The sequence below is a fragment of the Styela clava genome, chromosome 12 (assembly GCF_964204865.1).
Source record: "Styela clava chromosome 12, kaStyClav1.hap1.2, whole genome shotgun sequence".
In the NCBI taxonomy this organism is placed as follows: domain Eukaryota; kingdom Metazoa; phylum Chordata; class Ascidiacea; order Stolidobranchia; family Styelidae; genus Styela; species Styela clava.
This window is the reverse complement of record NC_135261.1, coordinates 4,820,259-4,892,347: the sequence shown is the minus strand read 5'-3', so window position 1 is coordinate 4,892,347 and position 72,089 is coordinate 4,820,259. Positions and strand designations below refer to the sequence as shown.

The following is a 72,089-nucleotide window of genomic DNA, read 5'->3' as shown; positions in this document are numbered from 1 at the left end:
TTCAATGTTTGATTGTCCTTCTCAAAAATGTCTGCGTAATTTCAATCTTCCTAACTCGACTTTTAAAAGAAGTCTTCGTATCTTCATCTTGAAAGTTCTGCTTTTGAAAAGTCTCTTCGTATCTTCAATCTTAATTGTTCTGTTTCTGAAAAGTGTCTTCGTGTCTTCAATCTTCATCGTTCTGTTTCTGAGAAGTGTCTTCGTATGTTCAACCTTTATAGTTCTGTCTCCGAAATCTTCTCCGTATCTTGAATCATAGTTTTGCGTCTGAAAAGCTAATAAAATTTTAAAATTAACTAGGCCTAATTTACCACTTTCAGTTTTGCATCTCCAAGATGTCTTCTCGTCTTCATTGTTCAATTCTCCTTCTGAAAAGTGTCTTCGTAACTTGAATCTCCATAATTCGGCTTTCAGAAGAAGTCTTCCTATCCTCATCTTGAAAGTTCTGCTTTTGAAAAGTCTCTTCGTAACTTCAATCTTAATCGTTATGTTTCTGAAACGTGTCTTCGTGTTTTCAATCTTAATCTTTCCGTTTCTGAGAAGTGTCTTCGTATGTTCAACCTTTATAGTTCTTTCTCTGAAATCTTTTCCGCATCTTGAATCTTTATAGTTCTGCGTCTGAAAAGCTAATAAAACTTTAAATTAACTAGGCCTAATTTACCACCCTCAGTTCTGCATCTCCAAGGTGTCTTTTTGTCTTCAATGTTCGATTCTCCTTCTGAAAAGTGTCTTCGTAGTTTCAATCTTCCTAATTACACTTTTAAAAGAAGTCTTCGTATCTTCATCTTGAAAGTTCTGCTTTTGAAAAGTCTCTTCGTATCTCCAATCTTAATCGTTCTGTTCCTGAAAAGTGTCTTCGGATCTTCAATCTTAATCGTTCCGTTTCTGAGAAGTGTCTTCGTATGTTCAACCTTTATAGTTCTTTCTCTGAAATCTTTTCCGCATCTTGAATCTTTATAATTCTGCGTCTGAAAAGCTAATAAAACTTTAAATTAACTAGGCCTAATTTACCACCTTCAGTTCTGCATCTCCAAGGTGTCTTTTTGTCTTCAATGTTCGATTCTCCTTCTGAAAAGTGTCTTCGTAGTTTCAATCTTCCTAATTCCACTTTCAAAAGAAGTCTTCGTATCTTCATCTTGAAAGTTCTTCTTTGGAAAGGTCTCTTTGTATCTTTAATCTTAATCGTTCTGCTTTTGAAAAGTCTCTTCGTATCTTCAATCTTAATCGTTTTGTTTCTGAGAAGTGTCTTCGTATGTTCAACCTTTATAGTCCTGTCTCTGAAATCTTCTCCGCATCTTGAATCTTCATAATTCTGCGTCTGAAAAGCTAATAAAACTTTAAAATTAACTAGGCCTAATTTACAACCTTCAGTTCTGCATCTCAAAGGTGTCTTCTTGTCTTCAATATTTGATTGTCCTTCTCAAAAATGTCTTCGTAATTTCAATCTTCCTAACTCGACTTTTAAAAGAAGTCTTCGTATCTTCATCTTGAAAGTTCTGCTTTTGAAAAGTCTCTTCGTATCTTCAATCTTAATTGTTCTGTTTCTGAAAAGTGTCTTCGTGTCTTCAATCTTCATCGTTCTGTTTCTGAGAAGTGTCTTCGTATGTTCAACCTTTATAGTTCTGTCTCTGAAATCTTCTCCGTATCTTGAATCATAGTTTTGCGTCTGAAAAGCTAATAAAATTTTAAAATTAACTAGGCCTAATTTACCACTTTCAGTTTTGCATCTCCAAGATGTCTTCTCGTCTTCATTGTTCAATTCTCCTTCTGAAAAGTGTCTTCGTAACTTGAATCTCCATAATTCGGCTTTCAGAAGAAGTCTTCCTATCCTCATCTTGAAAGTTCTGCTTTTGAAAAGTCTCTTCGTAACTTCAATCTTAATCGTTATGTTTCTGAAACGTGTCTTCAATCTTAATCTTTCCGTTTCTGAGAAGTGTCTTCGTATGTTCAACCTTTATAGTTCTTTCTCTGAAATCTTTTCCGCATCTTGAATCTTTATAGTTCTGCGTCTGAAAAGCTAATAAAACTTTAAATTAACTAGGCCTAATTTACCACCCTCAGTTCTGCATCTCCAAGGTGTCTTTTTGTCTTCAATGTTCGATTCTCCTTCTGAAAAGTGTCTTCGTAGTTTCAATCTTCCTAATTCCACTTTTAAAAGAAGTCTTCGTATCTTCATCTTGAAAGTTCTGCTTTTGAAAAGTCTCTTCGTATCTCCAATCTTAATCGTTCTGTTCCTGAAAAGCGTCTTCGGATCTTCAATCTTAATCGTTCTGTTTCTGAGAAGTGTCTTCGAATGTTCAATCTTTATAATTCTGTCTCTGACATGTTCTCCGCATCTTGAATCCTAGTTCTACGTCTGAAAAGCTAATAAAACTTTAAAATTACCTAGGCCTAATTTACCGCTTTCAGTTTTGTATCTCCAAGATGTCTTCTTGTCTTCATTGTTCAATTCTCCTTCTGAAAAGTATCTTCGTAACTTGAATCTTCCTAATTGACTTTTAAAAGAAGTCTTCGTATCTTCATCTTGAAAGTTCTGTGTTTCAAAAGTCTCTTCGTATCTTCAATCTCAATCGTTCTGTTTCTGAAAAGTGTCTTCGTGTCTTCAATCTTCATCGTTCTGTTTCTGAGAAGTGTCTTCGTATGTTCAACCTTTATAGTTCTGTCTCTGAAATCTTCTCCACATCTTGAATCTACATAGTTCTGCGTCTGAAAAGCTAATAAAACTTTAAAATTAATTAGGCCTAATTTACAACCTTCAGTTCTGCATCTTCAAAGTGTCTTCTTGTCTTCAATGTTAGATTCTCCTTCTGAAAAATGTCTTCGTAATTTCAATCTTCCTTATTCGACTTTTAAAAGAAATCTTCGTATCTTCATCTTGAAAGTTCTGCTTTTGAAAAGTCTCTTCGTATCTTCAATCTTAATCGTTCTTTTTTTGAAAAGTGTCTTCGTATCTTCAATCTTAATCGTTCCGTTTCTGAGAAGTGTCTTCGTATGTTCAACCTTTATAGTTCTGTCTCTGAAATCTTCTCCGCATCTTGAATCTACATAGTTCTGTGTCTGAAAAGCTAATAAAACTTTAAATTAACTAGGCCTAATTTACCACCTTCAGTTCTGCATCTCCAAGGTGTCTTTTTGTCTTCAATGTTCGATTCTCCTTCTGAAAAGTGTCTTCGTAGTTTCAATCTTCCTAATTCCACTTTTATAAGAAGTCTTCGTATCTTCATCTTGAAAGTTCTGCTTTGGAAAGGTCTCTTTGTATCTTTGATCTTAATCGTTCTGCTTTTGAAAAGTCTCTTCGTATCTTCAATCTTAATCGTTTTGTTTCTGAGAAGTGTCTTCGTATGTTCAACCTTTATAGTCCTGTCTCTGAAATCTTCTCCGCATCTTGAATCTTTATAATTCTGCGTCTGAAAAGCTAATAAAACTTTAAAATTAACTAGGCCTAATTTACAACCTTCAGTCCTGCATCTCAAAGGTGTCTTCTTGTCTTCAATGTTTGATTGTCCTTCTCAAAAATGTCTTCGTAATTTCAATCTTACTAACTCGACTTTTAAAAGAAGTCTTCGTATCTTCATCTTGAAAGTTCTGCTTTTGAAAAGTCTCTTCGTATCTTCAATCTTAATTGTTCTGTTTCTGAAAAGTGTCTTCGTGTCTTCAATCCTCATCGTTCTGTTTCTGAGAAGTGTCTTCGTATGTTCAACCTTTATAGTTCTGTCTCTGAAATCTTCTCCGTATCTTGAATCATAGTTTTGCGTCTGAAAAGCTAATAAAATTTTAAAATTAACTAGGCCTAATTTACCACTTTCAGTTTTGCATCTCCAAGATGTCTTCTCGTCTTCATTGTTCAATTCTCCTTCTGAAAAGTGTCTTCGTAACTTGAATCTCCATAATTCGGCTTTCAGAAGAAGTCTTCCTATCCTCATCTTGAAAGTTCTGCTTTTGAAAAGTCTCTTCGTAACTTCAATCTTAATCGTTATGTTTCTGAAACGTGTCTTCGTGTTTTTAATCTTAATCTTTCCGTTTCTGAGAAGTGTCTTCGTATGTTCAACCTTTATAGTTCTTTCTCTGAAATCTTTTCCGCATCTTGAATCTTTATAGTTCTGCGTCTGAAAAGCTAATAAAACTTTAAATTAACTAGGCCTAATTTACCACCCTCAGTTCTGCATCTCCAAGGTGTCTTTTTGTCTTCAATGTTCGATTCTCCTTCTGAAAAGTGTCTTCGTAGTTTCAATCTTCCTAATTCCACTTTTAAAAGAAGTCTTCGTATCTTCATCTTGAAAGTTCTGCTTTTGAAAAGTCTCTTCGTATCTCCAATCTTAATCGTTCTGTTCCTGAAAAGTGTCTTCGGATCTTCAATCTTAATCGTTCTGTTTCTGAGAAGTGTCTTCGTATGTTCAATCTTTATAATTCTGTCTCTGACATGTTCTCCGCATCTTGAATCCTAGTTCTACGTCTGAAAAGCTAATAAAACTTTAAAATTAATTAGGCCTAATTTACAACCTTCAGTTCTGCATCTTCAAAGTGTCTTCTTGTCTTCAATGTTAGATTCTCCGTCTGAAAAATGTCTTCGTAATTTCAATCTTACTTATTCGACTTTTAAAAGAAGTCTTCGTATCTTCATCTTGAAAGTTCTGCTTTTGAAAAGTCTCTTCGTATCTTCAATCTTAATCGTTCTTTTTTTGAAAAGTGTCTTCGTATCTTCAATCTTTATCGTTCCGTTTCTGAGAAGTGTCTTCGTATGTTCAACCTTTATAGTTCTGTCTCTGAAATCTTCTCCGCATCTTGAATCTACATAGTTCTGCGTCTGAAAAGCTAATAAAACTTTAAATTAACTAGGCCTAATTTACCACCTTCAGTTCTGCATCTCCAAGGTGTCTTTTTGTCTTCAATGTTCGATTCTCCTTCTGAAAAGTGTCTTCGTAGTTTCAATCTTCCTAATTCCACTTTTAAAAGAAGTCTTCGTATCTTCATCTTGAAAGTTCTGCTTTGGAAAGGTCTCTTTGTATCTTTAATCTTAATCGTTCTGCTTTTGAAAAGTCTCTTCGTATCTTCAATCTTAATCGTTTTGTTTCTGAGAAGTGTCTTCGTATGTTCAACCTTTATAGTCCTGTCTCTGAAATCTTCTCCGCATCTTGAATCTTTATAATTCTGCGTCTGAAAAACTAATAAAACTTTAAAATTAACTAGGCCTAATTTACAACCTTCAGTTCTGCATCTCAAAGGTGTCTTCTTGTCTTCAATGTTTGATTGTCCTTCTCAAAAATGTCTGCGTAATTTCAATCTTCCTAACTCGACTTTTAAAAGAAGTCTTCGTATCTTCATCTTGAAAGTTCTGCTTTTGAAAAGTCTCTTCGTATCTTCAATCTTAATTGTTCTGTTTCTGAAAAGTGTCTTCGTGTCTTCAATCTTCATCGTTCTGTTTCTGAGAAGTGTCTTCGTATGTTCAACCTTTATAGTTCTGTCTCCGAAATCTTCTCCGTATCTTGAATCATAGTTTTGCGTCTGAAAAGCTAATAAAATTTTAAAATTAACTAGGCCTAATTTACCACTTTCAGTTTTGCATCTCCAAGATGTCTTCTCGTCTTCATTGTTCAATTCTCCTTCTGAAAAGTGTCTTCGTAACTTGAATCTCCATAATTCGGCTTTCAGAAGAAGTCTTCCTATCCTCATCTTGAAAGTTCTGCTTTTGAAAAGTCTCTTCGTAACTTCAATCTTAATCGTTATGTTTCTGAAACGTGTCTTCGTGTTTTCAATCTTAATCTTTCCGTTTCTGAGAAGTGTCTTCGTATGTTCAACCTTTATAGTTCTTTCTCTGAAATCTTTTCCGCATCTTGAATCTTTATAGTTCTGCGTCTGAAAAGCTAATAAAACTTTAAATTAACTAGGCCTAATTTACCACCCTCAGTTCTGCATCTCCAAGGTGTCTTTTTGTCTTCAATGTTCGATTCTCCTTCTGAAAAGTGTCTTCGTAGTCTCAATCTTCCTAATTCCACTTTTAAAAGAAGTCTTCGTATCTTCATCTTGAAAGTTCTGCTTTTGAAAAGTCTCTTCGTATCTCCAATCTTAATCGTTCTGTTCCTGAAAAGTGTCTTCGGATCTTCAATCTTAATCGTTCTGTTTCTGAGAAGTGTCTTCGTATGTTCAATCTTTATAATTCTGTCTCTGACATGTTCTCCGCATCTTGAATCCTAGTTCTACGTCTGAAAAGCTAATAAAACTTTAAAATTACCTAGGCCTAATTTACCGCTTTCAGTTTTGTATCTCCAAGATGTCTTCTTGTCTTCATTGTTCAATTCTCCTTCTGAAAAGTATCTTCGTAACTTGAATCTTCCTAATTCGACTTTTAAAAGAAGTCTTCGTATCTTCATCTTGAAAGTTCTGTGTTTCAAAAGTCTCTTCGTATCTTCAATCTCAATCGTTCTGTTTCTGAAAAGTGTCTTCGTGTCTTCAATCTTCATCGTTCTGTTTCTGATAAGTGTCTTCGTATGTTCAACCTTTATAGTTCTGTCTCTGAAATCTTCTCCACATCTTGAATCTACATAGTTCTGCGTCTGAAAAGCTAATAAAACTTTAAAATTATTTAGGCCTAATTTACAACCTTCAGTTCTGCATCTTCAAAGTGTCTTCTTGTCTTCAATGTTAGATTCTCCTTCTGAAAAATGTATTCGTAATTTCAATCTTCCTTATTCGACTTTTAAAAGAAGTCTTCGTATCTTCATCTTGAAAGTTCTGCTTTTGAAAAGTCTCTTCGTATCTTCAATCTTAATCGTACTGTTTCTGAAAAGTCTCTTCGTATCTTCAATCTTAATCGTTCTGTTTCTGAGAAGTATCTTCGTATGTTCAACCTTTATAGTTCTGTCTCTGAAATCTTCTCCGCATCTTGAATCTACATAGTTCTGCGTCTGAAAAGCTAATAAAACTTTAAATTAAATAGGCCTAATTTACCACCTTCAATTCTGCATCTCCAAGGTGTCTTTTTGTCTTCAATGTTCGATTCTCCTTCTGAAAAGTGTCTTCGTAGTTTCAATCTTCCTAATTGCACTTTTAAAAGAAGTCTTCGTATCTTCATCTTGAAAGTTCTGCTTTGGAAAGGTCTCTTTGTATCTTCAATCTTAATCGTTCTGCTTTTGAAAAGTCTCTTCGTATTTTCAATCCTAATCGTTTTGTTTCTTAGAAGTGTCTTCGTATGTTCAACCTTTATAGTCCTGTCTCTGAAATCTTCCCCGCTTCTTGAATCTTTATAATTCTGCGTCTGAAAAGCTAATAAAACTTTAAAATTAACTAGGCCTAATTTACAACCTTCAGTTCTGCATCTCCAAGATGTCTTCTTGTCTTCATTGTTCAATTCTCCTTCTGAAAAGTATCTTCGTAACTTGAATCTTCTTAATTCGACTTTTAAAAGAAGTCCTCGTATCTTCATCTTGAAAGTTCTGCGTTTCAAAAGTCTCTTCGTATCTTCAATCTCAATGGTTCTGTTTCTGAAAAGTGTCTTCGTATCTTCAATCTTAATCATTCTTTTCCTGAGAAGTGTCTTCGTATGTTCAACCTTTATAGTTCTGTTTCTGAAATCTTCTCCGCATCTTGAATCTTCATAGTTCTGCGTCTGAAAAGCTAATAAAACTTTAAAATTAACTAGGCCTAATATACCACTTTCAGTTTTGCATCTCCAAGATGTCTTCTTGTCTTCATTGTTCAATTCTCCTTCTGAAAAGTTTCTTCGTAACTTGAATCTTCCTAATTCGGCTTTTAAAAAAAGTCTTCATATCTTCATCTTGAAAATTCCGCTTCTGAAAGTCTTCTCGTATCGTTAATCTTTATCGTTCTGTTTCTGAAAAGTGTCTTTGTATCTTCAATCTTTATCGTTCTGTTTCTGAGACGTGTCTTCGTATGTTCAACCTTTATAGTTCTTTCTCTGGAATCTTCTCCGCATCTTGAATCTTTATAGTTCTGCATCTGAAAAGCTAGTAAAACTTTAAAATTAACTAGGCCTAATTTACAACCTTCAGTTCTGCGTCTTCAAGTTGTCTTGTCTTCAATGTTCAGTTCTCCTTCTGAAAAGTGTCTTCGTAACTTGAATCTTCATAATTCGGCTTTCAAAAACAGTCTTTGTGTCTTAATCTTGAATGTTCTGCTTTTAAAAAGTCTCTTCGTATCTTCATCCTTTATAGTTCAGTCTCCGAAATCTTCTTCGCATCTTGAAGCTTCATAGTTCTACGTCTGAAAAGCTAATAAAACTTTAAAATTAACTAGGCCTAATTTACAACCTTCAGTTTGCATCTCCAAGGTGTCTTCTTGTCTTCAATGTTCGATTCTCCTTCTGAAAAATGTCTTCGTAATTTCAATCTTCCTAATTCGACTTTTAAAAGAAGTCTTCGTAACTTCATCTTGAAAGTTCTGTTTTTGAAAAGTCTCTTCGTATCTTCAATCTTGATCGTTCTGTTTCTGAGAAGTGTCTTCGTATATTCAACCTTTATAGTTCTTTCTCTGGAATCTTCTCCGCATCTTGAATCTCTATAGTTCTGCATCTGAAAAGCTAATAAAACTTTAAAATTACCTAATCTCCAAGATGTCTTCTTGTCTCCATTGTTCAATTCTCCTTCTGAAAAGTATCTTCGTAACTTGAATCTTCTTAATTCGACTTTTAAAAGAAGTCTTCGTATCTTCATCTTGAAAGTTCTGCGTTTCAAAAGTCTCTTCGTATCTTCAACCTTATCGTTCTTTTTCTGAAAATTCTCTTCATATCTTCAACTTTTATAATTCTGTCTCTGAAATCTTCTCCGTATCTTGAATCCTTATAGTTCTGCGTCTGAAAATCTAATAAAACTTTAAATTAAATAGGCCTAATTTACCACCTTCAGTTCTGCATCTCCAAGGTGTCTTTTTGTCTTCAATGTTCGATTCTCCTTCTGAAAAGTGTCTTCGTAGTTTCAATCTTCCTAATTCCACTTTTAAAAGAAGTCTTCGTATCTTCATCTTGAAAGTTTTGCTTTTGGAAAGGTCTCTTTGTATCTTCAATCTTAATCGTTCTGCTTTTGAAAAGTCTCTTCGTATCTTCAATCTTAATCGTTTTGTTTCTGAGAAGTGTCTTCGTATGTTCAACCTTTATAGTCCTGTCTCTGAAATCTTTTCCGCATCTTGAATCTTTATAATTCTGCGTCTGAAAAGCTAATAAAACTTTAAAATTAACTAGGCCTAATTTACAACCTTCAGTTCTGCATCTCAAAGGTGTCTTCTTGTCTTCAATGTTTGATTGTCCTTCTCAAAAATGTCTTCGTAATTTCAATCTTCCTGATTCGACTTTTAAAAGAAGTCTTCGTATCTTCATCTTGAAAGTTCTGCTTTTGAAAAGTCTCTTCGTATCTTCAATCTTAATTGTTCCGTTTCTGAAAAGTGTCGTCGTGTCTTCAATCTTCATCGTTCTGTTTCTGAGAAGTGTCTTCGTATGTTCAACCTTTATAGTTCTGTCTCTGAAATCTTCTCCGCATCTTGAATCAAAGTTTTGCGTCTGAAAAGCTAATAAAATTTTAAAATTAACTAGGCCTAATTTACCACTTTCAGTTTTGCATCTCCAAGATGTCTTCTCGTCTTCATTGTTCAATTCTCCTTCTGAAAAGTGTCTTCGTAACTTGAATCTCCATAATTCGGCTTTCAGAAGAAATCTTCCTATCCTCATCTTGAAAGTTCTGCTTTTGAAAAGTCTCTTCGTAACTTCAATCTTAATCGTTATGTTTCTGAAACGTGTCTTCGTGTTTTCAATCTTAATCTTTCCGTTTCTGAGAAGTGTCTTCGTATGTTCAACCTTTATAGTTCTTTCTCTGAAATCTTTTCCGCATCTTGAATCTTTATAGTTCTGCGTCTGAAAAGCTAATAAAACTTTAAAATTAATTAGGCCTAATTTACAACCTTCAGTTCTGCATCTTCAAAGTGTCTTCTTGTCTTCAATGTTAGATTCTCCTTCTGAAAAATGTCTTCGTAATTTCAATCTTCCTTATTCGACTTTTAAAAGAAGTCTTCGTATCTTCATCTTGAAAGTTCTGCTTTTGAAAAGTCTCTTCGTATCTTCAATCTTAATCGTTCTTTTTTTGAAAAGTGTCTTCGTATCTTCAATCTTAATCGTTCCGTTTCTGAGAAGTGTCTTCGTATGTTCAACCTTTATAGTTCTGTCTCTGAAATCTTCTCCGCATCTTGAATCTACATAGTTCTGCGTCTGAAAAGCTAATAAAACTTTAAATTAACTAGGCCTAATTTACCACCTTCAGTTCTGCATCTCCAAGGTGTCTTTTTGTCTTCAATGTTCGATTCTCCTTCTGAAAAGTGTCTTCGTAGTTTCAATCTTCCTAATTCCACTTTTAAAAGAAGTCTTCGTATCTTCATCTTGAAAGTTCTGCTTTGGAAAGGTCTCTTTGTATCTTTAATCTTAATCGTTCTGCTTTTGAAAAGTCTCTTCGTATCTTCAATCTTAATCGTTTTGTTTCTGAGAAGTGTCTTCGTATGTTCAACCTTTATAGTCCTGTCTCTGAAATCTTCTCCGCATCTTGAATCTTTATAATTCTGCGTCTGAAAAGCTAATAAAACTTTAAAATTAACTAGGCCTAATTTACAACCTTCAGTTCTGCATCTCAAAGGTGTCTTCTTGTCTTCAATGTTTGATTGTCCTTCTCAAAAATGTCTTCGTAATTTCAATCTTCCTAACTCGACTTTTAAAAGAAGTCTTCGTATCTTCATCTTGAAAGTTCTGCTTTTGAAAAGTCTCTTCGTATCTTCAATCTTAATTGTTCTGTTTCTGAAAAGTGTCTTCGTGTCTTCAATCTTCATCGTTCTGTTTCTGAGAAGTGTCTTCGTATGTTCAACCTTTATAGTTCTGTCTCTGAAATCTTCTCCGTATCTTGAATCATAGTTTTGCGTCTGAAAAGCTAATAAAATTTTAAAATTAACTAGGCCTAATTTACCACTTTTAGTTTTGCATCTCCAAGATGTCTTCTCGTCTTCATTGTTCATATTCGGCTTTCAGAAGAAGTCTTCCTATCCTCATCTTGAAAGTTCTGCTTTTGAAAAGTCTCTTCGTAACTTCAATCTTAATCGTTATGTTTCTGAAACGTGTCTTCGTGTTTTCAATCTTAATCTTTCCGTTTCTGAGAAGTGTCTTCGTATGTTCAACCTTTATAGTTCTTTCTCTGAAATCTTTTCCGCATCTTGAATCTTTATAGTTCTGCGTCTGAAAAGCTAATAAAACTTTAAATTAACTAGGCCTAATTTACCACCCTCAGTTCTGCATCTCCAAGGTGTCTTTTTGTCTTCAATGTTCGATTCTCCTTCTGAAAAGTGTCTTCGTAGTTTCAATCTTCCTAATTCCACTTTTAAAAGAAGTCTTCGTATCTTCATCTTGAAAGTTCTGCTTTTGAAAAGTCTCTTCGTATCTCCAATCTTAATCGTTCTGTTCCTGAAAAGTGTCTTTGGATCTTCAATCTTAATCGTTCTGTTTCTGAGAAGTGTCTTCGTATGTTCAATCTTTATAATTCTGTCTCTGACATGTTCTCCGCATCTTGAATCCTAGTTCTACGTCTGAAAAGCTAATAAAACTTTAAAATTACCTAGGCCTAATTTACCGCTTTCAGTTTTGTATCTCCAAGATGTCTTCTTGTCTTCATTGTTCAATTCTCCTTCTGAAAAGTATCTTCGTAACTTGAATCTTCCTAATTCGACTTTTAAAAGAAGTCTTCGTATCTTCATCTTGAAAGTTCTGTGTTTCAAAAGTCTCTTCGTATCTTCAATCTCAATCGTTCTGTTTCTGAAAAGTGTCTTCGTGTCTTCAATCTTCATCGTTCTGTTTCTGATAAGTGTCTTCGTATGTTCAACCTTTATAGTTCTGTCTCTGAAATCTTCTCCACATCTTGAATCTACATAGTTCTGCGTCTGAAAAGCTAATAAAACTTTAAAATTAATTAGGCCTAATTTACAACCTTCAGTTCTGCATCTTCAAAGTGTCTTCTTGTCTTCAATGTTAGATTCTCCTTCTGAAAAATGTATTCGAAATTTCAATCTTCCTTATTCGACTTTTAAAAGAAGTCTTCGTATCTTCATCTTGAAAGTTCTGCTTTTGAAAAGTCTCTTCGTATCTTCAATCTTAATCGTTCTGTTTCTGAAAAGTGTCTTCGTATCTTCAATCTTAATCGTTCTGTTTCTGAGAAGTATCTTCGTATGTTCAACCTTTATAGTTCTGTCTCTGATATCTTCTCCGCATCTTGAATCTACGTAGTTCTGCGTCTGAAAAGCTAATAAAACTTTAAATTAACTAGGCCTAATTTACCACCTTCAATTCTGCATCTCCAAGGTGTCTTTTTGTCTTCAATGTTCGATTCTCCTTCTGAAAAGTGTCTTCGTAGTTTCAATCTTCCTAATTCCACTTTTAAAAGAAATCTTCGTATCTTCATCTTGAAAGTTCTGCTTTGGAAAGGTCTCTTCGTATCTTCAATCTTAATCGTTCTGCTTTTGAAAAGTCTCTTCGTATATTCAATCTTAATCGTTCTGTTTCTGAGAAGTGTCTTCGTATATTCAACCTTTATAGTTCTGTCTCTGAAATCTTCTCCGCATCTTGAATCATAGTTTTCCGTCTGAAAAGCTAATAAAATTTTAAAATAAACTAGGCCTAATTTACCACTTTCAGTTTTGCATCTCCAAGATGTCTTCTCGTCTTCATTGTTCAATTCTCCTTCTGAAAAGTGTCTTCGTAACTTGAATCTCCATAATTCGGCTTTCAGAAGAAGTCTTCCTATCTTCATCTTGAAAGTTCTGCTTTTGAAAAGTCTCTTCGTAACTTCAATCTTAATCGTTATGTTTCTGAAACGTGTCTTCGTGTTTTCAATCTTAATCTTTCCGTTTCTGAGAAGTGTCTTCGTATGTTCAACCTTTATAGTTCTTTCTCTGAAATCTTTTCCGCATCTTGAATCTTCATAGTTCTGCGTCTGAAAATCTAATAAAACTTTAAATTAACTAGGCCTAATTTACCACCTTCAGTTCTGCATCTCCAAAGTGTCTTTTTGTCTTCAATGTTCGATTCTCCTTCTGAAAAGTTTCTTCGTAGTTTCAATCTTCCTAATTCCACTTTTAAAAGAAGTCCTCGTATCTTCATCTTGAAAGTTCTGCTTTTGAAAAGTCTCTTCGGATCTTCAATCTTAATCGTTCTGTTTCTGAGAAGTGTCTTCGTATGTTCAATCTTTATAATTCTGTCTCTGACATGTTCTCCGCATCTTGAATCCTAGTTCTACGTCTGAAAAGCTAATAAAACTTAAAAATTAACTAGGCCTAATTTACCGCTTTCAGTTTTGTATCTCCAAGATGTCTTCTTGTCTTCATTGTTCAATTCTCCTTCTGAAAAGTATCTTCGTAACTTGAATCTTCCTAACTTTTAAAACAAGTCTTCGTATCTTCATCTTGAAAGTTCTACTTTTGGAAAGTCTCTGCGTATCTTCAACCTTATCGTTCTATTTCTGAAAATTCTCTTCATATCTTCAACTTTTATAATTCTGTCTCTGAAATCTTCTCCGCATCTTGAATCCTTATAGTTCTGCGTCTGAAAAGCTAATAAAACTTTACATTAACTAGGCCTAATTTACCACCTTCAGTTCTGCATCTCAAGGTGTCTTCTTGTCTTCAATGTTTGATTGTCCTTCTCGAAAATGTCTTCGTGATTTCAATCTTCCTAATTCGACTTTTAAAAGAAGTCTTCGTATCTTCATCTTGAAAGTTCTGCTTTTGAAAAGTTTCTTCGTATCTTCAATCTTAATTGTTCTGTTTCTGAGAAGTGTCTTCGTATGTTCAATCTTTATAATTCTGTCTCTGACATGTTCTCCGCATCTTGAATCCTAGTTCTACGTCTGAAAAGCTAATAAAACTTTAAAATTACCTAGGCCTAATTTACCGCTTTCAGTTTTGTATCTCCAAGATGTCTTCTTGTCTTCATTGTTCAATTCTCCTTCTGAAAAGTATCTTCGTAACTTGAATCCTCCTAATTCGACTTTTAAAAGAAGTCTTCGTATCTTCATCTTGAAAGTTCTGTGTTTCAAAAGTCTCTTCGTATCTTCAATCTCAATCGTTCTGTTTCTGAAAAGTGTCTTCGTGTCTTCAATCTTCATCATTCTGTTTCTGAGAAGTGTCTTCGTATGTTCAACCTTTATAGTTCTGTCTCTGAAATCTTCTCCACATCTTGAATCTACATAGTTCTGCGTCTGAAAAGCTAATAAAACTTTAAAATTAATTAGGCCTAATTTACAACCTTCAGTTCTGCATCTTCAAAGTGTCTTCTTGTCTTCAATGTTAGATTCTCCTTCTGAAAAATGTCTTCGTAATTTCAATCTTCCTTATTCGACTTTTAAAAGAAGTCTTCGTATCTTCATCTTGAAAGTTCTGCTTTTGAAAAGTCTCTTCGTATCTTCAATCTTAATCGTTCTTTTTTTGAAAAGTGTCTTCGTATCTTCAATCTTAATCGTTCCGTTTCTGAGAAGTGTCTTCGTATGTTCAACCTTTATAGTTCTGTCTCTGAAATCTTCTCCGCATCTTGAATCTACATAGTTCTGCGTCTGAAAAGCTAATAAAACTTTAAATTAACTAGGCCTAATTTACCACCTTCAGTTCTGCATCTCCAAGGTGTCTTTTTGTCTTCAATGTTCGATTCTCCTTCTGAAAAGTGTCTTCGTAGTTTCAATCTTCCTAATTCCACTTTTAAAAGAAGTCTTCGTATCTTCATCTTGAAAGTTCTGCTTTGGAAAGGTCTCTTTGTATCTTTAATCTTAATCGTTCTGCTTTTGAAAAGTCTCTTCGTATCTTCAATCTTAATCGTTTTGTTTCTGAGAAGTGTCTTCGTATGTTCAACCTTTATAGTCCTGTCTCTGAAATCTTCTCCGCATCTTGAATCTTTATAATTCTGCGTCTGAAAAGCTAATAAAACTTTAAAATTAACTAGGCCTAATTTACAACCTTCAGTTCTGCATCTCAAAGGTGTCTTCTTGTCTTCAATGTTTGATTGTCCTTCTCAAAAATGTCTTCGTAATTTCAATCTTCCTAACTCGACTTTTAAAAGAAGTCTTCGTATCTTCATCTTGAAAGTTCTGCTTTTGAAAAGTCTCTTCGTATCTTCAATCTTAATTGTTCCGTTTCTGAAAAGTGTCTTCGTGTCTTCAATCTTCATCGTTCTGTTTCTGAAAAGTGTCTTCGTATGTTCAACCTTTATAGTTCTGTCTCTGAAATCTTCTCCGTATCTTGAATCCTAGTTTTGCGTCTGAAAAGCTAATAAAATTTTAAAATTAACTAGGCCTAATTTACCACTTTCAGTTTTGCATCTCCAAGATGTCTTCTCGTCTTCATTGTTCATATTCGGCTTTCAGAAGAAGTCTTCCTATCCTCATCTTGAAAGTTCTGCTTTTGAAAAGTCTCTTCGTAACTTCAATCTTAATCGTTATGTTTCTGAAACGTGTCTTCGTGTTTTCAATCTTAATCTTTCCGTTTCTGAGAAGTGTCTTCGTATGTTCAACCTTTATAGTTCCTTCTCTGAAATCTTTTCCGCATCTTGAATCTTTATAGTTCTGCGTCTGAAAAGCTAATAAAACTTTAAATTAACTAGGCCTAATTTACCACCCTCAGTTCTGCATCTCCAAGGTGTCTTTTTGTCTTCAATGTTCGATTCTCCTTCTGAAAAGTGTCTTCGTAGTTTCAATCTTCCTAATTCCACTTTTAAAAGAAGTCTTCGTATCTTCATCTTGAAAGTTCTGCTTTTGAAAAGTCTCTTCGTATCTCCAATCTTAATCGTTCTGTTCCTGAAAAGTGTCTTTGGATCTTCAATCTTAATCGTTCTGTTTCTGAGAAGTGTCTTCGTATGTTCAATCTTTATAATTCTGTCTCTGAAATGTTCTCCGCATCTTGAATCCTAGTTCTACGTCTGAAAAGCTAATAAAACTTTAAAATTACCTAGGCCTAATTTACCGCTTTCAGTTTTGTATCTCCAAGATGTCTTCTTGTCTTCATTGTTCAATTCTCCTTCTGAAAAGTATCTTCGTAACTTTAATCTTCCTAATTCGACTTTTAAAAGAAGTCTTCGTATCTTCATCTTGAAAGTTCTGTGTTTCAAAAGTCTCTTCGTATCTTCAATCTCAATCGTTCTGTTTCTGAAAAGTGTCTTCGTGTCTTCAATCTTCATCGTTCTGTTTCTGATAAGTGTCTTCGTATGTTCAACCTTTATAGTTCTGTCTCTGAAATCTTCTCCACATCTTGAATCTACATAGTTCTGCGTCTGAAAAGCTAATAAAACTTTTAAATTAATTAGGCCTAATTTACAACCTTCAGTTCTGCATCTTTAAAGTGTCTTCTTGTCTTCAATGTTAGATTCTCCTTCTGAAAAATGTATTCGTAATTTCAATCTTCCTTATTCGACTTTTAAAAGAAGTCTTCGTATCTTCATCTTGAAAGTTCTGTTTCTGAAAAGTGTCTTCGTATCTTCAATCTTAATCGTTCTGTTTCTGAGAAGTATCTTCGTATGTTCAACCTTTATAGTTCTTTCTCTGAAATCTTTTCCGCATCTTGAATCTACATAGTTCTGCGTCTGAAAAGCTAATAAAACTTTAAATTAACTAGGCCTAATTTACCACCTTCAGTTCTGCATCTCCAAGGTGTCTTTTTGTCTTCAATGTTCGATTCTCCTTCCGAAAAGTTTCTTCGTAATTTCAATCTTCCTAATTCGACTTTTAAAAGAAGTCTTCGTATCTTCATCTTGAAAGTTCTGCTTTTGAAAAGTCTCTTCGTATCTTCAATCTTAATTGTTCTGTTTCTGAAAAGTGTCTTCGTGTCTTCAATATTCATCGTTCTGTTTCTGAGAAGTGTCTTCGTATGTTCAACCTTTATAGTTCTTTCTCTGAAATCTTCTCCGCATCTTGAATCTACATAGTTCTGCGTCTGAAAAGCTAATAAAACTTTAAAATTAATTAGGCCTAATTTACAACCTTCAGTTCTGCATCTTCAAAGTGTCTTCTTGTCTTCAATGTTAGATTCTCCTTCTGAAAAATATCTTCGTAATTTCAATCTTTCTTATTCGACTTTTAAAAGAAGTCTTCGTATCTTCATCTTGAAAGTTCTGCTTTTGAAAAGTCTCTTCGTCTCTTCAATCTCAATCGTTCTGTTTCTGAAAAGTGTCTTCGTATCTTCAATCTTAATCGTTCTGTTTCTGAGAAGTGTCTTCGTATGTTCAACCTTTATAGTTCTGTCTCTGAAATCTTCTCCGCATCTTGAATTATAGTTTTGCGTCTGAAAAGCTAATGAAACTTTAAAATTAATTAGTCCTAATTTACCACTTTCAGTTTTGCATCTCCAAGATAAGATGTCTTCTTGTCTTCAATGTTTAATTCTCCTTCTGAAAAGTGTCTTCGTAACTTGAATCTTCATAATTCGGCTTTCAAAAGAAGTCTTCGTATCTTCATCTTGAAAGTTCTGCTTATAAAAGGTCTCTTCGTATCTTCAATCTTAATCGTTCTGCTTTTGAAAAGTCTCTTCGTATCTTCAATCTTAAATCTTTCTGTTTCTGAAAAATGTCTTCGTATCTTCAACCTTTATAGTTCTGTCTCTGAAATCTTCTCCGCATCTTGAATCTTTATAGTTCTGCGTCTGAAAAGCTAATAAAACTTTAAAATTAACTAGGCCTAATATACAACCTTCAGTTCTGCATCTCCAAGGTGTCTTCTTGTCTTCAATGTTCGATTCTCCTTCTGAAAAATGTCTTCGTAATTTCATTCTTCCTAATTCGACTTTTAAAAGAAGTCTTCGTATCTTCATCTTCAAAGTTCTGCTTTCCAAAAGTCTCTTCGTATCTTCAATCCTAATCGTTCTGTTTCTGAAAAGTGTCTTCGTATTTTCAATCTTAATCGTTCTGTTTCTGAGAAGTGTCTTCGTATGTTCAACCTTTATAGTTCTGTCTCTGAAATCTTCTCCGCATCTTGAATCTTTATAGTTCTGCGTCTGAAAAGCTAATAAAACTTTAAAATTAACTAGGCCTAATATACAACCTTCAGTTCTGCATCTCCAAGATGTCTTCTTGTCTTCATTGTTCAATTCTCCTTCTGAAAAGTGTCTTCCTAACTTGAATCTCCATAATTCAACTTTTGAACGAAGTCTTCGTATCTTCATCTTGAAATTTCTGCTTTGGAAAAGTCTCTTCGTATCTCCAATCTTAATTTCTGTTACTGAGAAGTGTCTTCGTATGTTCAATCTTTATAGTTCTTTCTCTGAAATCTTTTCCGCATCTTGAATCTTTATAGTTCTGCCTCTGAAAAGCTAGTAAAACTTTAAACTTAAGTAGGCCTAATTTAAAACCTTCAGTTCTGCAACTCCAAGGTGGAAGGTGTCTTCTAGTATTCAATGTTCGATTCTCCTTCTGAAAAGTGTCTTCGTAATTTCAATCTTCCTAACCCGACTTTTAAAAGAATTCTTCGTATCTTCATCTTGAAAGTTCTGCTTTGGAAAAGTCTCTTCGTATCTCCAATCTTAATCGTTCTGTTCCTGAAAAGTGTCTTCGTATCTTCAATCCTAATCGTTCTGTTTCTGAGAAGTGTCTTCGTATGTTCAACCTTTATAGTTCTGTCTCTGAAATGATCTCCGCATCTTGAATCATAGTTCTGCGCCTGAAAAGCTAATAAAACTTTAAAATTAACTAGGTCTAATTTATCACCTTCAGTTCTGCATCTCCAAGGTGTTTTTTTGTCTTCAATGTTCGATTATCCTTTTGAAAAGTCTCTTCGTATCTTCAATCCTAATCGTTCTGTTTCTGAAAAGTGTCTTCGTATCTTCAATCTTAATCGTTTTGTTACTGAGAAGTGTCTTCGTATATTCGACCTTTATAGTTCCGTCTCTAAAATCTTCTCCGCATCTTGAATCTTTATAGTTCTGAGTCTGAAAAGCTAATAAAACTTTAAAATTAACTAGGCCTAATTTACCACTTTCAGTTTTGCATCTCCAAGATGTCTTCTTGACTTCGTTATTCAATTCTCCTTCTGAAAAGAGTCTTCGTAACTTGAATCTTCATAATTCGGCTTTTAAAAGAAGTCTTTGTATCTTCATCTTGAAAGTTCTGCTTTTGGAAATTCTCTTCGTATCTTTATCTTTATCGTTCTGTTTCTGAAAAGTCACTTCGTATCTTCAACCTACATATTTCTGTCTCTGAAATCTTCTCCGCATCTTGCATCTTTATAGTTTTGCGTCTGAAAAGCTAATAAAACTTTAAAATTAGCGAGGCCTAATTTACCACCTTCAGTTTTGCATCTCCAAGATATCTTCTTGTCTTCAATGTTCAATTCTCCTCCTGAAAAGTGTCTTCGTAACTTGAATCTTCATAATTCGGCTTTTAAAAGAAGTCTTCGTATCTTCATCTTGAAAATTCTGCTTTTGAAAAGTCTCTTTGTATCTTCAATCTTAATAGTTCTGTCTATGAAATCTCCTCCGCATCTTTAATCATTATAGGTATTGGTCTGAAAAGCTAATAAAACATTAATATTAACTAGGCCTAGTTTTTATACTAAAACTCCGCAAATGGCAGGTTTGAGTTCAGATTCTTTCTTTTATAACAAAAAAACAAAACAAATAAAAAAGCCATGGCGAGCCCTGCTAAATCTGTCCTTCTTTTGTTGTTTTCACGATATCTTTGTTTCCTGTTGAAAATATCTCAAAGAAATTGCATGGAAAAAATGATTATGACAAAACGGAAAGTTAAATAAAGATACAGCATGTTACATGAATAATTCATTCATAAATATAAAATATAAATCATAAACATAAAACAGTGTACATAATTGTAGTAGTATGATTGTGTTCAGAAATTTGTTCACGAAAATCAAAATGAATATAATAGTTAGGCAATGTCTGAAGTAGAACTGCCATCACACATGGGCTGTCATTGAATTGTCATTCAATTTCTGATTAAAAAAGAAGGCAACAACATTCAACAGTAACGTCACGTTTTGTGTCATTGATTGAAAATGAAATAACCTCTTATCTGACCATCCTTTTACCGGATTCTATATTTATTTTTATATCAGTAATGACAAAACCGAAATCGCCTAATCATGATTGCAATGCTGTGTTTTCCCCTCCCTCCCAAGGCCCACCACCAATTCCCAGAACCCCCAACCCCCTCCCAAACCCATGTATAAGTTAGTTTAATTTGTATATGTATTTGAAGAAGTTGACGTTGAAGATGAAGAGACATAACCATGCCGGCCTGGTTTGTCATAAGATTTCTCACGTTGAATAGGCAGTGTTGATAAGAAGATATGAAGTAATAGAAAGATTTGTGTTATATTGTCATTGACAACCATGGATAGACTATCTGGTTTGTGCCACATACTGGTCAAAAAATAATTTGTTAGAAACTTCAATTTAACATACAAGTGATATATATATTAAAATAATATATATATAACATATATTGTATACCAATTCGTAAGAACTGCATTGGTATAATTTAGATATAAAAAAAATGTTGATTGACGTTGCCTTTATGCCAAATTTTTACACTGTTACAGATATGTTTAAAACTAAAATGAATGAAAAAAATTAATGCAAATATAAACAATACTGTGTTGTGATAAAAATCCCACTACTCAATTTGATATTCATCAATGTAATAAATTACAATGAAAATATATTTCATAATCATTTCGCTATGACATCAAATATGGGAATTGTATTGTAATGTAGTAAAAACAATTGTTTTGGTTTGTAATCAAGAATCTGTTTGCAATTATTGAAATCACATGAACAGTTGATTCCTGAAGGGTCGACCCATGTGGAAGCTAGCTTATTAATATAATCCTTCTGCATGCATACATAATCAAAGTACAGATGTCATTTAGTAGAGTAAAACCGTCTCTTTTTATCTTGTTCTTATATGTCATTGAACAGTTTTTTTATATGAAAGTTTTTGTTGTTTGTGAGCTCACATTCATATTTGAATACTTAGTTGTATTTACAACTTTTATATTCTCTCTGTGAACAGAAAATGTCATCAAGATTTCATTTCCATAAGTGAGGAAACCTGAAAAACATATATCAATATTCATGACCCCGAATGTATGGCATTCCCTTTTCTATTTTTACAATAGAAGGAATCGTAGTAGTATTATGATTAACCAATTATAGGCGAAAGATAGCCTATCAATGTGATTTGATCTTTGGTCTCATTTGTCTCTTAATTTAAATATGTTTAACTTGCATCGTTCAAATATTTCCAAATTTCCCTTAGTAGCAAAATTAATTTTAGTAAATCAATTTCATATGCCTCGTGAAATTTAAATTGAAAGATTCAAAAGATATTCATTACTTACTTGATTCTTTGGATAGATTTCAACCACACTCAGTGATGCAATATCAGACAAATGGCATGGTCGTATTGTCGTATTTTTTAATGCAATGATAAATTGCCCCGGCTTTCCTGCTGTGTTTTCAGAAAGCTGAAAATAAATGTAGTATGTGGTATGACGTAGTGTAAGCCAATCGCACCCTACGTTGGGAATTGGAAAAAATAATTTTATAGCCTTTTATGATAAATTTTAAAATAATATTTTTATGCGTGAACTAATTAAAATATAATGTTTTACATTGATAAGTTGGACCTCCAGACGTATGTGTACCAATATGGAGGTAATTAATTTTGTGCGCTTAATGTACATCAAGTTGTGTAAAGAGACGGAAACCTATAGGAAAGCGGTATATTCACTTGAGTAACACAAACACTCTCCGAACTTGTAATAGAAAAAAAAATACGGGAAATCGAAATAAAAACATGGAATATCCCTAACTTGGTACACACACTACGGGAGTACCAATGAGTTTATACCGGTTAAATACTACTGCATGAAATATTACACGGCATGTAACTACAATGAAGACTGGAAACATTTGCAAAATAGCTGAGATTTCCAATTTTCCTCAAATTTTCGATTATTTATGGAATACTTTTCAAATTGTAAGTTATTTAATTTTAGGATAAAATTCCAGGATAATAATTTTGCTAATTGCTCATAACGACATGAAACACCTATTCTAATTTACTTGCATTGATTAGTTGACAACTTTTAGGTGTTAATTACCCTATTTTTGAAAATCCTTGCTGCGTGCCTGATCTCTCCTTCATAGTTTGTGTTAAATTTTTAGATAATATTTTGTAATAGTTTAAAAAAACTTATAAATAAATTGCGTTTTTTCTTGTTTCTTCTTGCGTTAAATTTACAATACGATTTTTGCTAGTTTCTTATAAAATTGTAAAATAACTACAATATATTTATTAATTGCAATATTTGTTCGACAACGGTAAAGTATAAGCACACAAAATGACTATATAAAATGAGCATGAAGAATTAGAACATTTGCAAAATACAACTTTTCGCAATGATTCGATTATTCATTTTACGCTCATTGAATGAAATTAAAATAGAAACCTTTTGGCTGTTATTTTATTTCCTAATTTAAAATTTGCTTATTGTTCATGACAGCGTCAGAAAAACAAATTTTCTTGCATCGATAGGTTTTAAAGTATCAACATTTGACATCGTTTAGAAAAAAAATGCGATACCGACTTCGAAAATTTGCAAAAAATGGATTTTGCAACTTTCCAGCTATTTCGAATTTTCCGAGTTTTCGATGTACGCTGCTTCAAATTGTGAAAATATAATTTGTTTGATTTTTCAAAAATCTACACAAATACCTTTAATTCAAATTTGGGATAAAATTCAAGAATATTATCCAAAATATTTTTCCTGAATTCTAATAAAATCATGATCTAACTAGAATATATATTTCAACACATTTTATACAGCATACAATTTTAATGAAGGCTTTGATTAATATTTAACAAATCCATTATACGTGTTTCCAAACTTTTTTACCCATAGGTATAGGCAACATTAAAACGAAACGAGGACCGGCAACAGAATTGAAATATTAAATTAATTTCCACCAGTACTAAATAATTCTAAACTAACGCATAAAAGTAAAATATAAAACCACGCGTGAGGTCTTATCTTATTGAACAGAATGCCTTTTATTTTGGTTGAATTTGATTGCGTGAATCTCTTTGAAATTACCAACTAGAACACTAGAACAGCAAAGTCAAATCTAGTTTTGTTATTTTAAACTTTTGGTTCACGGATTGAATGGTTCTGCTCATCAAACTTTTTTAACGAAACGTATATACCCATGAAAATTTTTATGAAAAACAAAAAGCGTATTTTCTAGGTGTATCAAATATTAACGTTCATTGGACTCACCCAAAAGGAAAATTCAATAAAAAGTCTAAATGTGGCACGCTTTCTCGACTGCCTATTTATTACATTTTATCGGGAAGTTGGGAGAGACCATTTTATTTTTTTCATTGAATTGGTTGGAGCTCTCTACGCTTTTTTGACTAATGACACGTTACCCGTCATTTTTCGTTTTGCTTTTCATACAGTGCACAATCATATAACATTACCTATATATTCTTCTATGGGGATTATCATACGGCACTGCTTCAATATATCAGTCTCTGAAATAGATGTTTAAATTAATGTTTTCACAAAAATATTTATTTACATTATTGAGGTAACGTCATAAGGCAAAATTTCGAGAATTAGCTTCTGATTCCACTTCCTCATCTCTATTTCCTACAAAAATGCAACTACTTAATTACTACTCAATTAAAAAAAAATAAATAAAAAAAAAATAAATAAATATTGGATTCCAATAATGAAATCCATTAAAATAAATAACTTTTCGTGATATAGGTCAAACAACAATTATCTCACTGAATTTTATATAAAATATAAGATAATATTTTTGCGATCTCAAAAAAAAAACGATGTAAACTGATTATAATTTATCGTGTATTTATAGAAAGCAAACGGTAGTAAAGCATAAGAACGTGGAGTGTCAAAACAGAAAGACAAAAATTCAGAACAGTTGCGAAAGTCATGAATTTAAAAACTTTAAATAGTCTCCTATTTTTTTGCCTCTGTTCGCTACCTTAAAAACAAAAAAATAAAAAAAAACTATAATTTCTTTATCCAAATTTATAATACAATTTTGCGATAATAATTATGTGATTTATTCTAAATTGATACAATTTTCAGAATATTTTTGCTATTTTCTTAGAAAATTGTAAAACTACAATATATATATAATTTTTAATGCATTGCTAGTTTTCAAAGCTTTTCAGCTTTATTGAATATTTCGTTGTTTTGAAATGTGATAAAAAGATGTTTCTTTTTTAAAAATTCATCCAATTTTAGGACATCATTTTGAAGATATATTTTCCTAATTTCTAATAAATCGTGAGCTAACTAGAATATATGTATGAGTACATGAAATGACCTATTTTTATTAATTGATTAGTTGACGAACTCATACATATAGTGTTTTAAAATTTGAAATTGTTTTCAGCATACAATACCAATATAGACTTTAAACATTTGCAAAAAAAATTTTTTTTTTATCGAGTTTTTGTAATAAAAATATTAGTAATCGTAAAATACGACAATATAGATCAGTAGTTTCAGACATTTAGTTTTAATTTTTTGAAAAAATCACAAATACCTTCAATTCAATTAGAGGATAAAAATTCAAGATATTATTTTGTCCCAAATTCTAATAAAGCCAAGAGATAACTAGAATATATGTATCAACACATAAAATCTTATACAGCATACAATGTCAATAAATGAAGTACTATTTAACTAATCCATTACATGTGTTTTCATAATTTTCTACCCATAGGGATAGGCAACATCAAATTATAATAAAAAAAAGAGCACCGGCAACAGAATTTTAAAGTATTAAATTAATTTATCTCATTGATAAATAATTCGAAACAAATAAGAAAAAATGCATGAGGTCTCAACAACATAGAGCGCCTTTTTGGTCAATCAAATTTTGTATCTAAGATTTTGGTTTACGAATGTAAATGTTCTTTTCCTTAAATTCTCCTGGCGGAAAAGATGCCCAATCAAAAATGACGAAATGATTGATCTCTATTAACAATATCGGGGTCTTACATCTTTTCACAAATAAATCGGTCATTCTAAAACGAAATTTGTAGAATCCTAAGCAATGTTCCCTCAAATTTTTGTAGTATGTGTGCGCAGAAATTTGTGTGTGCGCACTTTTTTGGAAATGACTAATATTTGTGCAAAAACCAATGAAGAAATTTTGGCGTTCTAACCGGGTAATAAGTGGGCTTATTAAGAAAATTTTGGTTATTCGATAAGTTTTTCTATAGATTGTAAATGCTTCAGTGAAGGCTATATATTATCAGTAGATAACAGGGAACATACATGGAAAATAATAAATGAAATTGATTGTAACAGATGGTTTTATTTGAATTCAAATAAAGGGTAAAAAAAGAACATTGTTCATTACACCGAAATACGTCTGTGCGCAGTAAATCTATGCGTGTGCGCAGCCTCTGAAAGCTGTGTGCGCGCGCACACCTTAGAGGAAACACTGATCCCAAGTTCATCAAATAAGAAATTGACAGGCGGGGAGCTAGCCTATTTAAATACGCTTTTCTGGGGGCATTGGAAGGGATCATTCTATTTATTTCTTGAATTTATTAAAGCTTTCTGCGCTTTTTTTTTGAATAATGACACATTTCCACATTTTCAAACTACTTAAGTCACCATTAATATTTTTCATAGACATTCACGCCCTTCTGCTTTACTTTATACACAATCATATAGCATTACCCGTGTATTTCTGGTACGAGGACTATTATACGATACTGCTTGAATTTATTAAGAAAACAAGAGAGCTATGCTCAAATATATGGGCACGTAGCGCCACCCAATGGCAATAATTTTGATGACGTCATAGCGAAAAAAAAAGTAATAGCCTTCTGTAGAAAATATTTATCTTTAACCACTGAAAATTTCAAAGCAATTGGTCCAGTATTCGAAGAGAAAAGCGATTTTTTAAAAATGATGGAGACAAATAACAATAACAACATAATATTGAAACGATCGTTATGTGCACTAAACGTGTCCAATAAAGTATTAGTTATCAGTCTTTGTTCGTATTCAAATGGCAATTCATGAACTCAAATCCGGAAATCCGGATCAAGCATTTCAAGTTATCTAATTTGACGAAACATTTCTGATATAAATTTAACTGTGAATTTCAAATCAACGACAGCATGAATTCTTATTAATTACAGGGTATCCCAAAATAAATGAAATCCATTAATTCGATTACAAATTTTAAAGGTATCCTTTATTTTGTGACACACTGTGCTACGATATTTGTCGTACATTACAGTCTATGCAGTATACAGTATATTCATCGTACGCTACTTAAAAAATTTGAAAAAATACTTTTATTTTAATGTATGTTACAATTGACATAGTTTCCTAGAGCATAGTGAAATCTATTTTTATTCTTGCATTAGTTAATGAAATGCTTCACAACATGAATAGACATATTTTCATATTGCATGTTCTTCAAAAATGAAAAAAAATTGCTTGGATTAATATTGGATTAATTTGGCTTGGATTAATATTTAACAAATCCATTAAATCAGTTTTTCCAACTCTTCTACCCCGAAGGCCGGAAACAGAATATGGAAACATAAAAATAATTTATCCCAGTAAAAAAGAATTATAAACATACATGAGGTCTCGTGTAGAGCGCCTTTTTTAACTAAATTTGATTGCACGGATCTCTTCGAAAATATTAAATAGAACAGCAGAACAGCTTTAAGTTAATCAACTTTTGTTATTTTAGATCTTGGTTTACGAATGAAATTGTTCTACTGATTAACAAAATTCCATTCGCGTACAGAGTCCCTTAAAAATGACGAGCGCATTTCTGATAGTAATCTAATTCATGATTGGTCTCTTACGAACAATATCGTGGTCTTTAATTCTTTCTACAAATAAATTGACAACTCTAAAACAAAATTTGTAAAACTATTATTTCATCAAACATCTTTCATTGGACTCGCTCTAAATTCAGAACGGCACAAATGTTGTATTCTTCCAGGCTCGTCTATTTATTCCCCTTTACACATGTATTTCGGTATCATTATACGATACTGCTTGAATTAAATTTTTAAAAAAATAAATTATTAGCTATCAATCTCTGTTCGTATTTAAATGAAATATCGAGTTTTCAATTTTGTAGCTTTTTGACATCTTTTTGAGATTCAACAGAACACTTTGACGACAAACTAGAACCTTCAATTAACACTATACTCAAACGATTTAACGACCAAAACCGAATAAAGCAACATGACATTAGTCTTTTTGGGCCACTAAGTGGTTACGATGGCAAAGAAACAACTGATTAGCAAAAATTTTAGCAAATCGATAAACAACTGTGCGGTCCGCGTACCTGCATCACACGCCTTTTTAAATTATATATATGTATATGTTTACCCTACATCATTCAAATATCAACAACCTTTGAGTTAAAGTTTTGTAAAGAGACTGAAACCTAAGGGTACGGGGGTATACACTTAGCCCCGAACTCGTAATAGAAGTAAAATAGAAATAAAATAATGACCTGGCCCCAACCTGGTACACATACTAAGGGAGTACGACATTAGATTTAAATTGAAAAACTGAAAATATTTTCATTACACATTTGGCTCTTCACAAACAATATAAGCTTCAATAAGCTTACAAAATACATAAAGATAACTCTCACTGATATTCATTTTTAGTTCATTTTCAAATACGTCGCAGATTTGACAAAAATACAAACATTACTTATTTGCAATGATCCTGACAAAAGAATTATTTACCATTGTGTTATATTTCATTTTATTCAGCAAGTTTCCAAATATTACAATCAGATGTCAGTCAGTTTTCCAATTGCACAAATTAAAAAATTGTAATACCAATAAACTGCCAATAAGTTTTTTTTTACTACTCTGGAATATATGACTAATTACTGCCGGTCAGCAATGTGTAGCATTTTCACACCTTTTACGAGAATCAATGGATATCTGGATCAAAATTAAAAGATAATATAGGGAAATATCGGTCTATATTTAGCCGGTACTGATACAAATACCGGAAAATTGGCCGATGTTGCCGATACCCGATACCGATACATTGGTACATCTCTAGTCAGAATCCTTATGGGTGGGGACAAAAACGGCTCAGAATTAAGAAGGCAACAAATACCAGGAACATGATAATAAAGATAAAAATAATTTCAACATCCATATTTTAATGATCCTGGATCAGATTGAAAACTAGAATATATCGGAAATATTGGTCTACATCTAGCCTATACCGATATAAATATCTATATTGCCGATAGATACATCTCTAGAATATAACGCTATTTGAAAAGAATTTAACGCTTATAAATATTGATGGGATGGTTACTTGGTTACTAAGACGACTGACAAGGTGGGAAGGGGGGTATGTACAAGGGGGGTATATAATAACTATGTGGGATTCACGGGTATATTGATACACCTGGAAAATTAGATGTATGTGATTTATATGGTAACTTAATTATAAATTTAATCTCATTTCAGTCCGAGGCACAAATAACAACACGACTATGGGAGATTTACGGTTATGCCATATTAACACACTTCATTGGATCCACTCATGTATATAAAATCGTTATTGGAAATTTTGTGCAATTCTAGTTTCGAACGCTTCGGAAAATAAACGGCATGGTTAACCGAATATTATCTGGGGTACAGACTGTGAAAGATTGCGGTAACAGTTGTAAGCTTTGTCAGATTCAATTACCTAGTAATGTACAACGACGAGTGATCCACCATTTGTGGTTACGACGGATTGATATATTTTATGTACACGACGCCTTACGGTCTGGCAATCATAGCTAGTGGTATTTGAATTCATGCTTTTGAAGAACCTCATTCTTTTTCAATTACTAAGTGTGTAGGTAATTTATTACACTATATATAGATAATTACACATAACAACATAACATATCAGTACCCGCACTCTACGACACAGAAATGGGGAATATAATTCTAGCTTCTAACGATTATACACATTAATGGGATGCTTAAGTCGACTGCTAACATGGGTGTATACTGATTTGGTTAGATCCGATTTATAGCACCGTTATAAGTTATTAATTTGAGTTTGGAACACACATGACATGGTTAACTAGTACTAGAAAATGTACGACTATGAGAGAGTTGCGGTAACGTTTAACATTTATACGCTTTGTCGGATTTACTCATATACATCGTGATCTACCATTTGTGGTAAAAAAACGGGTTTCACACATTAGATTAAACAAAAATGCTCTGCAGAATAATAAGGACTATGCTATCAATGAAGAAAGAAATACAGTGCATAATTACAAGATCGGGTGTTGAGTGGGTTCCCGGGATTGTTCAATAAATATTCTGGGCTAAAAATTAACCTTATCTAAAGTAAAGTACATGAACTGGTAACCATCCTTCTTGATCGAATTGCTGCCAATAGGGCATTATTTAATCATAGCTACTGTTTTTTGACTCCATACTTTTCAAGGAATAAATATGTATTTGCCATGTTCATAACACGACGTAAGTCTCCTAGTTGGTGTGGCACAACTATTTTTACATATGTGATTCCTAACCCCCACCTGACTGGGCCATTCAAAAAATTACATGTTATGTACAGTTATGAACATGAACAGCACGTCAGCTGATTTTTACGGGGGATTTGCATTTAACATTAATACGCTCTGTATGATTCACTTACCGGTATATAATAGCAGGCTTGTCCATGGGACATATTTCTGTCTCATCCCATTCCACGGGATTCCCATTCCCAAGAAGCGTTTACTAAATAAGACTACATGTACCAAGACACATGCGAAACAACAAAATTTACAGACTTTGTTAACTTTAAACTAATATACTGTGTCCATCAGCCCCTTGACAAAGTATATTGGACCATTCTCAGGCTCCGGCGCCAATATGGGATTGTGGTTCCCTTATCTGTCCAAATCTTATGCCAATAGAGTTAATATCGGCCTTAGCTATTTATTGCCGTATTGCCCCGTTATGAGAGAAGAATTTATTACTTTGCAGTAATCAATTGACGTATTGAAATTGAAAACTCTGTAAATATAATTGTGAATTTCAGAGTAACCATTTATGATATAATAGTGGTTGTGGTATTGTTCTGTTGGGAAAATAACACAAGAAAACGTTGAAATAAAATTAATTTATCATAAATAATTATTAACCCTCTACTAGACACAATATATCTCAAGATGAAGGTTGTTTATTGGAAATTTTCGAAATTTTGTCGTATAGATAAAATACTATTAGAGAAGTGTGTTTTAAAGATATATTGCTGACTAGGACTATAGCACACGCTTATAAAAAGACATGAGAGAAGCTTTAGGGCTTAATGGTTGAAGAATTTTTTTTTAAATTACCCATGCAAAATGGCCTCAGAGAGGCGGCTGGAAAAGAGTTGCTGAATATATTTTGCTTTTTATAACTAGAGAGATATGCTCAAATATCTGGACACAAAGTCCATAACGATTTTCCCGAAAATCATACGGTATTTCGTGTCCCACGTGTCCCATAGGAAATACAAATGGGTGCTGTCTCATCCCATCCCATGGGACGATTCCTCTATTAACAAGCCCGATTATATGGTACTCTAGCGTCTAGCCCGATCTACATTGGACTCATTAGATTAACCGAATTGCCCTTAACAGGGCATGGTCATTGAACATACATTGAAGAAAATTTTGCTATTTGTGGTAGTCGTAATGTGACTCCTGCGATTCCCTATTTCGATAAAGCATCCCTTTATTATGGGCGTCTTTGATATTTTATAACGAAAACGTCGACTACAAGAAAAAGTGATTTATGGCACCGAAAATTACATATATTACTTTTTTAGAAATATGTGTTAGTGTATTATATTGTACTTTATAATGCAATCTGCAAGTGAAACTTTTACTTTCATTTTTTCTGTTTTTGACGATTTTTCAATGATTTTGATTGATTTTTTCAATGATAGTCTCTCCATTTTTACCTAAAATGTAAGGCAATTTGAAAAAACTACTACATTAGTAAATTTAGTCATTCAATTTCCTAAATCAGGGGTCCTAAACTCAATTTATCTAAGCCACTGGAGGCAGAGCAATTCTGTAGCAATTTGACACTTTTTTGAGATTCAACCTCAAACACTTTGAACCTCGCAATTGCAATTACAAGTAAAACGACACTCAACGACTTAACGACCAAAAACGAATAAAGCAACGTGACGTTTTGGCCACTACTAAGTGGTTACGCTGGCAGACAAAAAAGTAGCAAAATTTATTGCAGATCTGTAGACAACTGTGCGGTCCGACGTCGGTAAGCGGATCAGCGGCTAGAATACACTGAATTACACAAATTTTTGAAATAATATTATATATACATATTTCTACCCTCCATCATTTGAATATACACAACATTTCCTGAGTTAAATATGATATACTAATTTTTTGGAGCTCCACAAACGTATGTGTACCAATATGGAGATAACTCATTTTGTTCGCCTACTTTACATCAAGTTGTGTGAAAGGACTGAAATCTTTATGAAGGGGTATATTCACTAGGCTCCTTGGAACTTGTAATGGAACTAAAATCAGAATGAAATGATGGCCTAGTCGTCTAACCCCAACCTGGTACACATACTACAGACGTACCAATTTTTTTTATATCTCCTTGGATTTAAAATAAAAAAATTCACATTACACATTTGGCATTTTACAAACGAGATAAGTTCAATAAGCTCACTGTGAACTTACATAAAGATAACTGTCACTGATAATTCTTTTTCGGTTCGTTTTTGAATACGTCGCAAATTTGACCAGAAGTAACAAACATTACTCATTTACAATAATCCTGGCTAAAGAGTTATTTATTAGTGCGTCATATTTCACTTTTTTTCGCAAGTGTGCGGAAATTCCAAATATTACTCATCAGATGTCAGTCTCATTCAAATTGCACAAATTACAAATATTAGCACACTAATGACCTACCCAAGAGAAACTCTGGAATATAGTTACTGCCGGTTATTAATGTGTGACATATTCACATCTTCAACAAGAGAGAATCAATGAATATCGAAAAGTTCAATTGAATGTCAAAATAATATTTACTTGTTGATTTTTCATTGGTCTCGCCTGCTTTTTCGTATCTCTAATCTTCATCATTCGGTGCAATGAGAAATTGTCAAAACTTCCAAGCAGTGTTCTGAAAAACAGGCATGAAGTAGTGTAAGCTAATTGTATCTAACCGGATTTTCAGGCTAATATGACCATGATCTGAACCAGTATTTTGCCTTTACTTTCTGGGGTTGCTTTATTGGGTGGCTAAACCTATTTACTTTCCTCGGTGATCTATGTTTTCGCATAAGCCTTCACGCATAAATATCTTCAGGTTGATATATTTTATGTATTCGGAGACATACGGCTTTCCGATCATAGCTTATGTTGTTTGATTCATAATTTTCAAGAACTAATCGAGTTTTTAATTTACTCCATCATATATAGATAGGAACGCATGAAAACGCATCGAAAAATTTGGCAGCAAAGATAGCCAAATTAGTTGAGCTAGTTTGGCTGACAAATAGGCAAAAACAGGTCAGAATTTCGTTCCTGTTTCTTATCACTGGGGTAGGGAAGAAAAAGGCAATTAAGGAGGCAAAAACCGCGAACAAGTTACCTCGAGCAACAAAGAATGGCAATATTAGTATTTTAACTTATTTTTCAACTTATTCTGGATCAGGATGAAAAAGTAAATATATCAGAAATATCGGTCTTCATCCAGCCGATACAGAAACAATAACCAATATCAAAAAATTGGCCAATATATATAACCGATAACGATGCATTGATACATCTCTAGTCAGAATCCTGTTTCTACACTCTGATTCTACATTCATGAAAATGGCTCAGAATTGAGGAGGTAATAAATATCACGAACATGATAACTCCAGGCAAAAAATTTCATTATTAGTATTCTAACTTATATTTCGAATGATTCTAGATCAGAATAAAAAGCTAAATATATCAGAAATAATGGTCTCTACATTTAGTTTATATCGGTATGAATATCGGCGCTTCAGAAGTATGTGTACCAATAGGGAGGTAACTAATTTTGTTCGCCCATTTTACAACGAGTTGATTAAAGGGACCGATTACTATGGGCAAGTGGTGCATTCATTTGGCTAAGACAGACCAAACATCGTTAGGGAAAATCGGATTAAAATTATGGTCCAAGCTGGTACACATACTACGGGATTACCTATATATATATATTGGGATATCCGATACCGGTACATCTCCAGAACATGAATATAATGGTTATGAATATTAATGGGGGGGGGGGGGGGTATTTACACACTATGGGGGATTTACAGTTATATTGATAAACTTGAAAAATGGGATGCATATCATTTGTGTAGTAACGTTATTATAATTTTAATTATATTCTAGTTCACGGAATACGAATGAAAAAGGGTGTGGGACTATAGATGATTACCGGTTATGCAGTACACACTTGGGAGGATCCACCTATGAATGTAATATCGTTATTGAAATTTTAGCCGGATTCTAATTTGGGACACTTGTGAACATAAACGGCATGGTTAACTAATTATTACCAAGAGGTATACACTAAAGGAGATTTACGAATACATTGATAAGCTTTGTCGGATTTGAATATATTTGCATTTTTATGATGTTGGTAAATTGTTAAATTTGAGACGCTCAAGATTATTTTCAAGGTATCACCTTTAGGGAAATTCAAAGGTCGACGATAAAAATTTACATTATTAATGGTTAGCTTTATATCACCACCACAGTAATAGGTCGTGTGCGATCCGGCTGTAAATTATTAAATGATAATGAAAGGGATCAACTTCAGTTGACTACGGTATAGTTTCCGATCGACAATTGCAAAATTTACGACACAGAAAAATTGGGAATAAAAATTCATGTTTGCAACACTTATGAACATCGGTGGGAAAGAGATGGTTACTAATACTGCAAACAAGAGGGGCGGGTATATACAGAGCATAAGGGATATACAGCTATATTGATACACTTGGTTGTATGTTTTATATGGTATCGTTTAATTTTATTTTAGTTAAGATCACGAATGCTAGTAGTTAACTAGTATCACAAAATGTACGACTATGGGAGATTAACGATATGCACTTGGTTGAATTCACTTATGAGCATGGACGACATGGTTAACTGAATTATTACCAGGGGATATAGACGATGGGGGATTTAACTCAGTTACATTGATACGCTTTGTCGGATTCACTCATCTATTATGGTTCTCTGCATGATCCATCATTCGTGGTAAAAAATCACCGCGCTCATTAAGTTAAACAAAAAAAAATGCTACGAATAATGATAAAGATTATGCTATCAACGAAGAAGGAAATAATGCAGATATAAAACTAAAAAAATTTAGAACTGTTTGTATCGGAAATATATGACAGCAATTCTCCCAAAGTTTGCTATACCGCCCACTGGGGAGGGGGAAAGACACATAAAAACACACATGTATGTCACTTTAAAAAAAACTAGTACCGGTATATTTACTAGTGATCTACCATTTGTGGTTACAACGAACCGATGAATTTTATGTACACGACGCCTTACGGTCTGGCAATTATAGCTAGTGTTATTTGAATTCATACTTTTGAAGAACTTCATTCTTTTTCAATTTCTAAGTATGTAGGTAATTTATTACATTATATATAGATAATTACACTTCAACAACATAAAATTTCAGTACCCGCACTCTGCGACACAGAAATTGGGAATAAAATTCTAGTTTCTAACGCACATACACATTAATGGGATGGTTAAATGGAGCGCTAACAAGGGTGTATGTATACTGATTTGGTTAGTTCCGATTTATAGTATCGTTATTAGTTACTTATTTGAGTTTGGAACACGCATGGCATGGTTAACTATTACTAGAAAATGCACGACTATGAGAGAGTTGCGGTAACGTTTGACGTTTTACATTTATTCGCTTTGTCGGATTTACTCATATAGTATGGTACTCCGCGTGATCTACCATTTGTGGTAAAAACGGGTTTCGCACATTAGATTAAAACAAAAAATGCTATGCAAAATAATGAGGAATATGCTGTCAATGAAGAAAGAAATGCAGTGCATGACTATAAGATAAACGGGTATCCTTCTTAATCATATTCCTTCCAACAAGGCATTATTTATCATAGCTACTATTATTTAACTTCATTTCCTTCAAGAACTAAGTATGTATTTGATTTGTTCCGTCGTATTAGATATATAAACATAAGACAATAAATAACATCGGTACCCGCACTGTTCGACACAAAAAATTTGTAATATGATTCAAGTGTTCAACAAAATATCGATGGGATGTTTAATAGAACTTACGAGGGGGCGGGGAGGGGGTGGGTGTATACAAACCATAGGGGGTTTTCGGCTATATTGATACACACTCTACGTTGTATTTAGTGAATATAGTATCGATTTTAACACGAATGGCATGGTTAAATATTACCAGAGGGTGTACGACTACGGGAGATTTACTGTTATACGGCATTAATATACTTGGTTAGACCCACTTATAAAACATCGGTACTGAAAATATAGTATTCTAGTCCATTCGGAAACACTTATAAATATGAACGACATGGTCAACTGATTATTATGGGGGATTTACAGTAACATTTAAACGCTTTGTCTGATTCACCTACCGGTATACAATAGGGCACTCTGACTGATCTACAATTTGTGGCGAAACTCACTTTAGTCATTGGAATAACGACGGATTGCTCCTAACAAGGCACTGCCATTGGACATACATTCAAAAAAAAATTGGGCGCTTCAGAAGTATGTGTACCAATATTGAGGTAACTAATTTTGTTCGCCTATTTTACATTAGGTTGTGTGGCTGTAGAATGATTAAAACCTATGGGAAAGGGGTATATTCAATTGGCAAACACAGACAGTCCTAGAACTCGTAATCGAACTAAATTAGGGAAAATCCGAATAAAATTATGGCTTAACCCTAACCTGGTACACATATTTCGAGAGTACCGGATATTGTACTATTTTAGGCAACCACAATGCGACTCCTACGATTCTCTATTTTGATAAAACATCCCTTTATTAAAGTGGTTTCCAAACTTTTTGATATCGTTACCCCTGAATTGAATCCTAAAATCTCAATCACCAATTTTTGTAAGAAAAAAATTTCCAGCGAACAATTCATCAAATTTATCAGCAACAACAAGTTAACATAATATAAACTTTATTACACGAGTATTTAATACTTTAAAACGGAAATGTCGACTACATAAAGAAGTAATTTATGACACCAAAAATTACATATATTATTTGTTTAGAGGGATGTGTTAATGTATTATAGAGTACCTTATTATGTCATCTGCATGTGAAAGGTTTCCTGAGGTTTTTACCGTTTTTTCACTGATATTGCACGTCTCTCTATTCCAACCTAAAAATATAAGGCAATATGAAAAAACTACTTCAATAGTAAATTTAGCCATTCAGTTTACTAAATCAGGAGCCACTGGAGGCAGAATATGGGTGGGTCTGAGCGGCATCAGGTTTCCTCCACAATAAAAGCTTAGTTTTTAAAAAATTCAAATTTCCTCCAATTTCTTTATTTTTTTGAACGCAAACGCAAGTTGAAAACATAAATAAACAAATTAAGATTAAATAAAATAATAACTGGTGATATTGTGACGTCAAACATTCGAGAATCTACAAAATATATTAACCATGCGAACTGAGCTAAGTGACTTGCGGCCACTCTAATATTAAACTTTCATGCTTTGGCGGTGGCCACAAACTATCATCCTGCGGGCTGCAATCGGCCCCCAGGCCGCAAATTTGAAACCTCTGTCCTAAATTAATATTTTACAGTTAATTTTTTATTTGCTTAATTTACAATGTCTAAAATATCAAAGTACACAATAATGTCTTTCACAACTGTTTCATGGAATATATGACTAATTATTTCCGGGTCACTAATGTGTAGAAATGTAACATTTGTTTACAGAAATCATGGATATTAAAAAATTAAATTAAATCTGAAAAATATTTCTTACCTGTATTGCAGATTTTCCTCAATTTTGTCAGTTTCTTCGAACTCCATTTTTCATAGTTCTGAATCTGGAAAGCATAGATTAGTATTATGCTTTCGCTAAACACAATGATTCGTGCACGATAGTACTGAATCTATTCGCAATCGATAAAATTTAACGAAATTGAAAGAAATATCATGGCAAGTCTAAATATTTAAGGTCTTATATACTTAAGGTTTCTAAAGTTATGCATCCGATTTGTATGAAGGGGTCATGGTAATTTGGATAACGTAGAGCAGGGTTCCCCAAACTGGGGTCCGTGATGACTGCACAGAGGGTTCACAACGACCATACAAATAAATTATGATCTTATCCAATTGCCGCTATCCCGTCTGTATTCAACATTAGTATTGGTTCAGACTTTCGTGAGTTTTATATGTCAAATAAAATCTGTCCCGCCTGAGACTGCCACAATCAAAATGAAACCAAATTTTGATGTTTTAGGCATGAGGCCTATTGTTTTCCACTGTTGCTTTCGTAACACTGTAAATATTGTTCTTAAAATTAATTTTTTATAGATCGTATAAGTTGTTAGCGAGTTCTATACAGAAAGGAATTTTTGTAAAGAACATAAGTCAGGAATCCCGAATAGAATATCAGCGCCGGTGACGCAAGACAATGTGTGAACGCATTTGAGGGCTCATATGTTATGTGCGCAACGACGCGAGGATATAACGCAGGGAGTTGTACCAGGTTAGGCCATCGTTTTAAGGGATTTTCCTTATTTTATTTCTATTACTAGTTCGGGGACTGTCTGCTTTAGCAAAGTTAATATACCCCTGCCCTTAGGCCTCCGTCCATTTACACAACTTGATATAAAATAGGCGAACAACATTAGTTACTTCCATATTGATGAAAATACATCTGGAGTTTCCACAGGGATAACGCAGACAACAGATAAATATCGAAAATCTCAATGATGAAACAGCAGAGCTATTCCCACAAAACTAACATGTTGGTAGCCGGTGTGTTGAGTAAATGTAAACAATACAAATTGGAAAAATATTCAGAACGTTCTTCTATTTGTAATAATTACACCCAGATACAAATTAGCCACGAATTCGATAAACTTTACATTCTCTGCTTACTCATGAATGGAACTTTGATGGAGTTAAATTTGTATTCGATTCAAAAAGCTGTAGTCTGCGATTTCAACCCGTAAGACATATAAATCACATAACAATAACTTATTTCTGTGATCCGGTAAGTTTTACGTAGTTAGTTATAAAATCCAATACTATGATTTTCTAAAAAGGGAAATAGTATAACATCAGTTAAAACATAAGTTATCAAGTGCACTCACCTGAATATTGCTTCGAAGGTAACAAACAAATCCATTGATCATCCTACGCCGAAACTCATCCGTATCCCATAATGTACTGTTGCGACTGAAGCGTTCGCTTGTGGCTTCCCGCGCGAAATATTTGACGAAACACCAAATAATCATTTGTAATTAAATGTTTTTTGATTACTCCGATTGCTTTAGATTAACCCTTTATCGCCACGAGCCCATCACACTTCTGACGCATTATAAGAAAACTTAATGGATGGCAGTCGGTTTTAGCTTACAGTAAATTATCCGCCGAACCAAAAAGTTAAATGGCAAATACCACAACAGCCTTAATTCTACGGTCTATGTGAAGTATCTATAATTGACTTGTCAAGAAAGCCCTGATCGGTCACAACAACTGATAATGTCTAGATTTAGCGTCAATCTCCTACATACAATCGGAAATCACACCCATTCTGACTGCTTAGTTGACAAACTTTGCTTATGTTATATTAGTAGAGCAGCAATGCATTGGCTAAGATAAAGCCTATAAATACTCTTGATCGCTTCGTAAAGAGCGATCATGATACAGATACGGCCGTACGAGATACCCCTAATGATAAACCCTACGACATCTCGGCAGTTTAAAATCGTCGTCGCCGACAATATCTATGAATAGTAAAGCCTCTTCAAGACACATTAAAAATCAGCCCGTATCCTTGTTTCTAAGGAAAACATAATCTTTTATCATATATTTTGTTTTTTGGCTAAGGATATACAGATACTTATTCGGATGTTCGACGCAGCTATGAAATCGAGCGTACACTAACTATCCTCATGCGCGGCGAGTGGCGCATGCCGTTAGCAATACGCACCTCAGTTAACACGCCACGGGATCGCAGGTTCGAATCCCGCCTGGAATAGAGAATGTGCGAGTGGGTTGTTGGACTTTTCACCGCCATAAGTGACAGTTACAGTTTCCTTCCAGAGTCATTGTTTTTAAGAGAAAAATATGCACCTTACACCCATTAAATTTCAGCACGTGAGCTAGCTACTGTTTGTAAAACAATTATTTAAAAATCTATTGATTTGATATGCATTTTAAAACCTAAACACAAAGTCATCAGCTTAATTGATATAGTGCTCAACGTAAGGATTTTATAACTGTAATCCAGTCAACTGTAATCAGTGGAAGTTAGTCTGTAACACCCAGCTCTCGCTTAAAAATGCTCTTTAAAATATGGAGAAATGCTTGTTTTTTTACGACCCGCTCCCCATTGGGTGCGCCTCTGACTTTAATGCAAAACGAACTTCAGCTTAAAAATAACACGCATTCATAGGTGATATGAGTCGATGAGAGTCACTGTTCACTTTTCATAGATACGTCCAGAATATTGTGTGATATCATGCTTGATTATGATTCTGGTTTATTACAGATAGTTGTGAATCGATAGATATAAAGATGGCGTATACTGTTTTAAATATAAATAATAAAAACAATGCCATTTACCTGTAGGTATAACTAAGAATGACGAACCAATTTGGTTAAATATATGGCGCTCCCGAAGTGTGTGTACCAATAAGGAGGTAACTAATTTTGTTCGCCTACTTTACATCAAGTTGTGTAAAGGGACTAAAACCTATGGTCAGGGGATATATTCACTTGACCAACACAGACAGTCTCGCACTCGTAATAGAACCAAAATAAGGAAAATTAGAATAAAATTATGTCCTAACCCTCACCTGGTACACACACTACGGAAGTATCAAAAATATTACTATCGCAATTCTAACTATTTGTGATTTACTAATCGGGAAAATTTTTCCAAAGAAATCGAATTTGAACAAGCTCGTTCAATAACGATGCACATGACTGAAATATCCGAAGCTTCATAGAAAACCATCAAACTAAAGATAGGAAACTATTGACCAAACTGAAACTTGATGAAGTGAGTAAATCCTGATTGGGTGAAAGTATAGATGCTGACAAATTTATATTCTGTGAAACAAGTAGAAATTATACAAAAACCAGTACTCCCGTAGTATGTGTCCAGGTTAGGGTTGGAGCATGATTTTATTCCGATTTTCTTTATTTTAGTTGGCTATCTGTGTTAATCAATTGAATATACCCCCTGCCCATAGGCTTCCGTCCCTATACACAACTTGATGTAAAATAGGCAAACAAAATTAGCTACTTCCATATTGGTACACACACTTCTGGAGCGACCAAAAACCATCTTCAACATACACTTCTTATTTTCTTGTATTCATTATAGTTTGACAAAATGTGAATCTCTTCTTAGCCATGGCGATTGTTATAACATCTAAGTTTTGATATAATAACTGTTAAAATGTTGTCAATCACTAAACACATGCATAAGCTACTCGAATTCTACATAAATTTGATAAAAATATATACAAACGTGATGACATGGTAACGTAACGAAAAATTATGAGTTGCGCGAAATTTTATCGTTGTGTATTATACATTATCCAGAGTATAAACTTGCAATGAAAATAGCCAAACCGTAAAGATCACAAAAAATCTCCCCACTTCCCCTCCCCATAGCTGCTCGTAGGGAGTGAATGTGTGCAAAGTAATAAAAAAATGAGATAGGTTAAAAGTTAGGAAACCCAGTTTAGTGAATAATAATGAAGCGACAGCAAACATATAAAAAAAAATTTATGTTCAACATTCTAGTTGAAACATAGATTTTCAGAATCATATTCTTATTGTTGTAAACTGCTTGTCTGAGGAAGTCTGACTTTGGTCAGACTAAACGTTACAGAAATATATTTGTGTTGGTGGGAAGAAAGACTCTTGAATTGCAAAGTATAGTCCAATTTATTTTTGCAACAGCATCCTTGCATTATACGTATACGACTTTGGACTGACTTTGGCCAGACGAAACCGTACAGAAATACATTTGTACTAGTGTGCAACAAAACTCTTGAATTACATGGCATATTCTTATGATCGTTTTTTCTTCAGCTCCTTCTTCTCGAATTCTATGCTGTGTTTTATTTTTAACTTCGGGGCAATGGTTAAATGGTTAAAATTCGGGGCAATGGGCTGGGTATGGTTAACCTGTTAACCGATTTTAGATGGTTAACGGTTACTATCTATTTTAACCGTTAACTGACATCTCAGGTACAAATCATCTTCAGAATATACAATTCGTTCAAAAATGATCACGTCATCGCAAATTTATCTTCTGTGGCGTTTAGTTCAAAAGAATATCACTAACTTTAATAATATCACTATCTCGATCCAACTCAATAAAAGTGAAAAATTATAGAAGTATAAAGATTGCTGATTGTGCAAAATTTGACAATGATAAATTCAGAATCAGTTTTCGGTTGAAATATACTGTTCATGATTTCATTGCAAAATCGTGTATTCAATGTCATCCAACAAGTGCGCAAATAATACTGTTTTTCTTTATGATATCTCAAAGTAGAGTTTGCACATCGAACATGAAAATTTGTCACATAAATGACATTTATTAATGGAATCGGGTATTACTAAAACACTACCATATGTCTGAACCACGCTGCAGAGCGATCATGAAACTATCTCGATTTGATTCGTAAATAATTTTGAGCGATACCTGGATAAGATCAAGCGAAATTTCTTTGTGACAATTGTGACGTAACAAGCTAAAATTTAAATTTATTACGTGAAACTTCACGCGGCGGGTAACCGGTTAATTTTACCCGGTCAACGGTTAAAGTGTTTTCCCTGAAATTCCCAGCCCTATTAGTCAGAAAAATGAAGTTTCAAGGTACATTGCAAACACTTTAGAACCTATTGAACACTATCCAAATTTAATGGCGAACCAATATTTTCAAGGGAAATTTATATTCATAAAAACGTTACTCGTAGTTTCGTCAGACTCAGGCTGGATGAAACACTTCGGTGGGTCGGATCCGCAAGTGCAGTTTTAAGTATTTTGTGCATTTTCTTATTATTTAACATAAATATGCCCGAATCTAACAAAATAATATTTGGGGAATCGGATTTCACAATCTGTGCTAATTCTTCAATAACGATTCCAGTATTGATCCCATTCTAAGCATGCATTGTGCCAGTAAAAAAATTATTCTGAAATTTTTATTCCCTGATTGCTTGAATTCTGCAATAGCTTCGACAAACTTATTTGTCTTGATGGAAATTTCAGCCCGTTCTGCAAGTTAAAAAATATCTAAATACGATATACTGTGTAAACACAGCACATTGCAAAAATAATTTTTTATCACGTGGTTATTTTCATCGAATCTAAGATTTGGGAAACCGAATTGTAGGAGAATAAAAAACCAAACACAGATTTTTGAGCAAAGATGGGCTTTTTCATAGACAAGACTTTTATTCACTTTTTTTTTCTGAAGAATTAAATGAAATGGCAGCGAAAGATATGCTTTGTTTAATAACAGGCGAATATTAATAAATAGGCCTAATAAATATATGTCAAATAATTTCTGGACTTCACACCGCAAAGGTTCCCATTCCACTAATCGGTTGCGATTCCCCACACCAAAGTTAATGCATATGACACTGTAAACTTGCTACCTGTTTCTATATTCCAATCGTACCCGCTTTTAGAGGTGTAGTCAGGGGGGAATTTTAGGGGGGAATTTTAGAGGTGTAGTCAGAGCCTTTTTGAGTTGTGAAAAAAGCTTACTGAATATCGATATTCTTCAGAGGTGAAGAAAGTCAAAAAAACGTCGCAATACTAAAATGAAGCAGCCGTTTCTTGTCCTGTAAACAAACTGAGATACGAATTGGAATGGTTAGTGTAACTGTTCCGCATTATGAGTGGCGGCGGAAGCGGTAACAAACAAGCAGTTATGTTAGACACCCTCTGTAATGTGGAGAACTCGGAGATGTTTTCCCATCAAATACCAGGCAAGAAACAAGACTAAGAATTACTTTAAGACTAGTATCAATGCAGTTTCGAGTTATTGTTGTCTTATTGCATTCTTTGTTGTGAGGAATTATACTCTAAAGTTCATGATTAAATAAACACGCGGCTAGAATGTCTCATATAATCGTAATGGTTTCAACTTTTCAACTGTAAGAAACTACTAATAATACTACTTTGATTTTTATAACGAGTTAGTAACCACTGAACTGAAAATATATCTCTTTGTTAGTAACTCATGAAGAAGCAATAGGCCTCTGGGTAAACCATTATCATTCTCAGCTGCAAAACATCTAACTGTTTGAAATTTAAATAAAACGCCTGCTTTGTCACTACAACAAACTCAACACCAACAATTGTAAATGGATACCTGAGTTCCTTTTATTCAGCGGATCATCAGATGAAGAATCCCGATTTCATGTTTGCAAATCATCTTCGGCTTGATTGGGAAAGGAACGCCTTGCGATGGTGGTCGAGGAGGTTGAACGCAATTGTTGTGAGGTCCGTTAAAGAAAAATTTCGCGGATTGTTTCCTAAAATATGAAGTGAAAAAGAAAAATGAGGAAGCGCGGTTTTACAAAGACTTGTTTAAATATTACAAAATTCTGTGTTTATGTTAAAATTTGAATTATGGCCGCGGTTTGACATATGATTAGGCCGTCCTATCGGCTTTCCTTTCCCTAGTGACAAATTTGTAAATCTTATGTGCAGAAGGACTCCTGGACTCCTCGACGCTCTGATGTGGTTCACGTAACTGTTGGTTCATGCATCCATGCACATAACTGGTGAACTATACCCATATCCGACATGATCGTGTAACCGGGCGAGAGGCCGTGGTTTGCCAAATGATTAAGCCCCTTATCGGCTTTTCGTCCCCGGGAAAAATAGGAAAGTCATGTATCCTGTAAAAATACAAAAAGTAGTACTTATAGTACTTAAGTAGTATTTATAAATACCCGTCATGGTAAGGATAGCAGAGGCAACTATGTAGTTGCTCTATTATGTGTCTTATAATAAATAAATGGAATAACTTGAATAAAATAAGCATATATATATATTCCGCGATCAATCATGACCCAATCAATTTCAACGTAATATTATAGTTTATAACGAACGAGTATGTTTTGTTAGGTGACTTCTATTGTTCACCTTTAAAATGATCCAGTGACTTTCAAAGGGTGCGAGATACACTTCGGCGAATTCATAAAACAACGCAATGTAGTCGTGCTTCTTTATATAACCGTAAAAAGAACAACCCACCGATACTGTAGTTCTGTTTATGTATTTGTATGTAGACTGTCAGCTAGTTATAGTTTGGTATATCCCGAATATTAATTTAAAGACCTTAGAGTCGGCTTAAACAACTTAGATAATAAACATATAAGGATTAACAAATTTGCCTTTTGGTTTCATTTCTAATTTTTTAAGTAAATAAAGGCTCTATTTATAAGTTTTTCATCAGTGTTTTTACAGTGCTAAGTTGAATTTGACTCTATATTGAGAGAAATTACTGATGTCTGAATCAAACTCAACTAACGAAGAGAAGAACAAGATGTACGCGTCGTTATATTTCGTACGAAAACGAGAGTTTCATTTCTTGTTTTCGTTTAAATATTCCCACAAAGACGAAGAATTCTCGAAAGTGGGAGCAAAATTGATTTTTAACTTCGGAATGCTTCCACGGGTGAAAGCTGGCGACTTAATCCAAGTACGCTTATTCCCTGAAAAGGTGAGATAATTCTCTTTCTTTAATAAAAACTATGTTTTATATCGCATCCAGCTTAACGTGTTATAATAGCGTCATTTCTAACTTTATAATCAATTCATGAGTTATTTATCTATATATTTACAGCCAAGAGAGGGCGTTAATGAGTATTTTAGAAATGGTGGGAGGTATTCATTTACGGTGCTCAACGACTGGTTGGATAGTGGTGATTCGCATACTTTCAACATCCTCTCTTCATTTGAATGTAATTACTCAAATGATCTCATCATATGCGAAATCAAAATAAATGACGACGTAGTCATGACAGGAGAGTTCGTGGCATATCTAGACTACCCTCCTTTACAGGTGAGCAAGAACTTTCTTAAAAAATCCTTCATTCGTAATAAGATAACATGTGAGAACTCAGTCCAATCATTCTAATGACGTGTCTCGGCAAATTTTACATGATATTTTAAGTTTTATTATCAAACCATATCCTGAATATCTCAGTCAAAAATTCATCCTAACTGTCATTGAATTACGACATCTTTCCAGCCATTCTGATTTAGTAAATATTTGTGGCTAATTTGAGACAAAGTCCAACCAAAAAAAAAACACATAAAAAGTGGTATCTATCCAGATAAGACTTATGGTTAGACTTAGGAATGCACATAGCAAAAGAAATTCATGTTTTTCAAATCATTCACAAACCTAATCCCAACTGAATAATTACTAATTTGGTACTTACAAACGTGGCGGGTCTGTTTTCCGCAAATTTCACATTTGCGTTATGTCATAATTTTATTTCGATTTTCCTTATTTTATTTCTATTACAAGTTCGGGGACTGGCTATGTTAGCTAAGTAAATAGGCCTCCTGCCCATAGGTTTCAGGCCCTTAAACAACTTGATGTAAAGCAAGCAAACAAAATTAGTTACCTCCATATTGGTAAACATACTTCTGAATCGACCACATTTTTTGAATCAGTGGCGGGTGCTTTGTACAAAAAATCTCAATTTTTTTTATTTAACAGAATAAAGAGGACTAATTATCACCAAAAGTTCCAAGAGATCCTCTACGCAAAGGAAACTGAAGTTCAACGAATCTAGTTTTTTGAAATATAATCAATAAACATCAATAAATATTCACGACTGCATAAGAATGATATTTTGTTTTTTGATAGATTTTATTGTTCAGTATAGTCAAATTATACCTTATAACAAATGGGATTTTATTTCGAAAATAGCATAATGTATTGACTTGAACAACAGATATTGTATGAAGTTGTGGAAATGAACCAGAACAAGATATAATACCAGATGGGTTCGCTAGAGAGGTGCTCGTGTTGCAATTTGAAAAATGCGCGCAAAATGAAAAACGCGTTTCCGCAACCGTGACGCAAAACTGGTGATTTCCCAAAGTCGGGATATTTCTCTTTATTGTGTGAATGTGTTCCGCACGCGTATTTTGATGCGTGATTAGGGGCTTTGTTAGTCTAGTTTAAAAATTAGACAAATTAAATTTCACATTTTGAAAATATATCTCTTAAAAACAAGATATGAAAACAGAAATGATATGAAAATGACATCGAAGGCAACCGCAACCGTCTTTAATAGAACAGATAGAAAAATTTTATTTTTCCAACTGCAGATACAAAACGGCGCTCCAGAAGTGTGTGTACCAATATGGAGGTAACTCATTTTTTCGCCCATTATACATCAAGTTATGTAATGGGACAGAAACCTATGGGCAGGGGGTATATTCACTTGGCTAACACAAACAGTCACCGAACTCGTAATAGAACCAAAATATGGAAAATTAGATTAAAGTTATGACCTAACCCTGATCTGGTACACACACTTGACAGCGTCTTTGATTAGATAAATTCAGATTATTTCCAAGCTTGTTTCTCGCAATGTGGCGGTCGGAAATTCCAAAGTGACACTTCTCTCACAATTTAATTATAGCGCTAGATCAGTATAAATCTACTTTGTGACATTAATATTAATCAGTTAATTCAAAGCTAAGCATCATTATCGGGTATCGGTTTAGTATAGGAATGATTATAAAGCTTGAATTGTCATTTGTCTATGGACACCTCTGTGAGGTTAGACTGGGCTAATACATAAATAGACAGTAGATCAGGATTTTGGATCACCCGAATCGCCATTTTTATGGGCTTCTCTGTGGAGGGCTATTGGGCTGACATATGCACGTGAGGTTCAAAATAGGGTTGAATATATGATCCCAATCGACATATGTATGGCTTCACCTGTAAAGGGATACTTGGCTGCGAATTACCTACAATAGGCTTATGATGGGTTCTAATCGCTATTTGTGTGGGCTTCTCTGTGGAGGGCTATTAGGCTGCTTTATGGACAATAGGTTAGGGACAGAGTGGGTATAGGGTCCCAATATCCCAAACGGACATTCATAATACTTCATGTTTTGCTAGCTCAATTTTCTATGTAAATTCACTAAGAACTTCAAAACAAGTTTTTAATCACATCCATCCGGCAATATAGACTCAAATCCGGAATACCAAATTTGGAAAAATTTACAAAATGTTTTATTGAGCAATTTTTAACTCATTCGGATTTAAGACTCTTGATGCACAATACCACAAATATATTTAGTTTCGTCTTATCAAGGTCTGACTTCTCATGCACTAACACTCATAGAATATTAATCCTCAATCTTGCTACAACATCCTTGCACTACATGTATATACGGAACCACCGACACATAGTAATTTGTGATGCAAAAACCGGCTCATTGGCGATCATGAAACTATCTCGATTTGATTCGTGAATAATTTTGAGCGATACCTGGATAAGATCAAGCGAAATTTCTTTGTGTCAATTGTGACGTAACAAGCTAAAATTTAAATTTATTACGTGAAACTTCACGCGGCGGTTAACCGGTTAATTTTACCCGGTCAACGTTTAAAGTGTTTTCCCTGAAATTCCCAGCCCTATTAGTCAGACAAATGAAGTTTCGAGGTACATTGCAAACACTTAAGAACCTATTACACACTATCCAAATTTAGTGGTGAACCAATATTTTCAAGGGAAATTTATATTCATAAAAACGTTACTCGTAGTTTCGTCAGACTCAGGCTGGATGAAACACTTCGGTGGGTCGGATCCGCAAGTGCAGTTTTAAGTATTTTGTGGCGTTTAAAGCTGCCGCAAAATCATGGCGGGATTTTCAAACTAGGGTGACTGACATTTTAGCTGCCACAAACCAATGTCGAGATGCCGGTACCACGCCAACAAATCAAAAAACAATGGCGGGTAAAATTTCGCTGCGGTAACCACGACATGCCGGCTGTAATTGCAGGGCTGCCCCTGATGGTGACAAATATTGGGTAAGTTGGAACATTTTTCTTATGGATACAGTATTGATGAATTTGAGGTTAGTGATCAGGGGTAAGTAGGGCGTAGTATGAATCCCTACAAAAACAAATGTTCTCGAGTCATGAGACATATTGCTCGTTTATTCAAATTTATACTTAGTTTATAGGGATTCTGATTCAACAATCTCAACGTGTAAAATTGTAAACAAAATTACGCATTCCTCCGTTTATCGCCTTCTTATTGAATTTGATATCACACTCAACGACGTCGCCGGGACTCCATGCAGAACGCGTTGCCACAAAGTTGAAGTCATGACGCTTGTTCATTTAATTGCTCATCTGATTGCTTCATTTAATCGATATATGCACATTGCTATTCAATACACATCAATCGACATAGAGGCAGTGCATTTTCTCATTATTTAACATAAATATGCCCGAATCTAACAAAATAATATTTGGGGAATCGGATTTCACAATCTGTGCTAATTCTTCAATAACGATTCCAGTATTGATCCCATTCTAAGCATGCATTGTGCCAGTAAAAAAATTATTCTGAAATTTTTATTCCCTGATTGCTTGAATTCTGCAATAGCTTCGACAAACTTATTTGTCTTGATGGAAATTTCAGCCCGTTCTGCAAGTTAAAAAATATATAAATACGATATACTGTGTAAACACAGCACATTGCAAAAATAATTTTTTATCACGTGGTTATTTTCATCGAATCTAAGATTTGGGAAACCGAATTGTAGGAGAATAAAAAACCAAACACAGATTTTTGAGCAAAGATGGGCTTTTTCATAGACAAGACTTTCATTCACTTTTTTTTTCTGAAGAATTAAATGAAATGGCAGCGAAAGATATGCTTTGTTTAATAACAGGCGAATATTAATAAATAGGCGTAATAAATATATGTCAAATAATTTCTGGACTTCACACCGCAAAGGTTCCCATTCCACTAATCGGTTGCGATTCCCCACACCAAAGTTAATGCATATGACACTGTAAACTTGCTACCTGTTTCTATATTCCAATCGTACCCGCTTTTAGAGGTGTAGTCAGGGGGGAATTTTAGGGTGGAATTTTAGAGGTGTAGTAAGAGCCTTTTTGAGTTGTGAAAAAAGCTTACTGAATATCGATATTCTTCAGAGGTGAAGAAAGTCAAAAAGACGTCGCAATAATAAAATGAAGCAGCCGTTTCTTGTCCTGTAAACAAACTGAGATACGAATTGGAATGGTTAGTGTAACTGTTCCGCATTATGAGTGGCGGCGAAAGCGGTAACAAACAAGCAGTTATGTTAGACACCCTCTGTAATGTGGAGATCTCGGAGATGTTTTCCCATCAAATACCAGGCAAGAAACAAGACTAAGAATTACTTTAAGACTAGTATCAATGCAGTTTCGAGTTATTGTTGTCTTATTGCATTCTTTGTTGTGAGGAATTATACTCTAAAGTTCATGATTAAATAAACAAGCGGCTAGAATGTCTCATATAATCGTAATGGTTTCAACTTTTCAACTGTAAGAAACTACTAATAATACTACTTTGATTTTTATAACGAGTTAGTAACCACTGAACTGAAAATATATCTCTTTGTTAGTAACTCATGAAAAAGCAATAGGCCTCTGGGTAAACCATTATCATTCTCAGCTGCAAAACATCTAACTGTTTTAAATTTAAATAAAACGCCTGCTTTGTCCCAACAACAAACTCAACACCAACAATTGTAAATGGATACCTGAGTTCCTTTTATTCAGCGGATCATCAGATGAAGAATCCCGATTTCATGTTTGCAAATCATCTTCAGCTTGATTGGGAAAGGAACGCCTTGCGATGGTGGTCGAGGAGGTTGAACGCAATTGTTGTGAGGTCCGTTAAAGAAAAATTTCGCGGATTGTTTCCTAAAATATGAAGTGAAAAAGAAAAATGAGGAAGCGCGGTTTTACAAAGACTTGTTTAAATATTACAAATTCTGTGTTTATGTTAAAATTTGAATTATGGCCGCGGTTTGACATATGATTAGGCCGTCCTATCGGCTTTCCTTTCCCTAGTGACAAATTTGTAAATCTTATGTGCAGAAGGACTCCTGGACTCCTCGACGCTCTGATGTGGTTCACGTAACTGTTGGTTCATGCATCCATGCACATAACTAGTGAACTATACCCATATCCGACATGATCGTGTAACCGGGCGAGAGGCCGTGGTTTGCCAAATGATTAAGCCCCTTATCGGCTTTTCGTCCCCGGGAAAAATAGGAAAGTCATATCCTGTAAAAATACAAAAAGTAGTACTTATAGTACTTAAGTAGTATTTATAAATACCCGTCATGGTAAGGATAGCAGAGGCAACTATGTAGTTGCTCTATTATGTGTCTTATAATAAATAAATGGAATAACTTGAATAAAATAAGCATATATATATATTCCGCGATCAATCATGACCCAATCAATTTCAACGTAATATTATAGTTTATAACGAACGAGTATGTTTTGTTAAGTGACTTCTATTGTTCACCTTTAAAATGATCCAGTGACTTTCAAAGGGTGCGAGATACACTTCGGCGAATTCATAAAACAACGCAATGTAGTCGTGCTTCTTTATATAACCGTAAAAAGAACAACCCACCGATACTGTAGTTCTGTTTATGTATTTGTATGTAGACTGTCAGCTAGTTATAGTTTGGTATATCCCGAATATTAATTTAAAGACCTTAGAGTCGGCTTACACAACTTAGATAATAAACATATAAGGATTAACGAATTTACCTTTTGGTTTCATTTCTAATCTCTTAGGTAAATAAAGGCTCTATTTATAAGTTTTTCATCAGTGTTTTTACAGTGCTAAGTTGAATTTGACTCTATATTGAGAGAAATTACTGATGTCTGAATCAAACTCCCCTAACGAAAAGAAGAACAAGATGTACGCGTCGTTATATTTCGTACGAAAACGAGAGTTTCATTTCTTGTTTTCGTTTAAATATTCCCACAAAGACGAAGAATTCTCGAAAGTGGGAGCAAAATTGATTTTTAACTTCGGAATGCTTCCACGGGTGAAAGCTGGCGACTTAATCCAATGACGCTTATTCCCTGAAAAGGTGAGATAATTCTCTTTCATTAATAAAAACTATGTTTTATATCGCATCCAGCTTAACGTGTTATAATAGCGTCATTTCTAACTTTATAATCAATTCATGAGTTATTTATCTATATATTTACAGCCAAGAGAGGGCGTTGATGAGTATTTTAGAAATGGTGGGAGGTATTCATTTACGGTGCTCAACGACTGGTTGGATAGTGATGATTCGCATACTTTCAACATTATCTCTTCATTTGAATGTGAATACTCAAATGATCTCATCATATGCGAAATCAAAATAAATGACGACGTAGTCATGACAAGAGAGTTCGTGGCATATCTAGACTACCCTCCTTTACAGGTGAGCAAGAACTTTCTTCAAAAATCCTTCATTCGTAATAAGATAACATGTGAGAACTCAGTCCAATCATTCTAATGACGTGTCTCGGCAAATTTTACATGATATTTTAAGTTTTATTATCAAACCATATCCGGAATATCTCAGTCAAAAATTCATCCTAACTGTCATTGAATTACGACATCTTTCCAGCCATTCTGATTTAGTAAATATTTGTGGCTAATTTGAGACAAAGTCCAACCAAAAAAAAAACACATAAAAAGTGGTATCTATCCAGATAAGACTTATGGTTAGACTTAGGGATGCACATAGCAAAAGAAATTCATGTTTTTCAAATCATTCACAAACCTAATCCCAACTGAATAATTACTAATTTGGGACTTACAAACGTGGCGGGTCTGTTTTCCGTAAATTTCACATTTGCGTTATGTCATAATTTTATTTCGATTTTCCTTATTTTATTTCTATTACAAGTTCGGGGACTGGCTATGTTAGCTAAGTAAATATACCTCCTGCCCATAGGTTTCAGGCCCTTAAACAACTTGATGTAAAGCAAGCAAACAAAATTAGTTACCTCCATATTGGTAAACATACTTCTGAATCGACCACATTTTTTGCATCAGTGGCGGGTGCTTTGTACAAAAAATCTCAATTTTTTTTATTTAACAGAATAAAGAGGACTAATTATCACCAAAAGTTCCAAGAGATCCTCTACGCAAAGGAAACTGAAGTTCAACGAATCTAGTTTTTTGAAATATAATCAATAAACATCAATAAATATTCACGACTGCATAAAGGTGCGTTTACACAGGATGCGTCGCGACGCGTTGCGAAGTGCGCTCGAGATCGCTCTCCATTGTTTCAAGTGACGCCGTTCACACTGAAAGCGCGGCACCTAACGACGACGCGCGGTGCCGCTGCTGATTCTCTCGCTGAGCGTTTTTCGGCGCGACTGACCTTCGAATTCCACGTGCTTTTTTGCGGCGGTGTCGGCTGCTTCCCGTGGGAAGTGGTTTTACATTCTGCTTAGATCAGAAGGTACCGCATTTTATAACTGCAATATCAAATTAGGTACCGTTTATCGTAATTTATAAGTTAAATATCCAAATTAGGTACCGTTATCTAGGTCAGAATAAAATTGATTGCAAGTACTAGTGAAGGATTGTAGTCTTTACTATTTGCTATACCTATACCCGTATGAATTCTAACAACAATTGTATTTTGAATTCATTACAAACTTTGTTTCACAGTCATGTCGTTTGAAGAGCTTTTAATAAATGAGGTGAAATCTAGACCATGTCTGTATGACATGAGTCCTCATTATCGTGATGTTAATATCAAATCCAACAATTGGGCGGAGATAGCAGCATTGCTGGATTTATCTTGATGGCAAAATCACGTTGTCTAAAATATTTTCAAGTACACCAAATTGAAAATAAAAGCTTGCTTTGCTCAACTAACACCACAATCTGATATAGCTATTTAGGACAGCAGGCAAGAGAAGTCAAGATGAAAAATAAAAATGAAAGTACCATGGAGTCAGGGGCACCCCCAGGCGTTTCAACGAATAAATGGCATCTATTTGAACACATGACTTTTTTAGATTCCTTCGTGCAGCATCGAAAGTAAGTTATTTTGCATAAAATCGGCACAAGAGTAAATATTGAGCTGCTGTGATATGTTACTATGATGAAAAGTGTGTGCCTATTTCAATGATATATCTATCACATGTTTTGAAATGATCTGTTCAATTTGGTACAAGTTAAATTCTTTATTAATTTGAAGTTATTTCAGGACCTTTTCTATTTCATATTTCAGAACGTCCTCAAATTTAGAACTTGTCACTCTATCAGCTGTGGTAGAAGGGGAAGAAGTGTCTGGGTCATCTTCTGTCGCACCGACACCAAAAAAAAGGAAGGAAGAAGTGAACATGCGGATTTTGAAAATTCTTGAGGAGGAGAAGGATGGTAATTTTTTTAACCTTTTCGAACATCGTTTTTGTTTCATGTTTTATCTACGGTCACACATGATATGGTGTGATCGAGATTAGTTTATTATGTTGTAGAATTAAAGGGAGCGTATGCATAGCATGCTCATATAGACAAGACAGCTACCGTATATACTCGCCTATAGGTCGCAACTTTTTACCTATTTTTAAAAAAAAATATAGGTGTGACCTATCCGCTCGACATACAGACAATTTTACAAAAATTTGGATATAGGCCATTTCTACAAATCGTAACACGCCGCACGCATCTATTACAGTTGACCTGGTTCTAACCATATAAAATTATGAGCGTCATTAACATATTTTGATTATATTTTGCCCTACAAAAAAAACAAAATAGGAAGATACCTATGCAAAAATCTAGGAAAAGGGCTTTTTAAATCCGTAGATTTTCAGTTTGACTTATGTGCGAGTCAAATCAAAATCAAACTTTTTTAACACAAAACTAATAGTGCGACCTATACGGTGGTGCGACCTATAGGCGAGTATATACGGTATGCTCAAATATTTGGCAAAAAAAAATAATAGCCTTCTGGGGAAAAATTTTATCTTTAACCAATGAAAATTTCAAAACAATTGGTTCAGTTACCAAAGAGAAAAGCGATTTCTTCTGAACGTGTCAAAGAAGAACAAGACTAAGTCTAAGAACAACAAAACGTTCACTATGTCCACTACGTGTCCAATAAACACGTAATGGTATAGAATATTGATACTATATATATTTATTTGTAGATGATCCAGACAAATTCTTCCTTCTTTCACTTCTACCACAGCTGAAAAGACTGTCTCCTGAGCGTGCTTCATCAACAAAGATGAAAATCATGCAATTACTCCATGAGGCTGAATTTGAGAAATGATTCAAATTCAATTTCCCACTTAAAAATTAGAAAATAAATTCAAACGTTTTTTTATCTTAATTACAGTACATTACTAAATTTAATTGACTCCGTACAAACTTGAGCAACCTTCTCTAAACAAGAACTCAATTTTCTAAAAAATTTTAATGTTTTTTATTGTTAGTTTACCTCAACCATTTTATTATTTGTTCAGGCAGTATGCTTTTTCATTCTGGCTATTTCTCATTACAGCTTCATGGAGTATTTGCATGATTTTCATCTTTCTGCTGCTGTTTATTTTCTTTTATCAAGCACAAATTCTTTTTTCAATTACGTTTATTTTCAAATATTCTTTGATGAAAAATTTGGATTATTTTCCAAATTGATTACAGCTTGAAATATTTTAGTGTAGCGTGTCAAATGTAAAATCTCTCATTCAGTAATATGTTTTTTCGATGGTAACCACTAAGCTAGATAAAAGGAACTTTTCATGTCCTTCTGACTCTTTGAAATTGCCAGGGGCAAGCTCCATCAACCATGAAATAATTTTTAAAGCTGTCGCGAACAGCCGCCGCCCCTACACTATTTCTGCGACCTTGCCTTTGCAGGGGCAAAAAACTGTTGTACCCGCCAACTTCCTCTTGTTATGTTTCCCTCCAGGTCTTCCCTATCCACTTCACCTGCATCTATCAGTGTATGGCGTCTTACATAATTATGCAAACAACATGCTGCCTTCACAACCAACTCTGCGTTTTGTGGCGACACACCCATGGGCCTCCTAAAACTCTCCACTTCGCACTCATTATACCAAATGCATTTTCTACTACTCGCCTTGCCCTGGATAGCCTGTAGTTGAAAACTTTTTCATCAATTGGCAAATTTCGCCCCGGGTATGGTCTCATCAGGTGCTTCTGTAGTGGGAAGGCTTCATCCCCCACTATCACATAGGGAGCCTTTTTTGAGCTGTTAGTAAGCGTTGTTTCATCCGGCAAATTCAGGGCCCCTTCATTCATGAGCTTACCGAGAGCAGAGTGGGAGAAAACACTTCCATCACTCTGCTTTCCGTAAGCTCCCACATCGACAAAAACAAAATTATAATTGGCGTCGACAAGGGCCATTAGCACAATGCTGAAGGTGTGCTTGTAATTGTAATAAAGGGACCCTGAATTCACCGGTGCTTGAATTTGTATATGTTTCCCATCTATGCTCCCTATGCAATGTGGGAAATTCCACTTTTTCTCATACTCTTCAGCGATTTGCTTCCATTTTGTAACTGTTGGCGGGCTTAAATATTCTTTTTTGAGTGATGTCCAAATTGCCTCACAAGTTTCTGTAACTATTCCTGAAACTGTTGATTTCGATGTCCTATATGAATCTGCTATTGTGGTATAAGAATCCCCTGTTGCTAAAAATCTGAAATATGATATATGTGCACTTTTATTTGATGTTATGTTTATTTTGTTTTTAATAGTTCTATGTGGATGTGTTATAATTTGAATATTTTCTTCCACATACATTTTGCTACATGGTTTGAATATACAGTAATTGCTCACCTTAATGTTATTCCAAGCCTCTCTTCAGGAGATATAGGTTCTCGGAAATTAGTCGTGGTTTTAGTTATGTAAGGAGCCACTAGACTCCTCAGGTCATCAAACATACCAGGGTCCAGGCGGTATTGGTTACGAAATGCAACCGTTCTTTCAAGTCTCATTTCTTGGACAAGTCTATGGTACTCACCTGCGTAGAAAGTAATATTAAATGAAAGATAAATGTTTATTCAACTTCAAGCTCTACCGTCTGTTCAATACACAGGTAGATGAAGAAAACAGTATAAGATAGCCTATGATTAATTAATCTTATATTAGTATTTTGAGGAAAGACCACGCAATTTCATAGGGCGATGATTTGAACTTACCAAGCTCTTTCCTTCTTTTTAATATGGGATGAACCCAATGTTCCCTTTGCTTTTGCTCCGTATTGTTTGCCAAATAAAGGGCGATTGCCAATCTTTTCCTTTTCGAAAGTGGCATATTTGTAAATTTTGTAGCGGAGTGGGAAGCAGACGAAATTCTAGCTGAATTTCCCGCGTCAATGTTCCTAAGCAACCGCCTCTAGCGCCCTTGAGTGGTGAAGAAATGACGCGCGCTATGTAAACACCTGCCCCGCGCGACCAGAAGCCGCGCCGCGCCGCGACGCATCCAGTGTAAACGCACCTTAAGAATGATATTTTGTTTTTTGATAGATTTTATTGTTCAGTATAGTCAAATTATACCTTATAACAAATGGGATTTTATTTCGAAAATAGCATAATGTATTGACTTGAACAACAGGTATCGTATAAAGTTGTGGAAATGAACCAGAACAATATATAATACCAGATGGGTTCGATAGAGAGGTGCTCGTGTTGCAATTTGAAAAATGCGCGCAAAATGAAAAACGCATTTCCGCAACCGTGACGCAAAACTGGTGATTTCCCAAAGTCGGGATATTTCTCTTTGTTGTGTGAATGTGTTCCGCACGCGTATTTTGATGCGTGATTAGGGGCTTTGTTAGTCTAGTTTAAAAATTAGACAAATTAAATTTCACATTTTTAAAATATATCTCTTAAAAACAAGATATGAAAACAGAAATGATATGAAAATGACATCGAAGGCAACCGCAACCGTCTTTAATAGAACAGATAGAAAAATTTTATTTTTCCAACTGCAGATACAAAACGGCGCTCCAGAAGTGTGTGTACCAATATGGAGGTAACTCATTTTTTCGCCCATTATACATCAAGTTATGTAATGGGACAGAAACCTATGGGCAGGGGGTATATTCACTTGGCTAACACAAACAGTCACCGAACTCGTAATAGAACCAAAATATGGAAAATTAGATTAAAGTTATGACCTAACCCTGATCTGGTACACACACTTGACAGCGTCTTTGATTAGATAAATTCAGATTATTTCCAAGCTTGTTTCTCGCAATGTGGCGGTCGGAAATTCCAAAGTGACACTTCTCTCACAATTTAATTATAGCGCTAAATCAGTATAAATCTACTTTGTGACATTAATATTAATCAGTTAATTCAAAGCTAAGCATCATTATCGGGTATCGGTTTAGTATAGGAATGATTATAAAGCTTGAATTGTCATTTGTCTATGGACACCTCTGTGAGGTTAGACTGGGCTAATACATAAATAGACAGTAGATCAGGATTTTGGATCACCCGAATCGCCATTTTTATGGGCTTCTCTGTGGAGGGCTATTGGGCTGACATATGCACGTGAGGTTCAAAATAGGGTTGAATATATGATCCCAATCGACATATGTATGGCTTCACCTGTAAAGGGATACTTGGCTGCGAATTACCTACAATAGGCTTATGATGGGTTCTAATCGCTATTTGTGTGGGCTTCTCTGTGGAGGGCTATTAGGCTGCTTTATGGACAATAGGTTAGGGACAGAGTGGGTATAGGGTCCCAATATCCCAAACGGACATTCATAATACTTCATGTTTTGCTAGCTCAATTTTCTATGTAAATTCACTAAGAACTCCAAAACAAGTTTTTAATCACATCCATCCGGCAATATAGACTCAAATCCGGAATACCAAATTTGGAAAAATTTACAAAATGTTTTATTGAGCAATTTTTAACTCATTCGGATTTAAGACTCTTGATGCACAATACCACAAATATATTTAGTTTCGTCTTATCAAGGTCTGACTTCTCATGCACTAACACTCATAGAATATTCATCCTCAATCTTGCTACAACATCCTTGCACTACATGTATATACGGAACCACCGACACATAGTAATTTGTGATGCAAAAACCGGCTCATTGGCGATCATGAAACTATCTCGATTTGATTCGTGAATAATTTTGAGCGATACCTGGATAAGATCAAGCGAAATTTCTTTGTGTCAATTGTGACGTAACAAGCTAAAATTTAAATTTATTACGTGAAACTTCACGCGGCGGTTAACCGGTTAATTTTACCCGGTCAACGTTTAAAGTGTTTTCCCTGAAATTCCCAGCCCTATTAGTCAGACAAATGAAGTTTCGAGGTACATTGCAAACACTTAAGAACCTATTACACACTATCCAAATTTAGTGGTGAACCAATATTTTCAAGGGAAATTTATATTCATAAAAACGTTACTCGTAGTTTCGTCAGACTCAGGCTGGATGAAACACTTCGGTGGGTCGGATCCGCAAGTGCAGTTTTAAGTATTTTGTGGCGTTTAAAGCTGCCGCAAAATCATGGCGGGATTTTCAAACTAGGGTGACTGACATTTTAGCTGCCACAAACCAATGTCGAGATGCCGGTACCACGCCAACAAATTAAAAAACAATGGCGGGTAAAATTTCGCTGCGGTAACCACGACATGCCGGCTGTAATTGCAGGGCTGCCCCTGATGGTGACAAATATTGGGTAAGTTGGAACATTTTTCTTATGGATACAGTATTGATGAATTTGAGGTTAGTGATCAGGGGTAAGTAGGGCGTAGTATGAATCCCTACAAAAACAAATGTTCTCGAGTCATGAGACATATTGCTCGTTTATTCAAATTTATACTTAGTTTATAGGGATTCTGATTCAACAATCTCAACGTGTAAAATTGTAAACAAAATTACGCATTCCTCCGTTTATCGCCTTCTTATTGAATTTGATATCACACTCAACGACGTCGCCGGGACTCCATGCAGAACGCGTTGCCACAAAGTTGAAGTCATGACGCTTGTTCATTTAATTGCTCATCTGATTGCTTCATTTAATCGATATATGCACATTGCTATTCAATACACATCAATCGACATAGAGGCAGTGCATTTTCTCATTATTTAACATAAATATGCCCGAATCTAACAAAATAATATTTGGGGAATCGGATTTCACAATCTGTGCTAATTCTTCAATAACGATTCCAGTATTGATCCCATTCTAAGCATGCATTGTGCCAGTAAAAAAATTATTCTGAAATTTTTATTCCCTGATTGCTTGAATTCTGCAATAGCTTCGACAAACTTATTTGTCTTGATGGAAATTTCAGCCCGTTCTGCAAGTTAAAAAATATATAAATACGATATACTGTGTAAACACAGCACATTGCAAAAATAATTTTTTATCACGTGGTTATTTTCATCGAATCTAAGATTTGGGAAACCGAATTGTAGGAGAATAAAAAACCAAACACAGATTTTTGAGCAAAGATGGGCTTTTTCATAGACAAGACTTTTATTCACTTTTTTTTCTGAAGAATTAAATGAAATGGCAGCGAAAGATATGCTTTGTTTAATAACAGGCGAATATTAATAAATAGGCGTAATAAATATATGTCAAATAATTTCTGGACTTCACACCGCAAAGGTTCCCATTCCACTAATCGGTTGCGATTCCCCACACCAAAGTTAATGCATATGACACTGTAAACTTGCTACCTGTTTCTATATTCCAATCGTACCCGCTTTTAGAGGTGTAGTCAGGGGGGAATTTTAGGGTGGAATTTTAGAGGTGTAGTAAGAGCCTTTTTGAGTTGTGAAAAAAGCTTACTGAATATCGATATTCTTCAGAGGTGAAGAAAGTCAAAAAGACGTCGCAATAATAAAATGAAGCAGCCGTTTCTTGTCCTGTAAACAAACTGAGATACGAATTGGAATGGTTAGTGTAACTGTTCCGCATTATGAGTGGCGGCGAAAGCGGTAACAAACAAGCAGTTATGTTAGACACCCTCTGTAATGTGGAGATCTCGGAGATGTTTTCCCATCAAATACCAGGCAAGAAACAAGACTAAGAATTACTTTAAGACTAGTATCAATGCAGTTTCGAGTTATTGTTGTCTTATTGCATTCTTTGTTGTGAGGAATTATACTCTAAAGTTCATGATTAAATAAACAAGCGGCTAGAATGTCTCATATAATCGTAATGGTTTCAACTTTTCAACTGTAAGAAACTACTAATAATACTACTTTGATTTTTATAACGAGTTAGTAACCACTGAACTGAAAATATATCTCTTTGTTAGTAACTCATGAAAAAGCAATAGGCCTCTGGGTAAACCATTATCATTCTCAGCTGCAAAACATCTAACTGTTTTAAATTTAAATAAAACGCCTGCTTTGTCCCAACAACAAACTCAACACCAACAATTGTAAATGGATACCTGAGTTCCTTTTATTCAGCGGATCATCAGATGAAGAATCCCGATTTCATGTTTGCAAATCATCTTCAGCTTGATTGGGAAAGGAACGCCTTGCGATGGTGGTCGAGGAGGTTGAACGCAATTGTTGTGAGGTCCGTTAAAGAAAAATTTCGCGGATTGTTTCCTAAAATATGAAGTGAAAAAGAAAAATGAGGAAGCGCGGTTTTACAAAGACTTGTTTAAATATTACAAATTCTGTGTTTATGTTAAAATTTGAATTATGGCCGCGGTTTGACATATGATTAGGCCGTCCTATCGGCTTTCCTTTCCCTAGTGACAAATTTGTAAATCTTATGTGCAGAAGGACTCCTGGACTCCTCGACGCTCTGATGTGGTTCACGTAACTGTTGGTTCATGCATCCATGCACATAACTAGTGAACTATACCCATATCCGACATGATCGTGTAACCGGGCGAGAGGCCGTGGTTTGCCAAATGATTAAGCCCCTTATCGGCTTTTCGTCCCCGGGAAAAATAGGAAAGTCATATCCTGTAAAAATACAAAAAGTAGTACTTATAGTACTTAAGTAGTATTTATAAATACCCGTCATGGTAAGGATAGCAGAGGCAACTATGTAGTTGCTCTATTATGTGTCTTATAATAAATAAATGGAATAACTTGAATAAAATAAGCATATATATATATTCCGCGATCAATCATGACCCAATCAATTTCAACGTAATATTATAGTTTATAACGAACGAGTATGTTTTGTTAAGTGACTTCTATTGTTCACCTTTAAAATGATCCAGTGACTTTCAAAGGGTGCGAGATACACTTCGGCGAATTCATAAAACAACGCAATGTAGTCGTGCTTCTTTATATAACCGTAAAAAGAACAACCCACCGATACTGTAGTTCTGTTTATGTATTTGTATGTAGACTGTCAGCTAGTTATAGTTTGGTATATCCCGAATATTAATTTAAAGACCTTAGAGTCGGCTTACACAACTTAGATAATAAACATATAAGGATTAACAAATTTACCTTTTGGTTTCATTTCTAATCTCTTAGGTAAATAAAGGCTCTATTTATAAGTTTTTCATCAGTGTTTTTACAGTGCTAAGTTGAATTTGACTCTATATTGAGAGAAATTACTGATGTCTGAATCAAACTCCCCTAACGAAGAGAAGAACAAGATGTACGCGTCGTTATATTTCGTACGAAAACGAGAGTTTCATTTCTTGTTTTCGTTTAAATATTCCCACAAAGACGAAGAATTCTCGAAAGTGGGAGCAAAATTGATTTTTAACTTCGGAATGCTTCCACGGGTGAAAGCTGGCGACTTAATCCAAGTACGCTTATTCCCTGAAAAGGTGAGATAATTCTCTTTCATTAATAAAAATTATGTTTTATATCGCATCCAGCTTAACGTGTTATAATAGCGTCATTTCTAACTTTATAATCAATTCATGAGTTATTTATCTATATATTTACAGCCAAGAGAGGGCGTTGATGAATATTTTAGAAATGGTGGGAGGTATTCATTTACGGTGCTCAACGACTGGTTGGATAGTGATGATTCGCATACTTTCAACATTCTCTCTTCATTTGAATGTGAATACTCAAATGATCTCATCATATGCGAAATCAAAATAAATGACGACGTAGTCATGACAAGAGAGTTCGTGGCATATCTAGACTACCCTCCTTTACAGGTGAGCAAGAACTTTCTTCAAAAATCCTTCATTCGTAATAAGATAACATGTGAGAACTCAGTCCAATCATTCTAATGACGTGTCTCGGCAAATTTTACATGATATTTTAAGTTTTATTATCAAACCATATCCGGAATATCTCAGTCAAAAATTCATCCTAACTGTCATTGAATTACGACATCTTTCCAGCCATTCTGATTTAGTAAATATTTGTGGCTATTTTGAGACAAAGTCCAACCAAAAAAAAACACATAAAAAGTGGTATCTATCCAGATAAGACTTATGGTTAGACTTAGGGATGCACATAGCAAAAGAAATTCATGTTTTTCAAATCATTCACAAACCTAATCCCAACTGAATAATTACTAATTTGGTACTTACAAACGTGGCGGGTCTGTTTTCCGCAAATTTCACATTTGCGTTATGTCATAATTTTATTTCGATTTTCCTTATTTTATTTCTATTACAAGTTCGGGGACTGGCTATGTTAGCTAAGTAAATATACCTCCTGCCCATAGGTTTCAGGCCCTTAAACAACTTGATGTAAAGCAAGCAAACAAAATTAGTTACCTCCATATTGGTAAACATACTTCTGAATCGACCACATTTTTTGCATCAGTGGCGGGTGCTTTGTACAAAAAATCTCAATTTTTTTTATTTAACAGAATAAAGAGGACTAATTATCACCAAAAGTTCCAAGAGATCCTCTACGCAAAGGAAACTGAAGTTCAACGAATCTAGTTTTTTGAAATATAATCAATAAACATCAATAAATATTCACGACTGCATAAGAATGATATTTTGTTTTTTGATAGATTTTATTGTTCAGTATAGTCAAATTATACCTTATAACAAATGGGATTTTATTTCGAAAATAGCATAATGTATTGACTTGAACAACAGGTATCGTATAAAGTTGTGGAAATGAACCAGAACAATATATAATACCAGATGGGTTCGATAGAGAGGTGCTCGTGTTGCAATTTGAAAAATGCGCGCAAAATGAAAAACGCATTTCCGCAACCGTGACGCAAAACTGGTGATTTCCCAAAGTCGGGATATTTCTCTTTGTTGTGTGAATGTGTTCCGCACGCGTATTTTGATGCGTGATTAGGGGCTTTGTTAGTCTAGTTTAAAAATTAGACAAATTAAATTTCACATTTTTAAAATATATCTCTTAAAAACAAGATATGAAAACAGAAATGATATGAAAATGACATCGAAGGCAACCGCAACCGTCTTTAATAGAACAGATAGAAAAATTTTATTTTTCCAACTGCAGATACAAAACGGCGCTCCAGAAGTGTGTGTACCAATATGGAGGTAACTCATTTTTTCGCCCATTATACATCAAGTTATGTAATGGGACAGAAACCTATGGGCAGGGGGTATATTCACTTGGCTAACACAAACAGTCACCGAACTCGTAATAGAACCAAAATATGGAAAATTAGATTAAAGTTATGACCTAACCCTGATCTGGTACACACACTTGACAGCGTCTTTGATTAGATATATTCAGATTATTTCCAAGCTTGTTTCTCGCAATGTGGCGGTCGGAAATTCCAAAGTGACACTTCTCTCACAATTTAATTATAGCGCTAAATCAGTATAAATCTACTTTGTGACATTAATATTAATCAGTTAATTCAAAGCTAAGCATCATTATCGGGTATCGGTTTAGTATAGGAATGATTATAAAGCTTGAATTGTCATTTGTCTATGGACACCTCTGTGAGGTTAGACTGGGCTAATACATAAATAGACAGTAGATCAGGATTTTGGATCACCCGAATCGCCATTTTTATGGGCTTCTCTGTGGAGGGCTATTGGGCTGACATATGCACGTGAGGTTCAAAATAGGGTTGAATATATGATCCCAATCGACATATGTATGGCTTCACTTGTAAAGGGATACTTGGCTGCGAATTACCTACAATAGGCTTATGATGGGTTCTAATCGCTATTTGTGTGGGCTTCTCTGTGGAGGGCTATTAGGCTGCTTTATGGACAATAGGTTAGGGACAGAGTGGGTATAGGGTCCCAATATCCCAAACGGACATTCATATTACTTCATGTTTTGCTAGCTCAATTTTCTATGTAAATTCACTAAGAACTCCAAAACAAGTTTTTAATCACATCCATCCGGCAATATAGACTCAAATCCGGAATACCAAATTTGGAAAAATTTACAAAATGTTTTATTGAGCAATTTTTAACTCATTCGGATTTAAGACTCTTGATGCACAATACCACAAATATATTTAGTTTCGTCTTATCAAGGTCTGACTTCTCATGCACTAACACTCATAGAATATTCATCCTCAATCTTGCTACAACATCCTTGCACTACATGTATATACGGAACCACCGACACATAGTAATTTGTGATGCAAAAACCGGCTCATTGGCGATCATGAAACTATCTCGATTTGATTCGTGAATAATTTTGAGCGATACCTGGATAAGATCAAGCGAAATTTCTTTGTGACAATTGTGACGTAACAAGCTAAAATTTAAATTTATTACGTGAAACTTCACGCGGCGGTTAACCGGTTAATTTTACCCGGTCAACGTTTAAAGTGTTTTCCCTGAAATTCCCAGCCCTATTAGTCAGACAAATGAAGTTTCGAGGTACATTGCAAACACTTAAGAACCTATTACACACTATCCAAATTTAGTGGTGAACCAATATTTTCAAGGGAAATTTATATTCATAAAAACGTTACTCGTAGTTTCGTCAGACTCAGGCTGGATGAAACACTTCGGTGGGTCGGATCCGCAAGTGCAGTTTTAAGTATTTTGTGGCGTTTAAAGCTGCCGCAAAATCATGGCGGGATTTTCAAACTAGGGTGACTGACATTTTAGCTGCCACAAACCAATGTCGAGATGCCGGTACCACGCCAACAAATTAAAAAACAATGGCGGGTAAAATTTCGCTGCGGTAACCACGACATGCCGGCTGTAATTGCAGGGCTGCCCCTGATGGTGACAAATATTGGGTAAGTTGGAACATTTTTCTTATGGATACAGTATTGATGAATTTGAGGTTAGTGATCAGGGGTAAGTAGGGCGTAGTATGAATCCCTACAAAAACAAATGTTCTCGAGTCATGAGACATATTGCTCGTTTATTCAAATTTATACTTAGTTTATAGGGATTCTGATTCAACAATCTCAACGTGTAAAATTGTAAACAAAATTACGCATTCCTCCGTTTATCGCCTTCTTATTGAATTTGATATCACACTCAACGACGTCGCCGGGACTCCATGCAGAACGCGTTGCCACAAAGTTGAAGTCATGACGCTTGTTCATTTAATTGCTCATCTGATTGCTTCATTTAATCGATATATGCACATTGCTATTCAATACACATCAATCGACATAGAGCCAGTGCATTTTCTCATTATTTAACATAAATATGCCCGAATCTAACAAAATAATATTTAGGGAATCGGATTTCACAATCTGTGCTAATTCTTCAATAACGATTCCAGTATTGATCCCATTCTAAGCATGCATTGTGCCAGTAAAAAAATTATTCTGAAATTTTTATTCCCTGATTGCTTGAATTCTGCAATAGCTTCGACAAACTTATTTGTCTTGATGGAAATTTCAGCCCGTTCTGCAAGTTAAAAAATATATAAATACGATATACTGTGTAAACACAGCACATTGCAAAAATAATTTTTTATCACGTGGTTATTTTCATCGAATCTAAGATTTGGGAAACCGAATTGTAGGAGAATAAAAAACCAAACACAGATTTTTGAGCAAAGATGGGCTTTTTCATAGACAAGACTTTTATTCACTTTTTTTTTCTGAAGAATTAAATGAAATGGCAGCGAAAGATATGCTTTGTTCAATAACAGGCGAATATTAATAAATAGGCGTAATAAATATATGTCAAATAATTTCTGGACTTCACACCGCAAAGGTTCCCATTCCACTAATCGGTTGCGATTCCCCACACCAAAGTTAATGCATATGACACTGTAAACTTGCTACCTGTTTCTATATTCCAATCGTACCCGCTTTTAGAGGTGTAGTCAGGGGGGAATTTTAGGGTGGAATTTTAGAGGTGTAGTAAGAGCCTTTTTGAGTTGTGAAAAAAGCTTACTGAATATCGATATTCTTCAGAGGTGAAGAAAGTCAAAAAGACGTCGCAATAATAAAATGAAGCAGCCGTTTCTTGTCCTGTAAACAAACTGAGATACGAATTGGAATGGTTAGTGTAACTGTTCCGCATTATGAGTGGCGGCGAAAGCGGTAACAAACAAGCAGTTATGTTAGACACCCTCTGTAATGTGGAGATCTCGGAGATGTTTTCCCATCAAATACCAGGCAAGAAACAAGACTAAGAATTACTTTAAGACTAGTATCAATGCAGTTTCGAGTTATTGTTGTCTTATTGCATTCTTTGTTGTGAGGAATTATACTCTAAAGTTCATGATTAAATAAACAAGCGGCTAGAATGTCTCATATAATCGTAATGGTTTCAACTTTTCAACTGTAAGAAACTACTAATAATACTACTTTTTATAACGAGTTAGTAACCACTGAACTGAAAATATATCTCTTTGTTAGTAACTCATGAAAAAGCAATAGGCCTCTGGGTAAACCATTATCATTCTCAGCTGCAAAACATCTAACTGTTTTAAATTTAAATAAAACGCCTGCTTTGTCCCAACAACAAACTCAACACCAACAATTGTAAATGGATACCTGAGTTCCTTTTATTCAGCGGATCATCAGATGAAGAATCCCGATTTCATGTTTGCAAATCATCTTCAGCTTGATTGGGAAAGGAACGCCTTGCGATGGTGGTCGAGGAGGTTGAACGCAATTGTTGTGAGGTCCGTTAAAGAAAAATTTCGCGGATTGTTTCCTAAAATATGAAGTGAAAAAGAAAAATGAGGAAGCGCGGTTTTACAAAGACTTGTTTAAATATTACAAATTCTGTGTTTATGTTAAAATTTGAATTATGGCCGCGGTTTGACATATGATTAGGCCGTCCTATCGGCTTTCCTTTCCCTAGTGACAAATTTGTAAATCTTATGTGCAGAAGGACTCCTGGACTCCTCGACGCTCTGATGTGGTTCACGTAACTGTTGGTTCATGCATCCATGCACATAACTAGTGAACTATACCCATATCCGACATGATCGTGTAACCGGGCGAGAGGCCGTGGTTTGCCAAATGATTAAGCCCCTTATCGGCTTTTCGTCCCCGGGAAAAATAGGAAAGTCATATCCTGTAAAAATACAAAAAGTAGTACTTATAGTACTTAAGTAGTATTTATAAATACCCGTCATGGTAAGGATAGCAGAGGCAACTATGTAGTTGCTCTATTATGTGTCTTATAATAAATAAATGGAATAACTTGAATAAAATAAGCATATATATATATTCCGCGATCAATCATGACCCAATCAATTTCAACGTAATATTATAGTTTATAACGAACGAGTATGTTTTGTTAAGTGACTTCAATTGTTCACCTTTAAAATGATCCAGTGACTTTCAAAGGGTGCGAGATACACTTCGGCGAATTCATAAAACAACGCAATGTAGTCGTGCTTCTTTATATAACCGTAAAAAGAACAACCCACCGATACTGTAGTTCTGTTTATGTATTTGTATGTAGACTGTCAGCTAGTTATAGTTTGGTATATCCCGAATATTAATTTAAAGACCTTAGAGTCGGCTTACACAACTTAGATAATAAACATATAAGGATTAACAAATTTACCTTTTGGTTTCATTTCTAATCTCTTAGGTAAATAAAGGCTCTATTTATAAGTTTTTCATCAGTGTTTTTACAGTGCTAAGTTGAATTTGACTCTATATTGAGAGAAATTACTGATGTCTGAATCAAACTCCCCTAACGAAGAGAAGAACAAGATGTACGCGTCGTTATATTTCGTACGAAAACGAGAGTTTCATTTCTTGTTTTCGTTTAAATATTCCCACAAAGACGAAGAATTCTCGAAAGTGGGAGCAAAATTGATTTTTAACTTCGGAATGCTTCCACGGGTGAAAGCTGGCGACTTAATCCAAGTACGCTTATTCCCTGAAAAGGTGAGATAATTCTCTTTCATTAATAAAAACTATGTTTTATATCGCATCCAGCTTAACGTGTTATAATAGCGTCATTTCTAACTTTATAATCAATTCATGAGTTATTTATCTATATATTTACAGCCAAGAGAGGGCGTTGATGAGTATTTTAGAAATGGTGGGAGGTATTCATTTACGGTGCTCAACGACTGGTTGGATAGTGATGATTCGCATACTTTCAACATTCTCTCTTCATTTGAATGTGAATACTCAAATGATCTCATCATATGCGAAATCAAAATAAATGACGACGTAGTCATGACAAGAGAGTTCGTGGCATATCTAGACTACCCTCCTTTACAGGTGAGCAAGAACTTTCTTCAAAAATCCTTCATTCGTAATAAGATAACATGTGAGAACTCAGTCCAATCATTCTAATGACGTGTCTCGGCAAATTTTACATGATATTTTAAGTTTTATTATCAAACCATATCCGGAATATCTCAGTCAAAAATTCATCCTAACTGTCATTGAATTACGACATCTTTCCAGCCATTCTGATTTAGTAAATATTTGTGGCTAATTTGAGACAAAGTCCAACCAAAAAAAAAACACATAAAAAGTGGTATCTATACAGATAAGACTTATGGTTAGACTTAGGGATGCACATAGCAAAAGAAATTCATGTTTTTCAAATCATTCACAAACCTAATCCCAACTGAATAATTACTAATTTGGTACTTACAAACGTGGCGGGTCTGTTTTCCGCAAATTTCACATTTGCGTTATGTCATAATTTTATTTCGATTTTCCTTATTTTATTTCTATTACAAGTTCGGGGACTGGCTATGTTAGCTAAGTAAATATACCTCCTGCCCATAGGTTTCAGGCCCTTAAACAACTTGATGTAAAGCAAGCAAACAAAATTAGTTACCTCCATATTGGTAAACATACTTCTGAATCGACCACATTTTTTGCATCAGTGGCGGGTGCTTTGTACAAAAAATCTCAATTTTTTTTATTTAACAGAATAAAGAGGACTAATTATCACCAAAAGTTCCAAGAGATCCTCTACGCAAAGGAAACTGAAGTTCAACGAATCTAGTTTTTTGAAATATAATCAATAAACATCAATAAATATTCACGACTGCATAAGAATGATATTTTGTTTTTTGATAGATTTTATTGTTCAGTATAGTCAAATTATACCTTATAACAAATGGGATTTTATTTCGAAAATAGCATAATGTATTGACTTGAACAACAGGTATCGTATAAAGTTGTGGAAATGAACCAGAACAATATATAATACCAGATGGGTTCGATAGAGAGGTGCTCGTGTTGCAATTTGAAAAATGCGCGCAAAATGAAAAACGCATTTCCGCAACCGTGACGCAAAACTGGTGATTTCCCAAAGTCGGGATATTTCTCTTTGTTGTGTGAATGTGTTCCGCACGCGTATTTTGATGCGTGATTAGGGGCTTTGTTAGTCTAGTTTAAAAATTAGACAAATTAAATTTCACATTTTTAAAATATATCTCTTAAAAACAAGATATGAAAACAGAAATGATATGAAAATGACATCGAAGGCAACCGCAACCGTCTTTAATAGAACAGATAGAAAAATTTTATTTTTCCAACTGCAGATACAAAACGGCGCTCCAGAAGTGTGTGTACCAATATGGAGGTAACTCATTTTTTCGCCCATTATACATCAAGTTATGTAATGGGACAGAAACCTATGGGCAGGGGGTATATTCACTTGGCTAACACAAACAGTCACCGAACTCGTAATAGAACCAAAATATGGAAAATTAGATTAAAGTTATGACCTAACCCTGATCTGGTACACACACTTGACAGCGTCTTTGATTAGATAAATTCAGATTATTTCCAAGCTTGTTTCTCGCAATGTGGCGGTCGGAAATTCCAAAGTGACACTTCTCTCACAATTTAATTATAGCGCTAAATCAGTATAAATCTACTTTGTGACATTAATATTAATCAGTTAATTCAAAGCTAAGCATCATTATCGGGTATCGGTTTAGTATAGGAATGATTATAAAGCTTGAATTGTCATTTGTCTATGGACACCTCTGTGAGGTTAGACTGGGCTAATACATAAATAGACAGTAGATCAGGATTTTGGATCACCCGAATCGCCATTTTTATGGGCTTCTCTGTGGAGGGCTATTGGGCTGACATATGCACGTGAGGTTCAAAATAGGGTTGAATATATGATCCCAATCGACATATGTATGGCTTCACCTGTAAAGGGATACTTGGCTGCGAATTACCTACAATAGGCTTATGATGGGTTCTAATCGCTATTTGTGTGGGCTTCTCTGTGGAGGGCTATTAGGCTGCTTTATGGACAATAGGTTAGGGACAGAGTGGGTATAGGGTCCCAATATCCCAAACGGACATTCATAATACTTCATGTTTTGCTAGCTCAATTTTCTATGTAAATTCACTAAGAACTCCAAAACAAGTTTTTAATCACATCCATCCGGCAATATAGACTCAAATCCGGAATACCAAATTTGGAAAAATTTACAAAATGTTTTATTGAGCAATTTTTAACTCATTCGGATTTAAGACTCTTGATGCACAATACCACAAATATATTTAGTTTCGTCTTATCAAGGTCTGACTTCTCATGCACTAACACTCATAGAATATTCATCCTCAATCTTGCTACAACATCCTTGCACTACATGTATATACGGAACCACCGACACATAGTAATTTGTGATGCAAAAACCGGCTCATTGGCGATCATGAAACTATCTCGATTTGATTCGTGAATAATTTTGAGCGATACCTGGATAAGATCAAGCGAAATTTCTTTGTGACAATTGTGACGTAACAAGCTAAAATTTAAATTTATTACGTGAAACTTCACGCGGCGGTTAACCGGTTAATTTTACCCGGTCAACGTTTAAAGTGTTTTCCCTGAAATTCCCAGCCCTATTAGTCAGACAAATGAAGTTTCGAGGTACATTGCAAACACTTAAGAACCTATTACACACTATCCAAATTTAGTGGTGAACCAATATTTTCAAGGGAAATTTATATTCATAAAAACGTTACTCGTAGTTTCGTCAGACTCAGGCTGGATGAAACACTTCGGTGGGTCGGATCCGCAAGTGCAGTTTTAAGTATTTTGTGGCGTTTAAAGCTGCCGCAAAATCATGGCGGGATTTTCAAACTAGGGTGACTGACATTTTAGCTGCCACAAACCAATGTCGAGATGCCGGTACCACGCCAACAAATTAAAAAACAATGGCGGGTAAAATTTCGCTGCGGTAACCACGACATGCCGGCTGTAATTGCAGGGCTGCCCCTGATGGTGACAAATATTGGGTAAGTTGGAACATTTTTCTTATGGATACAGTATTGATGAATTTGAGGTTAGTGATCAGGGGTAAGTAGGGCGTAGTATGAATCCCTACAAA

The 72,089-nt window shown here is 34.6% G+C and overlaps 3 protein-coding genes across 3 annotated transcripts; 2 read left to right on the top strand and 1 right to left on the bottom strand.

Annotated features, from left to right (window-relative positions):
* Window positions 1-20,199: 20,199 nt before the first annotated feature.
* On the bottom strand, window positions 20,200-38,586 carry LOC144430640 (uncharacterized). The gene is made up of 6 exons (XM_078118654.1): window positions 38,482-38,586; window positions 37,143-37,206; window positions 36,445-36,526; window positions 32,155-32,248; window positions 21,357-21,482; window positions 20,200-21,067 (listed from the first exon to the last, which is right to left on the bottom strand). Exons 1-6 carry the CDS (start codon window positions 38,521-38,523, stop codon window positions 21,038-21,040), a joined length of 438 nt encoding a protein of 145 aa, XP_077974780.1. The 5' UTR covers window positions 38,524-38,586; the 3' UTR covers window positions 20,200-21,037.
* Window positions 38,587-52,722: 14,136 nt separating this feature from the next.
* Window positions 52,723-54,951, top strand: LOC144430565 (uncharacterized). The gene is made up of 3 exons (XM_078118586.1): window positions 52,723-53,494; window positions 53,688-53,836; window positions 54,610-54,951. Exons 1-3 carry the CDS (start codon window positions 53,379-53,381, stop codon window positions 54,732-54,734), a joined length of 390 nt encoding a protein of 129 aa, XP_077974712.1. The 5' UTR covers window positions 52,723-53,378; the 3' UTR covers window positions 54,735-54,951.
* A 6,978-nt stretch (window positions 54,952-61,929) lies between these two features.
* On the top strand, window positions 61,930-63,249 carry LOC144430435 (uncharacterized). The gene is made up of 3 exons (XM_078118371.1): window positions 61,930-62,227; window positions 62,351-62,569; window positions 63,235-63,249. The coding sequence occupies exons 1-3, from the start codon at window positions 62,012-62,014 to the stop codon at window positions 63,247-63,249; spliced, it is 450 nt and encodes a 149-aa protein (XP_077974497.1). The 5' UTR covers window positions 61,930-62,011.
* The last annotated feature ends 8,840 nt before the right edge of the window (window positions 63,250-72,089 follow it).

Bases quoted from the DNA above. Each gene is read 5' to 3' on its own strand.
- LOC144430640 (XM_078118654.1), bottom strand. From the start codon at position 38,523: ATGATCAATGGATTTGTTTGTTACCTTCGAAGCAATATTCAG. The intron at 32,249-36,444 runs GTACTCTATAAT...CCTGTTTTTCAG, and splicing joins CATGCAGATGACATAATAAG to AACACTGCTTGGAAGTTTTG. The intron at 21,483-32,154 runs GTAAATATTATT...ATTTATTTTCAG, and splicing joins GACCAATGAAAAATCAACAA to CTTTCTGAAAACACAGCAGG.
- LOC144430565 (XM_078118586.1), top strand. From the start codon at position 53,379: ATGAAAAATAAAAATGAAAGTACCATGGAGTCAGGGGCACCCCCAGGC. The intron at 53,495-53,687 runs GTAAGTTATTTT...TTCATATTTCAG, and splicing joins TCCTTCGTGCAGCATCGAAA to AACGTCCTCAAATTTAGAAC. The intron at 53,837-54,609 runs GTAATTTTTTTA...ATTTATTTGTAG, and splicing joins TCTTGAGGAGGAGAAGGATG to ATGATCCAGACAAATTCTTC.
- LOC144430435 (XM_078118371.1), top strand. From the start codon at position 62,012: ATGTCTGAATCAAACTCCCCTAACGAAGAGAAGAACAAGATGTACGCG. The intron at 62,228-62,350 runs GTGAGATAATTC...ATATATTTACAG, and splicing joins TACGCTTATTCCCTGAAAAG to CCAAGAGAGGGCGTTGATGA.